The sequence below is a fragment of the Mesoplodon densirostris genome, chromosome 17 (genome assembly GCF_025265405.1).
Source record: "Mesoplodon densirostris isolate mMesDen1 chromosome 17, mMesDen1 primary haplotype, whole genome shotgun sequence".
Classification (NCBI taxonomy): domain Eukaryota; kingdom Metazoa; phylum Chordata; class Mammalia; order Artiodactyla; family Ziphiidae; genus Mesoplodon; species Mesoplodon densirostris.
In genome coordinates, this window is record NC_082677.1 from 7,574,304 (window position 1) to 7,644,385 (window position 70,082).

The window sequence follows — 70,082 nt, forward strand, 5'->3', positions numbered from 1 at the left end:
GCCAAGTAGCCTGAGAAGGAGGTACCAAGAAATCAACACACCGTATGTCTCCTGGGACATTTCTGCTGCTGGCAGCGAATCCCCTTTCACCAGGGATTTCTCTCTTCCCATCACCTCTCCCTTTGCCCCTCTTTCTGCTCCTCTTTGCCACTGGCGGGCCCGCTGAGTCCATCTCCTCCCAGCCTCTGGTAGAGGTCATATTTGCCTGGCTACAAATGTCACATTGGGAATGTGTCCTTCCCTCCATCCCAGCTTTTCAAATTCCTCTCCCACCTTCAGCACTCAGATCAAACCCCGCCTCTTCCACGAAGCCTCCCCGATTGCTGCACAAAGCCCTCCCTCTGCAACATCATCATCTGTCCCTGACCTGAACCTTTCTTCTTCACCTCCTCATTGGGAGCTTTTATAGATACGCCTCATCTTTCCAAGACTTAATGCCACTGGAGAAGATGGCACCTGCCACCCAGCAGGAGCTCAAGACATGGATGCGAGAGAGGAGAGTGAGGTGATGGGACACAGCAGTCCAAGCTCTGTCCTCCGAGGCTTGGCCGTAGCCAGATCCTACGGCTGTCCCGGTGTCCTCATCCATAACCCAAAGACAGTAATGTCTGCACCACCTTTCCTCCCAGAGGGGCTTTGAGGTTCGGACGAGGTCATTCAGGTGTATCCAGAAGGAGGGCAAGGAAGGTTAGTCACCAAGTGATCTGACCGAGAGGCAAACGCAAAGTGTCCTGGGGGGAGGGGGCGGCTCAGGTGGGTCCCAGCACCTGCCAGGGAGCAACAAACCCCCATGTGTGAGGGAGACAAGGAGGTGACGGGGTGGCCGTCTGTGGGGCTTCTTGGAAATAGGAAGTGTACTCTGAAGTCAGTGGGAAGGGGTAAGTCTGGAAGGAACACCCCTGACTTCTGGCACTGAAGTTAGTAAAAGAGCAGCTTTTGCAAACAAAAGAAAGAGTCGGTAAAATCACCCTGTGGCTGCATTCAGACTCGGCTTAAACCCGCACCGGATGCCCTAAAGACGAGCACAGGTGCGCCCAGGACCCAGACTTAAGTAAACCCGGCCACTGCCCCCTGCCAGTTTTGCCTTTGCCCCAGCCTTTGGGTCCCCTCTGGGATGTCACTCAAGCTAAAGGGTGGCTCCAGGCTCGGGCGCGGAAGGGCCTGCTGAGTCCCATGCTGACCCAGCCTCTGTGAGATGTGGGGCGGAGGGAGCTGCGGAGGAGAGAGGCCTTCCCCCGCTTGAAAACGCGGGAGCAAATACAAGCGGCAGCCCAGACTTCCAGAAAAGGCTTAAAGTTAATGCTGAGCCCAACACCACAGCTTAAATGTAAATCCCACCCTGCCCCCAATGGCCTCTTGAGGATGAGGAGACACGGATTCCTCTGAATGGATGTAACACTGGTTGATTTTAAACTTCTGGGGTAATGAGAAAACCACAGTCTCTACAGAACATTTCATTTCTGCTTAAGCAGAAGCCAAGTGGATGGAAATCCAAGCATCTTTGCTCTTTTGCTCATTTTTGGAAACTGCCAGAAAGAGAGGTGCCGGCCATGCGTCCTCTTCATTCTCCCCCAGTTAGTCCTAGAGATGACAAGTTGTGCCCTGTGATCAGCGGAGAATCCCAGGTGTGTGGCTGAGACCTCTGGATGGGGTGAGACCTCACGGCCATGTCCACACAGGCAGCAGTCAGCAAGACCTGGCCGGTCCCTCTTAAGGGAGGTCACACAGCCCACTCCCACTCAGGAGGATGTCTCAGCCCAGGTCCCTCTGAGGAGGAGCTCACACTAGGTTCCCTCTCAGGAGGGAGGTGACATCCTAGGTCCATCTCAGAGGGAAGGTCACACACACCCTGGTTCCCTTTAGGGGGAAGGTCCCACCCCAGGTCTCTCTCAGGGGGAGGTCACACCAGGGTTCCCGCTCAAGGGGAGATCACAGCCCACGTCCCTCTCAGGGGAGGTCACACCCCAGGTTCCGCTCGGGGAGGGCATATCCCGGGTTCATCTCAGGGGCAGGTCACAACTCAGGTCCCTCTCAGGAGTGAGGTCACACCCCAGTTCCCTCTCAGGAATGATGTCACAGCCCAGGTCCCTCTCGGGGGAGGTCACACACCTCACCCTCAGTCACTCAGGGGAGACATCACTCAGGGGAGACGTCACTCCGGGTCACCGTACTGTCACTCTTTGTGACTGTGGGCCCTCAGTAGATGGCTGTCTTCGGCCTGTCACAGCGACACTGGGGACACAGAAGCACGGAGCTGAGGGCCGTCCTGGTGGAGCATTCAGAGGCCATCTCACTTTCAGGTGTGGTGAATCCTGACACACGAGCTGCAGAGCAGGCACACAGAGATCCGCGGAGGCTCCCAGACACCGGCAAGCCCTCCACCGACACCCGGCACAGACGCCCTAGAGACACCCCCCAGGATTCCCACGGGCAAATGTGCAGACACTCGTGAATGCGCCACGGTCCTGCACGCCTGCAGAGACATCTTCACGCTCACCCCATAGACGCCCTACAGGTACTGTCTGTCACACTCACGCACGCCATGCCTTCCCCACTGTCGCCACACAGGCGCTTTACAGACACCCACACATCCTCCACAGGCACCTCAAAGTATACCCCAAGGCCCCTGCGACAGCGCTCCACAGTTCTGCCCCAGATTCACACACTGGTCTCCCCCAGATTCCCACGCCGGTCTCCCCCAGATTCCCACGCCAGTCTCCCTCAGATTCCCACGCCGGTCTCCCCCAGATTCCCACGCCGGTCTCCCCCAGATTCCCACGCCAGTCTCCCCCAGATTCCCACACCGGTCTCCCTCAGATTCCCACGCCGGTCTCCCCCAGATTCCCACACCGGTCTCCCCCAGATTCCCACACCGGTCTCCCAATTGCATCCCACCGTCTCCCAATGCAGACACTCAGAGACGCCCTAGAAAGCGTTCCCCTCCTCGCTGCGCACCGCGCAGGCCCAGCACTGTCACCTCCAGCACTCTCCCACGCCAGGGGCACACACAGTGCCCCCCGACCCCGCGCACGTGGGCAGCCACACACCCAGGCCCCGTGCACGCGCACACACAGAGCCGTGTTCACACCCAGACGCAACTCGGACGCCCAAGCGCGTCCGCCCCCTCCCTGCGCTACGGCACCATCCCCACAGACAGGCTCTCAGCCAGACCTCACAGACCTCGCAGAAACACCCCGTCAGACACGTGAACGTGGAAGCTCACAGGCCCAACAAACGCAGACGAAGACACAGACGCCTCAGCTTCGCTTCTTCGATTTGTCATTTCAAGCACTCTTCCGGCTGTCATCTTGTAAATCACTCACAGTCCTTTAAAAGCTGTTTAAAGACAACTGAGAATATGGTGCAACCCTCTCTGGTCCTGGGGAGGGGGACAGAAATCCGCTGAAAGGAGATCAAATGGTGCCCGTGAGAAAGTCAGCGAGGGGACACCTCCCACCATGCCCTCCAAGAGTGGCCTGCAGGGCCCGCAGACCAAGGGGTGGCTTCTGGGACACGCTGGCCCCTTTGTCCCCCAGTGGCCTTGTCAGGAAACAGTCTGTGCTGACCCCTTTCTCGCGGGAGGCTTCATCCTGCTCTCAGAGACAGCTTTTCCTCCCATACAGCCGTGCAGCTGGTCTCCACACAATACAAAAGTAGAAGAAAAAAGAGGTGATGCTCTAAAAAAATCCTCCAATTCTCTTAGAAAATAGGTGCTTCCAAAGAGGGGTAAATTGTGCCCGTTAGAAACAGGAGGGGAGAGACAAGGAGATCAAAAAGAAAACCAAGAGGATGGATAAAGGGACCAGAATGCAAGAAATAGCCCAGACCAGCTGGTGGCCATCTGGGAGCTGCAGAGAAAAGGAAGAACAAAGTTGCTGAGTTTCTAGCAAGTCGGTACAGTTTATCATGAGGGGAGATTACTGCTCTGAGGAAGTGAAAAGAAGCCAGGGCCGTTAAAAAAAAAAAAAAAAAAAAAAATCGAGTGGTTTCCCTAAGGATTGGATTGCAGTGAGTTTGCTCCGGTCTGAAGTAAACTAGTTCAGGACGTTATCGTTTGGGGAAAAGTTAGGAGGTTAGGAGGCTTCCAAGGTGTAGTGATATAGAGACTTCATCTCTGGATGTCAATGTAAAAATGGACAGTGGAGAAAAGGGAAAGATATCTGGATATACCTCATACAGATGTTTTTTTAAACCTCAAGTCAGACCATAAGGAAGGCCAATGACTATAGGATAAGCAGTAAATTATTGTAACCAACTGTTTTGATTTCGGTAAAAATTTGAGGTAAATTGAATGTGTTTGCATAGGGGCTGTCTATAGACGGGAAATAAATAAATTATAAAACCAATATGTACTGTGCAATATAGAAAGACTCGCCCCACAGAGAACTGAAGGACAGTGTGTCTGAAACTCAGCTCTTTGTGTCTTCGCCATCCACCAAAAATTAGCATGTCCTCTCTCTTCCTCCGGAGTGGAAGGCACTCCACTAAGTGGTGATGGCACCCCTTAGCTCCCACATCCAAGTAATTGGTCACCATGTCCTGACAACTCTGTCCCTTTAATAACTCTAACCTGGACCCTCCTTTCTCTCCCCATGGCCACTGCCCCATTCAACCTGTCATCATCATCACAGCAAACTCCTAACCGGCCTCCCTGGACCTAATATTGAGTCCCTGCACAGCGACCTCCACATTTTCATAGTGTGGTTTTGTAAAAAAAAAAAAAAAAAAAGCAGATCTAATTTCTCTTCATTCAGTATTTGCTCTAGGTGCTGGGATACATGGGTGAACAAAGCAAGGATATCTTCCTGTACAGAGTTAGAGTTTAATGGGAGGAGAAAGACAATAAACATAATGTTTTGTATGATATCTTGGAAGGTGATAAATACTGTGGAAAGAGGGAAAAAACAAGCAGGGTACAGAGTATCAAGAGTGTCCAGTGTGTGTGTGTGTGTGTGTGTGTGTGTGTGTCTTTAAGTAGTGTGGCCAGGATAGGCCACAGTGAGAGGCTGGCATTTGCTCAGAGCAGGGGATGGAGTGAACTCCATGAATATCTGGGGGAAGCACATTCCCTGTAGACACAATAGTCAGCGACATGCCCTAAGGTGGAATGTACCTGGAGGGCTCTAGGAAGAGCAAGGGCCATGTGGCTGGAGCAGAATAGATACAGGGTGAGAATGGAAGGGGGATGAGGTCAGAGAGCTAAGGGAGGTTGGTCACATGGACCTTGTAGCAGGTGGACCCACTGCAGGGTTTTAAGCAGTGGGTGACCTGCTCTGACTTCCATATTGAACAGTCACTCTGGTGATGATGGTGACCAGAGGTAGCAGAAGAGATTGTGAGAGACCGTGATGTGTCTGTCCGGCTCAGAATCCTGCAGTGACTCCCCTTTGCTTTCAGATAAAATCTGAACTCTTCTGTGTGACCCACAAAACACTTCAGGATGAGGACCCTGCTTCTTTTTCCAGATTTATCTCTTCCTGGCACTTTCACACCCCCAAGCCCTGCCATGTTCTGAAGCAGATGGGCTTCTAACAGGCATCCTCATCTCTCATGGTGCCATGCATTTGTGTAGGTGGTTTTCCCTGCCTGAACACAGTGCCCTTCTGGGCCTTCACTAAGCGCTTCTCCTCAGGGAAGCCTTTCTCTCTCCTTGGAGCCACACATCCCCAAAGCAGTCTGTGTGTAGTTCAAATATTGAGGTTATAGTCCTCAGTCAGGATGTCCTGTCCCCAATCTGTCTCTGTCACCAGACTGGGAAATCCTAGAGGGCTGAAACAGAGCTCTTATTTCTGAGTCCCTAGTAGACATGGATGAGGGATGGATGGATGGATGGATGGATGCTGGCTCTTTCATCAGATCTTGAATTCTAGGGATTTCGTTTTTAGTTTAAAATTAGTTAAGCATTAGAAATGCTTAAAAACTGTCTATAAGACATTAACTTCTCCATCATGGAGGAGATGGCTGAAGGAGCGCGCTCAGGTAACTACTCGTGAACACAAGTACATATCAACTGCACGTGATGGCTGTGTGGCTGGAAAGTTGAATATAAGAAAAATGTGTATAAATGGCACTAATTTGCTCATTGACCAAATATAATTTCATACATACTTTATTTTCTTGTCATGCTGTTCAATTAGCAGTAGCTCACGCTATAACTTTAAGTTCCTTAAGACTCATCTTTCCCTGCCAGCCGCTGTCAGATATGTCATTTGGCTGCAAATGATTGATTTCTGTTGGGCAGAATACCGAGGAGAACGCTTTCAGAACACGAGAGTCTTTGCACAACACATAAGCATCTCTCAGAGCCCCTTGTTTTCTACTGTTGTCACCGTCCAGTTTGGGTTGGCTTTGGGGTGTCCTTTTTTTATCTTGAGAAATGCTGGGACATGCAGACCATATGTGTTTGACCAGAAGTGGATTTCGCCCCCACCTCCTGTTGTTTTAGGGAGGCCTAGGAGGCAGTTCCCTGACAATGACTAAAGACTGACTTCTTATCACCTGTAACTTTTTTTTTTTTTTTTTTTTTTTTTTTTGTGGTACGCGGGCCTCTCACTGTTGTGGCCTCTCCTGTTGCGGAGCACAGGCTCCGGACGTGCAGGCTCAGTGGCCATGGCTCACGGGCCCAGCCGCTCCGCGGCATGTGGGATCTTCCCAGACCGGGGCACGAACCCGTGTCCCCTGCATCAGCAGGCGGACTCTCAACCACTGCGCCACCAGGGAAGCCCCACCTGTAACCTTTTGATGACAGAACCAGAAGATGCAAACTTTCCCCCAGGTGTCACTTCTTCACCAAAGCCATTCCTCCACCAAGTACAGAGTAAGCTGTACGGAAAATGAAACAAAAACAAAAGCACATTTTCTCAGAGATATCTGGATATGAACATTACTTCAAGCCTGGAATAAGCATAATGTAATCAGAGTTTTCAATGAGTGAGAAAGTCCCAGGTAGGCATCTTATCTAACTTGTGACCACCCCAGTAGAAGCAGAAGCCTCTCTGCCACATCCCTGAGAAGCAGCATTTCCTTCCAGGAAAAGGGAGCCCCTACCTCACAAGGCAGCCCTTAAAGATGTGGATTATTTCCAAATATTAGAACGCAGTCCCTTAGGTGATTCCAAAGAGGCGTTCCACACTTCCAGGAAACAGAGCAGGCTGAATGCTTGCATCTACTTTTATTCCCTCCTAAATAACACTCGTCTAAACTACAGGAAAGGGATTTTTTTTTCCCTTGAAGGCACAGCCCCACAAGGGTGGGGTGAATGAGAGGAAACAGCAGCAATAAAATTTGGAAGTTGGAAAGCAGATAAACAAATGGTAAGAGACTTAGAGACTTAGGAAACCCCCAAAAAACTAAATCCTTGGCTCAGCTGTGGGAAAAGCTGAGTCAATATATTTCATAAAGCAGAACCCACATCCTCACCCCCCCCCAGGCCCAAGGACGGACAACACTGCCTCCTGGATTGCTGACAGCTGTACTTTCCCCTTCTGGGCAGGAAACAACGACACGATACCTTTACTCTCTTTGGAGAGAAGAGATGAAATCCATTAAATACGAAGATGCCACTACAGAGGAAAATCCAGAGAAAAAAAGAATTCTTGGATATTAAAATTGGGATTTTAAAAATTTAACTTAGTAGAATGGTTGGAAGATAATATTCTCCCAGAAAGTAGAATAAAAAGACCAAAAAATGTGAAATAAAAGAGAAAAGATAAGAAAACCATAGGACCAATCTGGGAAGTACAATATCCAAATACTAAACATACAAAGAGAGAAAAGAGAGGGCAGAAAATAATCCAATAAATAGTTTGAGAACAGTTTCCAAAACATTGAGAGCAAAGAGAAGGTTCTAGAAATGTCCAGAGGAGGAAAAAATCCGTTCACCATGCATAGGATCAGGACTCAGTAATAGATTTGGACTCCACCACGGCAGCACTGGGAGCTAGAAAGCAATGGAGCAATCCCTTCAAAAACGTAAAGGAAAATTGTCTCCAGTGTTGAATTCTATACCCAGATAAACTATTATTGAAATTTGGGGGTAGAATAAAGTCATTTTCAAAGATGCAAAGTTTCAAAAATGTACTTCCCATATATGTATCCTCAGGAAACCACTGAAGGATTTTCTCTCTAAAATGAGGGGGGAAACTGAAAAAAAGAAGAACCAGGATACAAGAAAACAGGAGATGCAAATGGCAGAAGGAGAAGGAGAGGAGTGAACGGCACCCTCAGGATGATGGTGAAGGGAGGACCTAAAGGGCAGCAGAATATATCACCCCCAAATATGCCTTTTTGCCATAAGGATATATCAGGCTGATTATTTTTAAGAAACAGCAGACACAGGAGAAGCTCTGAAAGCCAAGTAGAAGTTACCCTTTTGTAAGAGCATTTTACATTTATAAGGGAAATCTTCATTTGTAGGGGTATGTCCTTCTCTGTACTGGGAAGAGGAGGATGACTCTAAAACCCTAGAAATACTCATCAGGAGAAAGCAATGATTTAAACCTACGTCACGACCTTACCCTTGTTTACTATTCTTTGCCTGATAATCTCCCATCACTGGTTCCTCCACCCACATCTTCTTTTGTCTTTAGCTGAAGATGGTATCTAAGGTGATGACTTGGGCCATTTGGGGGATTTACTCAGTTTTTCTGGGTATCTCCCATGTATACGGGAGGTATACATGTTATTAAATTTGTCTGGTTTTCTTCGGTTAATCTGCCTTTTAGTGTGGTGGGGAGGGTGGGGTCTCAGTGAAGGACCTAGATGGATCTAGGAAAAATTATGTTTCCTCCCCTGCAGACCCAAGATGGCAACTGTGTACCAAGCATAGGGCAGCCAGGGCCCTTCAGAAGACAAAACCATTGGAATGAATATCAGGTGGAGCCGACTATCTTGAGAGGAGATTGACATGGTTGGTACATACGAATGCTAAGTACTCAGACGTCTAAGCAAATGAAAGTCCAGAGTCAAAAGATCATACCTCCAACTGAAAAACCAAGAAGAAGCAGTGCATACATGCTATTTAGAGACATGGAATAGATACCAAATAATCATCTAAAAGAAGGAAATGTGGAGGCCTTCGGGGATAGAAATGAAGAAAGGGGTCCAGCTTCTTGCAGAACTGTTTGACTCTTCAAGCAACTGCATATAACTTAGATAAAAATAAAAATAAATATTTAAAAAAAGGAAAAGAAAAACAAGCAAAACTTCCAAAAAAAGATTCCAGATTTTCAACTGTTTGAAGATGACTATTAAGTTTTCCCTTCTCCCAGGTAAACTGTTCTAGTTTTCTTAACTGTCCTTCATCCGACCTTATTTCAAGATACCTTGGCATCCTGACATCTCTTCTGGACAATGTCCCAAGTGCTCAGAACTGAGTACCACAAGGTCTCACACAGTCCACCAATGCTTGACCCACTGGCATATTACAATACCTCCCACTTTAAAGCCATGTATTCCTCATCCTTTCCTTATAAATGGATGTTCTGAACCTAAATCCAGGGCTTTCATTCTTACTAAACTTCATTTCATTGATATTTTTTTCATCCTTATCGTATTTGGTTAAAATAATTTTAAATACTGATAATACCATCCAGTAGATTAGCTGTCTCTCTCTCAGCTTTGGGTTGTCAATAAATTTAACCGTATTTCTGTGTATTTATGCAAGTCTTCGAGGAGATCATTGAACCAGTCACAGTGAGAACAGAGTCCCGAGTCACTAAACTTTCCCCTGGGTGGGATTCACCTTGCGTCACGCACTTTGCTTTGAGTAGAGGTATTCATTCATTTGCTCGAAGATGTAATACAAGGACACGTTTGGGAGAGGAATGGAAAAGAAAAGGTACTGGTAATAATTCTAGGAATTATTCCTTCTAAAGAGTCACAGCAAGACAATTCACAGTACCCTTCAGTTGCATCTGGGTGAAAGAGAATGAATTTTTCGGCGTTTTGCCCTATAACGGAAAGCCACACACACACACATACACACACAAAATTGAGTGAAACAATTTCTCTGTGCATTTGCTAGAAGATAGAGTGCCATGTAGCATAAGCCTTCCACAGCCATGGAGCCAGGAGGCCATGCCCCTGTGAGGTATGGAAAGGTACCACACTTCACCACCGCTCAGGGGACCCTGGATGGGGGCAGCAGATTTGAGGTTCCATTTGCAATGACAGCCTCCTCCAGTCTCTGCTTCTTTGGTGATTCATGCTGGTGCTTGGACAAGCGTTAGGTTACTTTTCAACAAGCTGAAAGATGAAGTTGAAGGTGAACAATTGGTTGATGGCCCAAATGTACTCAAATTCAACAAGCCAGCACTATGCAGAACTGTTACCTGGATCTAATCAAACCAATTTCAGAGTAGATGAAAAACTGATAGAGGAAAGACTATTTAAAATCTCCCCTGTAGACGCCTTCAAAAAAGAACAGCTTTTGTCGTAAGTTTCCCAGGAAATCTCTCTGTTTTATGCTTGGCGGAGATTAAAAAAACATAATATGATTCTTGTCTGAATTAAGAAAATATGGGTGGATAATACAGAAACTATTATCAGAAGGACCTATAAATTACAATCAAGTCCTTATTTTAAAGACTTTGTCTCCATCAATTAATTCATGCACAAGAGACTGAATCCATGTTTCCAAGCAGTAATTCCAAGGAGTTTAAAGGTTTTTTTCCTAAAGTTTTATCTCTTGAGGTATGAATGCATGTTTCAAGTCAGTTACTTTGATTACTGATTACCATCACCATCTCCTTAATCTAAGTCTGTAAACTTGGCCAGTTTTTCTCTTCTGCCCCATTTTCTGTTATGAAAATTCCTTCCCAGAGATTAAGTGTATCCCGAGAAAGGTAATATAGACGATGTATGGTATTATGGAGAGGTTAATGGGAGTGGGTCAGAAAAGCTTTTCTTTGAGGGAAGTTTAAACAAGAGAAGATTAATTGACAGAAAAAGTGAGTTGAAGGATTCGCCAAGTACCACAAAGAAATATGCAGGCTGAGGAGAAGTACTTGTTATTTGCTTTGCTGTTGGAGAACAGACACTTCATAAAGTAACAATAGCAGACCTTTCAAGCTGCTTCTCGAAAACCACTTTTTAAAGAAAGAAGTTCCAATAACCAGTGAGATCAGATTCACTGGGGTTTTGTTATGGAAGCCAAGTGAATCTAAACCATAACATAAATCTTAAAAAGACAATACCGCAGGCAAAATGGAGATTGTCTGGTAGTCAGCATTGGTTTCCGAAGTGCCTGTAATCTGAAAACAGACACAAAATGAGTAACAGGTCTTGGGAGTTCTGAAGTTTGGGGATTGAAATCTACTCAGTCTATAGCTGTCTGACTCTTTGGCTTAGGTGGGTAGAGGACAAGGAGGCTTGGATGGAAAGTTTGAGAAAACTCAGTAGTAAAGAGCTTCTTCAGGCAAAGATGAATGAAAAGGTGTGTCCAAGACATGGGGTACCCCGACAGAAGTTCCTCTGGAGAGAAAGTGAGTCCTCACATAGACTCTCCCTCACCCCTCCACAATGCGTGACAGTCCAGTGAGGGTTATAACCAAACCGAGAGGAGTGCTCAGTGATTGCCAATGTAGAGGGTCTCTTATTGTTCTGATAGGGCCACTCTTTGCAAAAGATTCTCAAGAAATAACTTTTGAGTGTTTGGAAATTTACAAACTTCATACTTGAAAAGTAGTCAGAAGTAATGAAAAAAACATACTGCCATGCTAGCAATTAAAAAGTGCAGAGAGGATTTTATTATCACATAACTAATCATTTAAAAACATTACCAGGGGAAAAACAAACAGTATTGGGACTGCTTTGGGAAAGCCAATGCACTTCTATAATTGCTGGCAGTATGTACAGAAACATCTTGCCTACAGGCTTCAGTGATACATAGATCACCATTCCAGGTTCACCTACTCTAATATTTTCAAAGTCATCTCAGTGAATGCCTCCCAGTTTTAAATAGTTCCATAATTCTGTGATTTGTTAAACTGTGAGACTATCAATTGTTGACTATTGTGTACAGTTATCCATTAAGAATGCTTCAAAGGGGACTTCCCTGGTGGCGCAGTGGTTAAGAATCCACCCGCCAATGCAGGAAACACGGATTCGATCCCTGGTCCAGGAAGATCCCACATGCCATGGAGCAACTAAGCCAGTGAGCCACAACTACTGAAGCCTGCGTGCCTAGAGACTGTGCTCCGCAACAAGAAAAGCCACCGCAGTGAGAAGCCCACGCACCGCAACCAAGAGTAGCCCCCTCTCGCCACAACTAGAGAAAGCCCGTGTGCAGCAACAAAGACCCAACATGGCATAATTAATTAATTAATTAATTAAAAAATTTTTAAAAGAATACCACTCCTACAGTAGAAAGGAAATGTGAATTAAGAAAGCTAGATACAAAAAGAAAACGGTAATCTGACTGAACGAGCACACATAAAATTGCCATGTAATACCATGTGTTTCTCGAAGGTGGTTGGAACAAGTTTCTTTCCTTCAATTTGTTTGAAGTACAATTTACCTATCATAAAATTCACCCATTTTAAGTGTACAGTTAATGAGTTTTGATAAGTTTACTGAGTTGTGCAATTATCACCATAATCTAGTTTAAGAACATTTCCATCCCCCCAATAACATCCCCCTTAACCATATACAGTTATTTCCAATTCCTACTTCCAGCCCCAGGAAACCACTAATCCACTCTCTGTACCTATAGATTTGCCTTTTTGGGCTATTCTCTGTAAATAAAATCATACGATATATGACCCTTTGTGCCTGGCTTCTCCCACTTAGCAAAGTGGAGCTAGGCCTTTGTAGAGTGTGGACATTATTTCCCACTGAATTGCCAGTCCCCAGACACTGCTTCCTCGGCCAGCCCATCTTCTCTTGCTTTTTTCAGTCCTCTGTGCCTTGGAAAGTGGAAGGAACAATACTGAGATCCAGAGCCAGTGCTGACCAAGGGGTGACCACACACGGAGGGGTGGAGGGAGGAGAAAACGAAGCCGGCGCGGGGCGTACAGAAACAGCGCTCAGCAGAGAAGAGCCATCTGTTGGGTAGAATTCCCCAGGGGCTCCTGTCCTTCTTTCTCGCCCTGCACCTCAGAGGGTATGTTCAGGGCCTTCCCGAGAGGTCAGCCTTGTGAGCTGCCTCTGGGGAGCCTGTTCCCATGGAGAAAAGGCAGAGGACACTTCTGGGCTCAGTGGGTTGCTCTGGCCACGGACTCTTGGTCCCTCTGCCACACCCAGCTCCAGGCACCCACCCTCCCTCCTCCTCTGGAGCCTCTGGTCTGTGGTTTCTGCATTCCCTGCGGGTTAGGGTTATCTTCGTCTCTGCCTCTAAACTAAGCATAATGCCTGGAAGGTCTAAATGGGAAGGAATCACCCTTTGTAACTAACATGGTGCTCTTTCAACACTGCTGTGGCTTTATCCCATTTTTACATCCTCTTTTTTGGCCTCGCCACGGGGCATGTGGGATCTTAGGGGATCTTAATTCTCCGACCAGGGATCAAACCCGCGCTCCCTGCAGTGGAAGCACCGGAGTCTTCACCACTGGACCGCCAGGGGAGTCCTCCGTCCACTCTCCTCCATCCTCATATCCTTACTAAGGGCTTCTGCAGGGGGAGGAGGCCTGAGAGAACTCCTCAAATTCCACCCGGTCTGCTTCCTTGCCCCCAAGACCGGCCCTGAACCCCACACAGGGTCCTGACAAAAGCTCTGCTTCCCCAATCCCAGCACATCTGCTTCAGAGCCCGGCACACCATTTCCAAAGCCAGGGGAAAAGAGGCCATTACCCTTCCCATTACCACACTCAGCATAGCTTCCAGCTGAAATCTGATTTACAGTGAAGTATACACTGTTTTCTCTGTGAGACCTCTGTGGCTATGCAGGCAGCATTCTGATTTTCTCAGAAATATCCAAACGACGTAGTAGAAACTTCCGCACGTTCTATCAGACAGGACACCCAGGAGCTGCTTGTTCTGGTATCAGCCTGGAGTTGATGTAAAGGGAAGTGAGCCCCCCGCGCTCCATTCCCACCACGCCGCCCCACACAAATGTGGTTTTGTAAAGACGCACCTGTCCTGTGAACAGGGGGCTCCTTTCTCCCTCTTGAAATGTGTGTCCAAAGATCTTCTTGGATATTGTTACAAACCCTTACTTGACCTGCTGTGTGATCTTCGTGTTAATTAGCTTTTTTTTTCTTCATTTCTAGCTGAACTACTACGATTCGATCAAAGCCGTCATTTCAAGCTCCATGCATGAGCCCCCTGCTCTAGTCATAGGTGTTGCTTATGCTTCTCTTAAGTTCGCCATGTTCTCTCTTTGTGTGTCAGGTCCTTGGCTGTCTCCCACCTTTAGAATCTCTGCATTGCAACAGGCATCCCACACTTTGGTAATAATTCCCAGCGCAGCTCAAAATGGGACATCCTCCCACTGCTGAGTTCTATAAGCTTCACTTTAGGCTGAGGGGGAGGCGGAGGGAGGGAGGGCAGGCCTATCACAGGCTTCGCACAGGCCGAGAGCTCGATCAATATTTGTTGAGTTGAAATAAGAGCAAAGTCCACTTCAAGCGATCTCAGGCTGTACCATCTGAGCAGCTCTAATGTGCCACGTGATATTAAATATACAGTGATACCGACATAAGACAGTGGTCTTGGGGCCTTTGTATAAAGTGGGATTTAGGAATTTTTAAGACTTCAAAAGGCAAGCTGGGTGTAACAACTGTGAGCAACGGCAGCAGGAAGACCCAGAAACTGAAGACGTTTGGATTTTCTGGAAGCTGGACTTGGATCAAGTGAGTTCAGAGAAAGGAGAACCCAGGTCCCAGTTCAGCCCACCCTTTTACAGCCCCAAATGCACAGCAGTCTGGACGTGGACTTGACCAAGCAGGTCTTGGGTCTTTGGAGCAGGGAATGTGACAGGTCTGTGCTCTTCACACATGAGTCATTTTGTCTGGACCAGACAGAAGCTGTACGTCCTGGCACTGGGTGAACTCCAAGAGGTCGGTGATTCAGATTAGAACCGGGAACCAATCCCTTTACATTGGATCATTCCCTGGTTACCAGCTCATGGTCTGAAGCAGATGCAACCTCTGACTGACCCAGGGGCATTCTAACTAGAACACCTAATGCCAGGCACTGTACGAAGCTCCTTCCATGTATTCTTTTATTTATTCTCCATAATTGCCTTATGATTAGATCCCACTACTAGCCCCATCTCACAGGTGAGTAAACTAAAGCACAGAGTAAGTAACTTGTCCTCAGGTATTGTTCAGGGCTTTTTTGTTTTTTTTTCCTGTATTGAAAGAAACCCAAACTCAAATTGACATAAGCAAAAAGGACAATATTTTGGATGTCTTATACAACATGAGAAAGACAGGAAAGCAGCTTGGTGTCCCCCAAGATGGCAACAAACCCAGCCTCACATGGCCTCGCCACCAACAGAGTCTGGCTAATACTCCAGGGCCCCAGTCCAACCACCCCTGGGAAGGTTCTCATTGGCCAGTTTGGACCATCTTTGGGACCATAATGATCCACCTGACCGAGGAAGAGCAGGGGCAAAAAAACCCCGGCAGTGCCCATTCAAACCACGTGATTAGTGTACGGGACGGGGTGCTTTCCCGAAGTGGGAACAGGAAGAGGGGGATTGCTGATTACAAAAAGTGAAGAATGGCTACTGCCCTGAGCCACGCAACTTGGAAATGGAAAGCCAAGAGCTTGAACCCAGGTCTGCCTCCAAAGCCTGTGCTTGTAATCCCTAGACCCACAACAAGGGCATCACTCGGGAGTGTGTCAGAAATGCAGTCTCAGCCACCTCTGGAACTACTGAGTCTGTCTGCCTTTGAAAAGAGCTGAGGGTGGCTTGTGTCCATGTCAAGTCCGAGGGGCATTCTTTAATCACGATAATACTATTTTTTTGCTAATTTTTTCCCTATCTTTTCTATATTAGTCTATTTTTTTAATTAAATATTTTTAATTGAAGTATAGTTGATTTACAAAGTTGTGTTCATTTCTGCTGTACAGCAAAGTGATTCAGTTGTACATACATATACATTCTTTTTTATATTCTTTTCTATTATGGTTTAGGACCTTGTTGTTTATCCATTCTATATATAATAGCTTACATCTGCTAAACCCAACCTCCCACTCCATCCCTGCCCAACCCCCTCCAACTTGGTAACCACAAGTCTGTTCTCTCTGTCTGAGTCTGTTTCTGTTTTCTAGATAGGTTCATTTGTGTCGTATTTTAGATTTCACATATAAGTGATACCATGTGGTATTTGTCTTTCTCTTTCTGACTTACTCCACTTAGTATGATAATCTCTAGTTGCATGCATGTTGCTGCAAATGGCATTATTTCATTCTTTCTTACAGCTGAGTAGTATTCCATTGTGTATGTGTATATAGATATAGATATAGATATAGATATAGATCTATACACACACCAGACCTTCTTTATCCAATCATTTGTCAGTGGACATTTAGGTTGTTTCCATGTCTTGGCTATTTTAATAGTGCTGTTATGAACATAGGGGTGCCTGTATCTTTTCAAATTATAGTTTTGTCCAGATATGTGCCCAGGAGTGGGATTACTGGATCATATGGTAGCTCTATTTTTAGTTTTCTGAGGAAGCTCCATACTGTTTTCCACAGTGGCTGCACAAACTTACATTCCCACCAACAGTGTAGGAGGGTTCCCTCTTCTCAACACCCTCTCCAGCATTTGTTATTTGTAGACGTTTTAATAGTCTATTTTTATCATTGTTTTGTAATAACTTGCCACTTGAAGATCTTCTTCTTAATTCTTCACACTTACTTTATTAAACTTCATCCTTATTTTGTGAAGCTCTTGAGAGCATGTTGAAAAGCCCCATCCAATAATTCAACATCACCACTATCATATTTAACTTTCAAGTTGATAGTGGTGACGATTCCTTACATGTGTTTGGCACGTACTAATTTATAAAGCATTTTCACATTTTTCAGTGGTTCTGAGTCGTGGCTGCACTTAGGGATCTTCTGGGGGAGTTTATAAAATCTGATCACTACCTGGGTCTTGCCCTCAGAGATTCTGACTTAACTGGTCTGCGATAAAGCCTGGGCATTAGGGCTTTTAAAAGCTCTCCCAGGGATTGTAGTATGTGACCAAGATTAAAAGTACTGTTCAAGGGGTGTGGCCCAGGTATTTGTATTTTTTAGACATTTCCCAGTGACTTTAATTTGCAGCCACGGTCGAGAACCACTCACATATATTTATTATTTGATCTTCATGGTAGCAGGTGAGGTATGCATGTGTGCACTCCCATTTTACAGGTGAGGACGTGTTAAGTCTAGAGAAGTTGGCCCATCAGGTCACTTAACTGGAAGAAGTGGAACTGGGACTCGACTCCAGTTTTTCTGACCCAACGCCTGTATTCTACCTGCCATCCCCTAGACTTGGGTTGGTAAAGCCCTATCCCACAGGCCCTGGGGCTTGTTTGGGGCCAGCCTCATTTCAAAAGGAGATTCTGACCCTTGAGCAGAATAAAGCTCTGAACCATCATCATTCACCCTAGGGTGGTGAGAAAGTGGTAGCCGGTAGAGCCTGCCTTGATCTTCTTTGTGATCTCTGGGTGGGGTCCCTGCACATCTGGGTTGCAGCAGTAGCAGCAGCAGCCTGAGAAAAGAACACGTGAGGAGGCCAGACACAGACACGCATGGCCACTACCCAGCCCGGCCCAGCAGGCAGGAGGAGTGGAAGGCTGCGAAGACAGGGCTTGTGTGTTCATCACCCAGAGGGTAGTTATGACTTGGGTCTCTTCCTACTCGAGATCTTCTCCAGGTATTTCACTTGCTGGGATGATCTTTACCTTTTTCTCTTGGCCCTCCTCACTGCCCTCACCTTTTCTCATCTTCCTCCCAGCTCCATCCCCAGCCCCACTCTTGGATTTTAAGGGCCTGATTTCACCAAACAGCGCATGTGTAATGAATAAGATATTTAACACCATCTTCAGCCACTCAGAAGTCAGCCACCCACGTCGTGACAGCCATTTTTTTTATGAAGCCTTTCAGCTGAGCTGCGCCCGAGCATTTCTGAGCTTCGGGAAAGCTGAAATCTTAGGGTTTTTTTCCTCCTTTCCTTTAGAAGCTTGTTCCAGTGGCCACTGAACATCATGGAAAATCAGTAATGAGTCGTGTCCAAGGTCTCAGCCACCTATGAAACACCACCTTGCTTCTTTCTTGACAGGAATCTGACAGAGACCCCGTCCACCTCTGATTCATAGCTTTGGAGCTCACATTTATCTTTCAAGGAAAGCTTCCTTTATCAATTTCTGATTCACTGACATTTAAATCACCAAAATGTTACAAAGAGATGTGCTGTGAGTATGAAGTTTCTTGGGAATTTTCATTAGACTTTCCTGGAACTAGGGAATTGTGGTTTTCTAGAACGGTAATGGATAGGAATCCTAAGAAACCGAAAGTCAGCATTCAGAGACTGAAGACACTCAGAATTCAGTGTTTGTTGTAACAGAACAAAAATCAATGGATCCAGAAGGAGGGTCTCTGGGTTCCAGCACTGGCTCTGCCACTCTCAGAGCGGTGACCTCAGGCCTCAGTTTCCTCCAGTTCAATATGGAAGCTGGACACAAGGGTCTGTCCAGCTCAAATTCACAGATCCTCATTCTGCTGTCAGGCCCCTGTCCACCCCCTCCTTCTCACATCACGGAAAGCGCGGGACACGACAGCTGCTGACAGCTCTGAGCCACTGTGAAGTTTCTCTGGAGACCTAGATAACGCTACTGTAGAAAGAATCACCCCACCCCAACCCCCAGTCATCATCACCGTATTGATAGTTTCTCTGTGATGGGTGCTTATGATGTGCCCGGCATCGTACCAAGGTGAGAATATGGGGGAGACTTTGGAGCAAAACTCCTGGAAGAGTTGCCTCTACTTGCCCTTTCCTACGCCTGCCCTCCCAGCCTGTCTGAAACACACTCGAACCCGGTTTTGTCCCTGCCATGCCACCAACATCCCTCTTATAAGGGCCACCGGTGCCCCTCGTGTGGCTAAATCGGTGACCGATCCTCACCCACTTGCTCTCTTAACACTTGAAGCCGCAGGTCACTTGGCTTCCTTCCTGTACTCCTCTCACTCGGCTTGAGGACTCCAGCCACTCTTGGTTTCCCTTTCATCCCGCTTGTTGCTCCTTTTCTGAGGCCCTCGCTTGCTCCTCTGCATGACGTAATGTCCGTGACGTAATGTCCGTGACGTAATATCCATGACGTAATGTCCATGACGTAATGCTGGAGCCCCCAGAGCTCAGGCCTTGGTCCTCTTCTCTTCCACATCTGCATCACCCTCCTGACGATGTTGTCAATTCCCAAATGCACGTCTCCAGTCTGGCCCCCGCCCTGAACTTCAGTCTGGTATTTCCAGCTGCCTTGGATCTATTTCTAAAGGACTTCTCCAACTTGGGTATCTCACAGACATCAAAATGAAACCCAAACCTGAATCCAGATCTTCTCCCTCACACCGTCTTGCCCGTCTCAGCTGCCTCTAAGTCCATCCTTCCAGGTGCCCTGCCCAGAATCCAGGAGTCACCCTAGACTCCTCTTTCTTGCAACCTATTCTGACCTGTTGGCCCCGCCTTCGTACTACACCCGGAATCTGACCTCTTCTCCCCAGCCCCGCTGCTACCGTCGAGTGAGAACTATCTTCCCTTCCCGGGATCACTCAAGAGCCTCGCTGCTCTCCCTGTTTCCATCCTGCCCCTGGAGTCTATTCTCTACGCATCAACCGGAGATACGCTGTAAAACGAAAAGTCATATCTGTCCAAATCCTCCAGGGCCCTTTGTGTCAGCCCGACCCTTACGTCTCTGACTTGTCCCCTACTTCTTTCCTTCCTTCTCTCTGTGCCAGTCACACAATTTCCTTGAATATATTTAGGATCTTTTCACTGCTTCGTCCCTGTTCCTGGAAGGTTTTCTCTGCAAATGTCTGCATCGCTCACTCCCTCAGCCCCTTGAAGTCTTTGTTCAAGTGTCATTTCTCAGTGGGGCTTCCTTGTCCACTCTAGTATATATTGGAACAGCCCAGCCCCTGCTCTTGGCAATCCCTATGTTTCTTACTTTGCTCTGCCCTTGTTTAAATCCACACACCTAATCACCTTCTAATATAATATCTAATTCGTCTATTCTGTTTGTTGTTTGTGATCTGCCTTCCCTCATCAGAAGGCAAGCCCCTCGAAAGCAGGGGTTTTGTCTGTTTTGTTCACTGTTTTGTCCCACACACTTAGAATAGCACATGGCACGTAAATAGGTGCTCGATAAACATTTATGGAGTGGGTTCCTTTATGAAGTCAGAATTCATAACAAATCCACGTCTCTCCCAAAGCAGTGCTCTGAAGCATTTCACACCGGGAGAGCTGAGATTCTGTAATGACAAGCTCTCCAAGCGTTTCCTCCTGTGCCCTTCTCCTCCCGTCTCCCCGTCCGCCCACCCCGAACACATCCCCACAGCGTCCTACACCTGTGTCATGCTCAGTCGGGTATGTATTTTGTTCCATCACATGCCACCCCACACACTCATACACTCCACCATATGCTATAGCCCCAGCACCCCCAGCCCTGAGTGGTCACTAGAGACCATAACCCTGTCAGGAGAAAGGTAGATGGCTCACCCCATCCCACAGCACCCCGTAGATTAGTTCCAGTCTCCACTTCTGGTCGGTCCCCTTCCACAGCCCCTTAGGGACCCCCCTTTACATACTCCTGGACTTCAAAACTCAGCTTCAGATCAGCCAGCTATTCCCAAACGGGATCATCTCCAGCAAGTGGGGAAAAACCATAACAGAAGAGACCAAGAATGGCATAGAGGCTCTGCGGCATAGGAAGTGCTTTCAAGTGCATTTGTTTACTTGCAGTGATGGAAGGCAGGACTTTCTTGCTTACTTTGGTTATTCATGAACATGAACGGGGACATGTCTTGGTCAAGGTCATAGACCAGGCTGGGCCTCGAATGTCCTCTCTCCTGCAAACCTGAGCAGGGTCCCATCTTGTGACAGCAGATCTGTGGGCTCCTGCCACACTGAGGAAATGGATGGAGTGGAGGGAATGGAATATAGGGAGAGGTAAGCAGGAGAGGCCCCAAGGTCGTCTCAGAGCAGGAAGAGTAAAGGTCTGAGCTTTGGGGGGACACCCTCACCTCAGTGCTAACCCCCTGGGATGCCCTGAGCCCATGACTGTGGATGTGGCCTCTGGGTCAGCCCTGAAGCTGCAGTGGCTTGTCAGAATTCACCCTCCACCGGGACCCCAGAACCTGAAGACTTAGCTGCTAGTTAGTGTTCTGGGATCTGAACCTGCCTTGAATCTGCTCTAGGTTTCCATGGTGATTGCTTAAACTTTTCATCATCCACTCTTTCAGACCTTGGGGGAGAGCAATGCGCTCTGGTTTCCATGACAACCACTTAAACATGTATCTCTGTCTGGCTCCGTTGGTAACGAACTGCCAGAGATCATGCAAATGAACTGGCTGCTCTCCCTTCACTTAAAAAAATAAAAATAAAGTGACACACCTGCTTAGACGTTTCAGATCTCTGCTCATAACAAGAGGGGTGAAAGTGTCAAACTGGTGTTTGTGAAGGGTTTGCTGCATTGCTTTGACATTTCAAGTGACCACCCAGCTACACAGGCTCATGTTGCCATCTGAAGTAATTATCTATGCTCAGCACTTGCCCTGTTCTCCCCTCTGCCTGGCAGACGAAAGAGCTTCAAGTTCAAGGCTGTTTACCTTCCCGCTGCACACTAAAGGGGGGGAGGAAGGACAGGGCCAGAGCCACTACCCCACCCAGCCCTTGGCCCCTGCGGGGAGGAGCCATGGAGAGCAGGGTCCTCCCCTCAACTCACTGTCCATAAACCGGCCAGGGGTGGCTCCGGTCTCGGGTGACAGCCCCCAATAACGTGGAAGTCACAGACCCCAGTCGTTCGGAAATGACTCTGCTTCTCTGTTCGAATTCATGGAAGGGAGAACAGCCACGTGACTCTGAAGGAAAGCTCACAAGGGGAAAGATGAGGGCTCATTCCCCCACCCCAGACACCGGCCCAATCCTCCCAGCACACCCTAAACCAGAGGCCCTGAGAGGCAGTCACGGGCCCAGCAGCCACAGACAGGTGTAAAGCATGTTCTGAAGCTGGGTACCAACATGTACAATTCTGGCGGTTTCCAGTGAAAGCTGGAGATTTCCCACTTCTCCAGGAAAATCGGCAGGCCTGCTTCAGTCCTACCTCCACCCTCGGGAGGTGAAGCCTCCACCCGCTTTGACTGAACTTTTCTGAGCCCCACATTCTTCTCCCTGAGTCCTGGAAAAGAGTTGAGCTTATAATTTGTGATAACAGGCGCAAGACACAGACCCAACCAATGATCCTTCGGCCAATTGCCGAAGTCACAAACGACAGAAGAGGATTCTTATTGGGGGTTAGAGGGACGGAGAGGGGGTGAAGACAAATGTTCTTCCACCTTCGTCCTCCAAGGTCCTTTAGGCACCTTCAAGGCTGAGGTCAGATGGGGAAAGCCAGACGAGTAAAGGGTATGGTCATTTTTGGTGGCAGCGGTGGGATATGAACCCACGCCGCTGAAGAGACAGGAGCCTCTGGACTCTTTAATCAATAGATATTTATAAGAGGCCCAATGAGGAATTCAGGCAAGGCTTTATTGGGACTGCAGGAAGGGAGTGAAAACAAGTAACAGGTGCCCTTGCTCGCTTCCCGAAGTGGGGGGAGATGGTTCCTTAAATGGTGGGTGGGGTAGGGGCAAAGGTCAGGCCCACAGTGGTGGCTTAGGTGGTCTGCCCACCCCGTGCGTGGTGCTGTGTGCAGGGAGCATGCTCATACCCTGCTTTGCTCTCCCCACCTCAGAAATGGCAGTTGATGGCCTTTTTGTATCTTATTGTTCAAGATTGCCCCAGCTGGGCACCCGTGTAGTTATTTTTAGTCCCTTAGAGTTACTTTGTATTTTTTTTCGGGAGGAGACTTTTATCTAAGTGCAAGCACTCCAGTAAAGGGTCCCAGGTCCCAGCCTGTCTCAAGACCAACATCTAAAACCTACAGGAAGGCCCTTGATCGTTTCTGTGTGATGCTTCTGTATGATGCTATTATTTAGACTCTACTGTTCAGTAGATTCATAAGCCCAAAAGTCATTTGACTAAAAATATCTGTTAAAATAATTGTAGGATGAAATTGGCTGGTTGGCTAATGAAAACTGATAGGCCCTGATTTAGGAGTCAGACAGTGCTCCTTGGCCCTACTGTTTTCTTTACATCAAATTTTTAACCTCTCCAGGTGTAAGTTTTCCTACCTATAAGGTAGCGGTAAAGGTGCTTGCCCCACTGAGTTTCTGTGAGATTCAAACAAGATTGTGTGTGGAGAGGCCCTGGCCCAGTGCCTGGCACGCAGTATAGATCTGGGAAAACCTTGCTTTTCCTACAACATAATTTTCATTCTTCAGACTCTCTATAGTTTAACACCTGGGGTTGAAAAAGAAGAAAACACTAGTCATCCCTGAAAGTGAGCCTGAGACCTTTAAAAATTAGTAACTTGTCAGAAAATTGACTGATCATGTTAAGAAACTGTGTTTTGTTTTTCTGTGAATATTTTTAGGGTGCACTGTGGGAACAACAAACTGCCAAGCAAAAGATGAAAGAGATAAAGGATGTTAGAAAAGATGTCAAAGCAAGAAAAGGCCAGGCATTCCTTGGTCTGCCCCAAAGGCGAGTAGTAGAATGTGATCAAACAGTTTTTCTCATCTATAAGGAGTCAAGGTATTTTCATCTGTAAGGGAAGGAACTTGCTGCTGATGGGTGGAATGGATCGAATAATTAGAGTCGAGGATCCTTATCTGCCTGGGTAAGTCTTTCTCCAACCAACGGTGCCCTTGACCTAGTAAGTACAAGAGAGCAGAACTGGGGATCACCAATTCCCCTTTAGAATAACTTAAGAACCCCTGTCCAAACTTGATCTCCCAGACACACAGAGCCTGGAAAACTTCTGCCTGTGGCTGTTAAAGGGTCATTCTTTGGGGTTAATAAGGAACTCACTTAAAACGCAAATACTTTTCAGGGACAAAGAGATTGTGTGGAGCCAGCATTCCCTCACGATGGGAAGGATTTTCTTTGATCAGACTGCTATCTTCCCTACAATGAACGATGATCCGTTGTAGAGAGCGATTAGGGATTGTGACGTATCATCAATGTCCCTTCTATGCACCTCACTCAGATGGCCCTAAGCTTACACTCACTTCTCCACTGGAGTTGTTTAACCCCAACTGAAGTAAGGGCTCTACCACCCCTGAGGTGTAGCAGAAGTGACCTAAGAAAACGGGGATTGTTCTGGAAAGCCTGGAATTAAGGTAGCAGGGTCACAAACTGTTGCCATCACCCCCTCAATGTGTAGTCATCCTCCTCCTTAGAACTGGGCGCCTACCTCTCACGTGTGCCCCTCCAGAGCAAGTCTCAGTAACGCTTTCTTGGAAATAACCGTAACTGTCCTTTTATTGAGCACCTACTTTGTACCGGGCATTATGCACCACATCCATTCTCTCTAATCCTCACATCAACTCCATGTACCAAGGAAGAACCTGAAGCTCAGAGGAGTTAAGTAACTGTTTGGAAGTAGTGGCAGAGAGGTTTCAAACGCAACCTGGCTTCTAAAAGCCTTGTCATTTCTGTTGATAAGCGTTGGAGAAGGAAGGAGAGGGGGAAATGGAGAGTGGATAGTGGGATTTGGGATAAGAACCAGTCAGCTAGGGAAAGCCAAGGTTCCTTGCTGAGCCTCTGTACAGCCATCACTTAGGAACTGCAAGGTGACCCTTGTCCCTCTCAGCCTTGGAGCAGGGCTGCGTGGCAGTGAAGCACGTGGGTTCTGGTCCCACCTCTGTCCCTTTCTAGCTGAGTGATCCTGCGCAAGGGCTGCAGTCTCCATGCCCTCCTCTATAAAGGCAATAACAAGAATACCCACTTCTGGAGTAATATAAAGATAGCAAATGAGATCTTCCACGTAGAGCACGCAGCACAATGTCGGATGCCTAATAAGAAAGAAAGAAACATGATTTTTCTACTCACTTCTATTACCTTAGACTCCCATGTGTCTGGAGACGGAGAACAATTTGCTTACTTCCAGTGACTTGGTTATAAAAAGACATTGTTCTCTCCCCCTCGACCTCAGCCCGCTTCCCCTCTCCCTACCTCCTCACCCGCCCACTACAGACCCAGCCCTGAGCCCCTCGGGGCACTGTGATCCCTCAGAGCTCCTTAAAATAAACTCTTATTAAAAAGACATTCACGCCAGATCTGAATACTGCATAAAGCAACAACCTGCATGGAATCTGTTCCAACCCCACGCTGTGCTCTTCCGTGTTTATTCCTTTTATAGTGATATTGTCAGCCATGGGAGAAACCAAGCTCAGGGCTTCATCTCACACGGAGTTGTGTTGCTATAACTGGGTACTGTCTGCTTCAGACCTTTTATCACACAAGATATATACTTGTGTCGTTTCGGAGGGAGACATAACCCTCCTCAGGTTGAATAGAGCTGCCAAATCCGGGACAAGTTTAGTCTTGCATTTTTATTTAGAAATCGCAGATAGAACTGCTTGGTGTTCATCTGTTCATTTTCCATTCTAGAAAACCAACAGGTATGCTGAAAAGCCACACAGCTCCAGTGATCTACATCCATGTGTCTGCCGAGGATCACAAAATATTTTCCATGCCCACTGACAACACCATTAAGGTCTTTGCCCTCTTATGTTTTGATGCATATTATCCAATGTGGTTTCAGACAGAGAAGGTGTTCCCTTCATGTTTTCATTCCCCTCTCTGTAGCCTTTGGGGCCCCTGGATTAGCAGATACTCAAGTGTTATTTACTTTTGTGGATTTGCTTTGGAAAAGGAGACTATGTAGGCAGTGGAGGGGCAGCCTCTTAGAGAACTTTCTATACCTGGTGTTTTTTTTGGTTTTTTTTTTTTTTTTTTTGCGGTACGCGGGTCTCTCACTGTTGTGGCCTCTCCCGTTGCGGAGCACAGGCTCCGGATGCGCAGGCTCAGCGGCCATGGCTCACGGGCCCAGCCGCTCCGCGGCATGTGGGATCTTCCCAGACTGGGGCATGAACCCGTGTCCCCTGCTTCGGCAGGTGGACTCTCAACCACTGCACCACCAGGGAAGCCCTATACCTGGTGTTTTGTTTGGGAGGAGTTAACATTATTGCATTGAGGCCCCTGCTTGCGTTCTGTCCAAAGACTCCCTTTGTCTTTGGAGAGTGCAGGTTGGGGGATGGAGAAGGGGATCTGGGGACAGAATGGGGACATAGGGAGGCACAGTCCCTTGCCACTAGAGGTTATCACCTTATCTGGTAACACACTAGGGCGAGTGGGCCCTTTCTGAAACACTGTCTCTAAAGCTTAGAATTTAAACCTTTCTGACCCTGGCAGAGGTAGCAACATTACCACCTTCATTTTGTTTGCCTTCACACCTCTTTTTCTAGCAAGGGTCCTGTCTACCTCTAAAACTCAGTCACTCTGTTATCTTTGGAATACACTATTTTTCATATAAAAAAACAAAAACAAAAAAACCTCACTGATTTATTTCATCCATCATCTCATATGCTTTTCCAGTGAATATGACACGTTTTCATGACTCATCCACCTTCTTTTCTGGACTGTCACGGGGCCAGAGGGTGGGGATTTAGAGCAGCATGAGTCAAAGGAATGCTGCAACCTTGGGAAGGAGATCAGATTCACTGCTTTGTACAGATGCATAAAACAGCTCACTCACCACTCACATAAGAAAGGATTGATAGATGTTAAGGGCTGAATCGTGTCCCTTCAAAATTCCTATGTTGAGGTCTTAACCCCCAGTACCTTAGAATGTGACTGTATTTAGAGATAGCGCCTAAAAAGAAGTACTGAAGGTTAAATGAGGTCATACTGGTGGGCCCTAATCCAATATGACCGGTGTCCTTACAAGAAGAGGAAGTCAGGACACTTAGACTGAGAGGCAACCATGCAAGGACACAGCAAGAAGGTGGTTATCTGCAAGCCAAGGAAAGAGGCCTCTGAAGGAACCAAGCTTATCCACACCTTGATTTTGGACTTGAATATCTTGCTTCACACTATATAAAAAGGTTAACTCAAAATGGATCATAGACCTAAATGTAAAAAGAGCTACATCTACAAAACTCTTAGAAGAAAACATAGGAGTAAATCTTCATGCCCTTGGACTAGGCAATGATTTCTTAGATATGATATCAAAAGCACAGGAGACTAAAGGGGAAAAAAAATTAGTTGGACTTTCTCAAAAATAAAAACTTGTGCTTCAAAGGACACTATTAAGAAAGTGATTAGACAACTTACAGAATGGGATAAAATATTTTCAAATCATATTTCTGATGATGGACTTGCATTTAGCCTACAAAACTCAGCAATAAAAGCACAAATAGCTTAATTTTAAAATGGGCAAAGGGGGCTTCCCTGGTGGCGCAGTGGTTGAGAGTCCGCCTGCCGTTGCAGGGGACACGGGTTCGTGCCCCAGTCTGGGAGGATCCCACATGCTGCGGAGCGGCTGGGCCTGTGAGCCATGGCCGCTGAGCCTGCACGTCCGGAGCCTGTGCTCTGCAACGGGAGAGGCCACAACAGTGAGAGGCCCGCGTACCGCAAAAAAAAAAAAATAAAAATAAAATAAAAATAAAATGGGCAAAGGACTTGGACAGAAGTTTCTTCAAAGAAAATATTCAAATGGCCAATAAACACAGGCCAAGGTGCTCAGCGTCATTAGTCCCTATGAAAATGCAAACTAAAACCACAGTGAGATACCACTTCACACCCATCAGAGTGGCTAAAATCAAAAGAGAGACCATAGCAAGTGTTGGCAAGGAGGTAGAGAAATTGGAGCCCTCATGCGTCGCTGGTGGGAATTTAAAATGATGCAGCCACTTTGGAAAATACCTGGCAGTTCCTCAAATGTTAACCAGGGTTAACATACGAGCTAGCAATGCCACTCCTAGGTTTACACCCAAGAGAATTGAAAACATCTGTTCATACAAACACTTGCATATGAATATTCATAGGAACATTATTCATGATAGCCAAAAAGTAGAAATAAACCAAATGTCCATGAACTGAGGAATGGATAAATGAAATCAGGTACATCCATACAATGAAATATTATTCAGCAAGAAAAAAAAAAATGAAGCACTATCACATGCTACAACATGGAAAAGCTTGAGAAGCTTCAAGTGTTAAGTGAAAGCCAGTCACAAAAGGCCATGTATTGTATGATTCCATTTATATAAAGTGTCCAGAATAGGCAAATTCATAGAGACAGAAATGAGTTTAGTACTTGCCAGGGGATGGGGTGAGGTGGGAATGGAGAGTGGCTGCTAAAGGGCATGGGGTTTCTTTTTGGAGGAATGAAAACTTTTTGAAATTAGATAGTGGTAAAGGTTGCTCAACTCTGTGAATATGCTAAAAGCCACTGAATTGTACGCTTAAAAATACAAATTTTGTAGTATGTGGGTTAAATAGCAATAAAGCTGTTATTTTTTTTTAAAGGAGAGAGGGGAGAGAGAGGGAGAGGGGAGTCAAGGATGGCACCAAGAGTTTAGGCCTGAGCCAAACACCGCAGTGAGGAAGATGGTGGGTGAGAGGATCATAAGGTCAGAAGCCCAGTTGTGGACGTGCTGGAGAGAGTCATCCTGAGTTGAGGGGAGATGTCAGGGCTGGAGATATAAATGTGGGAATAATCAGCATTTAGATGGAATTTTAAACCATGAAGTGGATGAGATCATAAAGGGAGCAAAAGTGGGCAAAGGAGAGAAAAGCCCCCAAGACTGAGCAGAGGGACCCTGTGATGCTCTGGGGTTTTACTGTCTGTAGGGTCCAACATGGCTTCTGTGTAGTGAACTTAGAGTCTATCTCATGGCAATGAAGAGGTTATTTTATACAAAACTAGGTGTTGAGATCACAGTCAGGGATACAACAGGACCCAAACTCAATTCAGTTCTCCAAGAACATTTGATTAAAATGGTAAGATTTATGGACTTTAGTTTATGATTTATTTTGAAAATCAAATTTATGCAAAGACATCCACCAAGGCCACAAAGTTGGAGATTTCACTTTTTTTTTTTTGAAATTTACCACCATCAGATAATCATAATTCTGTATGTGAGGACATGTTTTCTATCCTATTTTCTTTTCCTAGTGCCTCTCCATTTTCTCCCAATCTAAACTCATGATTACAAGATTAGCATCTTGCCTGTGATGATTCAGGCATATTGAATCACTTCCCAAAGTGTTTTTAAAATATATTGAAATCCTATCTTGGAAATAGGGTGTGTAATTTATTTCAGAATATATTATTTCTATCAAATAAAAACTAATCAACTAGAACCAAACAGCTAAATTTCCAGCATGCCTGATCAAATAGTCTTCGTTCTTTGATTGATTTTTTTAGCCCAAATATTTCATGTCTCTAAATCATGGGGACACACGAAACATTTCAGGAGTCTGTTGGTTTCTGGCATTCTCTAAAGAAGAGTAAAGTGACAGATTGAGATTTCCATTTTCACTTGTTATTTTCTGTGAATTTAATACTGCACACCACAAAGAGAGCTGTTTTGTGTCAACAGGAATTAGGACAGAAAGAAAGTTATTTCTTGGAAGGAAGATAGCATGGTGTATTAGTTAAGGTAAGGCTTGCCACTGTAACAAATAAACTCCATATTTTCCATAGGTTGAAACAACAGAACAATCCAGTGCCAGTGCTCCTGGTGAGAGGCACTTTTTCTCCCTTCAAGAACAGGGCTGTCTCCATATGGGGGTCCCACCTTACTTAGGTTCTCAGATTCCTCTTAATCCAGGTGCAATGGGTATGAGAATAGAGAAGGCATATCTGTCTCTTAAAAAATCCCAGCCATAAATGATACATCACTTTCTCTCACATTCTATTGCTGAGTTCATGACTCTGGGTGAATGGGAAGCTGGGAAATGCCTTAGTCCAGTAGCCGCTTCCCAGTAACTTTACACTGTGGACAGGGAAGCAGAGATTTGGAGGAGGTGGGGCAGAATGCCTTGGAGACAGACAGATCTGAGTTTAAATTCTGAAACTACCACAAACTGGACGACCTCGGGTGAAGTACTCAATCCTTCTGAGCTAAGTTACTGAATTCTTTGAGACGTTGGTTTACTCTTCTGCAATATGGGAGAAAGGGTCGTCTTGTAGATTAGTTGTGTTCATAAAAGATAATTTATGAACTGTGCTCACCGCAGAGTAGTTTCACCTGGTAAGATTTTTGTTTTGTTTTGTTTTTTAATTTATTTTTGGCTGCGTTGGGTCTTCGTTGCTGCGCATGGGCTTTTTCTAGTTATGGCGAGCCAGGGCTACTCTTCGTTGTGGTGCACAGGCTTCTCATTGCGGTGGCTTCTCTGGTTATGGAGCACGGGCTCTAAATGCACGGTCTTCAGTAGTTGTGGCACGTGGGCTCAGTAGTTGTGGTGCACAGGCTTAGCTGCTCCTTGGCATATGGGATCTTCCCAGACCAGGGATCCAACCCATGTCCCCTGCGTTGGCAGGTGGATTCTTAACCACTGTGCCACCAAGGAAGTTCCTTACCTGGTAAGATTCTTTTGAGTCAAAGGGACAAAAATCTAACTGAAACAGTTTAAGCTGAAAAGGGAGAATTTGAAGGACTCAGTGCACTATTGCTGGTTTAAAGACAGAGGAGGCAACAGGATGAGGGATGTCCATGTGTAAGAAGCTGAGAGAGAGGCCAACAAGCAGCAAACAGACAGGAACCCATCGCCCCAAACACAAGCAAGAGGGTTCGAGATGGCAGCACAGGAATATCCTGAACTTACATCCTCCCACAGACACAAACCTACAACTGCAAATGGAATAATTCCCTCAGAAAGAGATCTGAAAACTGGATGAACAGAGCCTTGCGAGAAAAGGTAAAAGGACAGCATTGAGATGCGTGGGAGAGACAGAGATACGGGCTCACCAGGGAAAACCACACCCCAGCTGCACAATTGGGAGGGACCCCAAAGAGGTGGAGCTTTTCCCTGAGGAGTGAGGGATTCGAGCTCCACATCAGGCACCCCAGCCCCCAGATCCTGCCTAGGAGAGATAAGCTCCCAAATCACCCGGCTTTGAAAACCAATGGAGAATAAACCCAGGGAAACTATAGAACTGCAGGCAACAAAAACCCCACTCTTAAAACGCTCATGCACGGAGGGCTTCCCTGGTGGTGCGGTGGTTGAGAATCCGCCTGCCAATGCAGGGGCTTGTGCTGGTGATCACTCTGTAGGGTACACAGATGTCAAATTCTAATACTATATACCTGAAACTTATATAATGAAAGGGGGGAGAAATTATTGGTTATTGAAACCAGATCCTAGGACAGACGGACTCAAGGGCAGCTGAGCTCACAGATGGCACTGTTGTTCCCATGCTGTATGCCTGCACTTTGCATTTCTGCTCCTTGGTTCACATTGGTCTCATCAACACCTCTGCTGAATAGCTTTCTCCTTCCAAATGGCCAGGACCTGTCCAAGCCCACAGCCTGAACTCACAGCCCAGCTCTACCCTTCTTAGCAACTCCAGCCAGAAAAACCTAAAGGAAGGACACAGCCTGACCAGGCTCAGACCCTTTGTCCAGTGCTTACAGTCACAGAAGCAGTTCTCTTAACAGAAGACAGGAGTGTGCTGGACAGACAGTAGCTACATCCGGGGTGCTTAATTTAGTGTAGCTGTTTTTATTTGGGGGACATCACTATGAAGCGCTTCTCCCTACCTTTTCTTTTCACTGACCTTGTCAGGGTCCCTCTATAGCAACCCAACTGAGATCACTCTTCCCAGGCTCCAGAATTCCCTCTGTCCTCCCCTCATCAAAACCCTGTTTCTGGGCTTCTCTGGTGGCACAGTGGTTGAGAGTCCGCCTGCCGATGCAGGGCACACGGGTTCGTGCCCCGGTCCGAGAGGATCCCACATGCCGCGGAGCGGCTGGGACCGTGAGCCATGGCCGCTGAGCCTGCGTGTCCGGAGCCTGTGCTCCACAACGGGAGAGGCCACAGCAGTGAGAGGCCCGCGTACCGGAAAAAAAAAAAAAATTTATGATGAATCAGTCTCAATTCATCTCAAAGAAGGCGGGTTCCTGCATACTTTGGGTTCAAACCTGTAAAGAAGCATTTATCCTCCAAATTTATCAGAGTCACCTCTGAGTCCAAGGAAGCCAACCTCTTCACCTTCTCAGCATCCAGCACATTCCTGCCCCTGGCTCTGTGCAAGCTTTTCTCATCTCCACCCCAGAATTTCCTGCTTCCTCCTCTTTTCCTACACACACCCTTCAAGGTCCAGCTCAAGTCCGCTCTCCGCCAGGAAACACTTGCCTTCGCTGCCCTGACTCATGCAGGCACCTCCCACCTCCTGATCCCCCACAGTTAGTGCCTCCCATGGCTGCTGGGGTGTGTTCTCACCTGCCCTGCTGTGTTTCACCTGTGTGAGCCTCGCCTCTAAACAGTTTCTGCGGGCACTTGAGAGCAGGGATCAGAGCATCTATGGTTCCCTCTTCCTTCCTTCTTGGTCTCTCAAAATGTTCTTATTCTTTAAGGCACAACTCGGATACCAGCTCCTCTAAGAAAGCATCCTAGATTCCCTCCCACACCCAGGCAGAACGAATGGCTCCGTTAGCATCTGGGCTCCTAATTCCATGGTAACACAGTCTGTCTCCCTCAATAGCATTATTTTGATATGCACGTCTCCCCCAGTGGTGGGTGGTAGGTAGGTGTTGAATTGAGCTGTAAACACCCTCACAGCTATTATACTGTATTAGGCACATGCTGGTAATAAACTCTCCAATACTTACTGAATTAAATTATAGATTTGAGTGTTCGCTCACCTTGCAAATCTGTTGCTGTGTGAAATCTTTGAACCATCATCATGCCCACCATCACAATTCATGACATCTAAACCACATTACAGTTGATATGTGTGGAGGAGAGAATATAGTCCAAGATCTTGATGAAGCCTGAGTTTACGAATACCACTATACCACACTGTGTTCATTCAGTTGTATAAGCAGAGTGCTAGGGACCACCGACTTTGCCTCTGAAAATCCTTGTAAACTGTAAAATGAAAATTAATAAATGCTCAATTAAATGTTTACGGCACATTACTTATGAGCTGCAACTTAACACACACATAGTTATATGTAATACCAAAGTTTATAAGAATAACAATTTTTTATCAACTGAGCTTAAAACTATATTCTTTAAATTATTTTAAAATTTACTAGCAAAATTCTATTATATTTAATTGGGGATATGGTTGCATTTTAATATATTTGAATGGATGGGATCTCCAAAAGGAAGAACAACATGAGGCAGTGAAATTCTTTTTTTTTTTTTTTAATATTTATTTATTTATTTGGCTGTGCCGGGTCTCAGTTGCAGCATGCGGGATCTAGTTCCCTAACCAGGGATAGAACCCCCGGGCCCCCTGCATTGGGAGCATGGAGTCTTACCCACTGGACCGCCAGGGAAGTCCCTGGGACAGTGAAATTCTTAAAGGAGCCCTGCTATGGCATGAAATTCCCTCCACAAAATGTAAGTGTGGTAGGTATACCTGAAAAGTGTACACAGCACCTTTAGACTTTTCTTTTTTTTTTTTTTTCCGTACGCGGGCCTCTCACTGTTGTGGCCTCTCCCGTTGCGGAGCACAGGCTCCGGATGCGCAGGCTCAGCGGCCATGGCTCACGGGCCCAGCCGCTCCGCGGCATATGGGATCCTCCCAGACCGGGGCACGAACCCGTATCCCCTGCATCGGCAGGCGGACTCTCAACCACTGCGCCACCAGGGAGGCCCCTAGACTTTTCTTGATTCTGTAAATAGAACCCTAAAGTCATTTTCAGAGAGATTTCCCTTGCTCACTTCAGTCTTCAATCTTTTCACTTCCATTACCAGCAGTAGCAAGTGGCTTTCTTGGGGAAATCAAAAAAAAAAAAAAAAAAAGAAAGAAAAAAAAAGCCATCAGGTACTTAAATCAATTCTGGAGCTCAACCATATCACAAATCACTGCATGTTATGGAACTTTGGGATATTTGCAAAGATTGAAACCACTAAAGTAAAGTAAAGATTAAAACCACTAAAGTAACACTAAGGGTTTATTGAAATATTCAGGAGAACAGATGAATGCCCCTGAGCTGTACACACCCCTGGGAACCCTGGCCTTATAGAAGGACAGAGGAGAGGAAGCAAAGTGTACCCTACTGATCTCAGCAACTTGCAATCAACAACAGTGCTGTCTGGTTTTTGGCTTGGAGACCCAGAAGTTTCTCTAATGTCAGTGGGGCAGCCTTTTTTTACAAAGTGGCAGGCTAGAAGGACTGTTCAACAGTCCTGAGAAAGACTGCTGTCCTCAAGTGTTTCTCCTCTGACACAGTCACTGCCTCTGGGTGCAGGATCCAGAAAGTCTGCCCCAGAGGAGGTCCTTCCTGGGGGGGCGGGGGGCACCTACCCCAACCAGTCATGACAGATGCTACTCACCTCCCTTTAAAGATGATTCTCATTCAAAAGCTGCTCAAAGTTTGGAGCTAAAAGAAAGTAACTACAAGACTGGAACGAGTTGGACTGAGTGAAGTCCTAAAGCTGAGGGTTTAAATATCCTCCCCAGAATATGGGTCATCCATCCATTCAGCTTTGCTTTGATGGTGAATAAATTTTGCTGCTCAACATTCAATCCACACCTATCTTCTCTGAGTCTAAGTGGCCAGGAGATTTTCATCCAATATTTCTAAATTTTCTAATCTTCTCAGAGAGTGCTATAGACTGTGTTCCCCCCAAATTCACGTGTTGAAGTCCTAACGCCCAGTACCTCAGAATGTGTCTGTATTTGGAGATGGAGTCTTTAAAGAGGTCATCAACTTAAAATGAAGCTGTTAGGGTGGGCCCTAATCCAGTCTGACTGGTCTTCTTATAGCCAGAGGAAATGTAGACACATAAAGAGATGCTGGGTTGCACAGGCACAGAGGAAAGAGCTTGTGAGGACACAGTGAGAAGGCGGCCATCCGCAAGCCAAGGAGAGGCGCCTCAGAAGAGACCAAACCCTGCTGGCAACTTGATCATGGACTTCCAGTCTCCAGAACTGTGAGAAAATAAATGTCTGTTGTTTGTGCTCCCCAGTCTGTGGTATTTTCTTATGGCAGCCCTAGCTAATGAATACACTCAGGTAACCAACTTGTATTGAAAGTACGGAAACTTTTGGGGTAAACTTTCATCTTTCATATCTATGACACTAGACCTCTAAATGCAAATTCTCTTTAATTTGATAGCCAGTGTCTCCAGGCTACTTTTTCCAACTTCCTGATACAGGTGGTGAAAGTATGGGGCTTTGAAACAGGAATACTGTTGTCTGATTTTATTGAGGCTCATGGCAATCCTGGAATCTGTTGTTTGACCTTTGACTCCAGTGGAAGAGGGTATGTGCCTTCTCCCGAATCTTTTTTTTTTTTTAATTTATTTTTGGCTGCATTGGGTCTTTGTTGCTGTGGGCGGGCTTTCTCTAGTTGTGGCCAGCGAGAGCTTCTCATTGTGGTGCGTGGGCTTCTCATTGTGGTAGCTTCTCTTGTTGCGGAGCATGGGCTCTAGGTGCGTGGGCTTCAGTAGTTGTGGTACGCGGGCTCAGTAGTTGTGGCGCCCGGGCTTAGTTGCTCCGCGGCATGTGGAATCTTCCCCGATCAGGGCTCGAACCCGTGTCCCCTGCATTGGCAGGCGGATTCTTAACCACTGTGCCACCATGGAAGTCCCGCCAGAATCTTTTACCATTAGGCAGGGTGACCTCTGACATGCAGTCCTGACGGGGGTCTCTGTTTCCTAGGCTAGTTACTGGGGGCAGAGATGGCTGTCTGAAAATATGGAGCTACAACAACGGACATTGTCTTCACACCTTGAAACAAGGTGAGTCACCTCCTACCAAAGGCCCCCATAAAATAATGATGCAAGATTAGGCATTTGTAGTAAATGTAGAAGAAATCAAATGAGATAAAATCTAGGATACATGTAACAATCCTACATCCTTTTTCTCTGGCATTTCATTGCCAGTGACTCTAAACTTCTATGTAGGAAGGACATACATTATATACATGTTTGTTCTCCCATCTATAGGCCATGCATTTGTTCCCTCACTGCCTGGTATAGGCCTCATTTCTTAAAAGAGTTTAGCTTTTTAAAGCATTCTAAAAATCGCATAAGTCAAACATCACAAAGTCTAGATGAACTAAAAGCTACTCTCTTTTGTGTGTCATTGTGATTCTTTTCAAGGCTGCTTATTCCATTTGTTCATGTGCTGTGTTTGTTCTTGGTAAAATTTCCACAGTTCTGGCCTGTGAAACTATGGGGAAGATCAGAGGCAAACTTTCTTCAACTATCAGTACAAATGAAGTCCAAGTAAATAAGATAAAAATTACTCAGGGGCTTCCCTGGTGGTACAGTGGTTGAGAGTCCGCCTGTCGATGCAGGGGACACAGTTCGTGCCCCAGTCCGGGAAGATCCCACATGTTGCAGGGCGGCTGGGCCCGTGAGCTGTGGCCGCTGGGCCTGCACGTCTGGAGCCTGTGCTCCGCAACGGGAGAGGTCACAACAGTGAGAGGCCTGCGTACCTCAAAAAAAAAATAATAATAATTACTCAGAGTAGGGACTTCCCTGGTGGTCCAGTGGTTAAGACTCCGCGCTTCCACTGCAGGGGGCACGGGTTGGATCCCTGGTTTGGTAACTAAGATCCCGCACGCCTCACGGCTCTGCAAAAAAAAAAAAAATTACGCAGGGTAATGAGTGCGTGATTCCTAGCTCTGCCTTTGACCTCATGCATTCTTTTGCTCATTCACTCAGTCAGTAAGTGCCAGGCACTGTGCAGGGTCCTGTCAGGGAGAAGGTGAGCCTCTTCCCATAGCTGAGCGAGGGCTGCATCAGCCTTTTAGGGCAGTGAGAGTGGCATCAGCTGTGTTTTGATGGCTTTGAAAGACACCTAACTGTGGTCTGAAAACTAAAAAGTAAGTGCTGAAGTTTCCCCAGTCATCAGTTGGGTTAAGTCAATATATGTAAACTGACTCAAGAACTAATAAAGAAAAATGCCTACTCTAAGTTGGTAATATTATCTTTCTAGACGAAAAGCAAAGTGAAGTCTGTGATTATACCTACTTGGAGGTAAGCCAAAATAAGTGAGTTCTAGTCAGCTTGAATATGAGGGTCATCTTGGATATTTAGTGGGACATATTTTTTGATACAAACTTTGTCCTGGAGGAGGACACCAAGATAGTAAAGGGAATTTTCCGGAAGCAAATGTGTCAAAGAATTCCCCAAACTGTGGTTGCTCCCTGATGGTAGTTTAGGCAACTAGGCTCTTCCAGAATATTGGAAACAATTCTCTGCACATTTTGATAGTGGTTTAGAGGTAGAGATAGGAAACAATGTATCTCTCCACCAAATGCTTTATTAAGGAATAAATCACAAGCTAGGGTAGTTAAATTCAGCAGCCCTAAATCAAAGAATAAAAATCCAATAAATTCTCTCCTGAACATTAAAATGTGAAAAACAATCCTTGATCAATTTCTGTTTGTGCCCTTGCCTCCGTGGTTCAGCCATGTTCTCAGGATCAAATAATCCTCCAGAAGGCAAGCTGCTCATGGAGCAGACCATGAAAACGGACCAGGGTATCCTCTTTCTGTTCCCTAATCCTTTAAGAACCAGTTAAAAAACTGACTCTAGTTTATCAGATCACATTTTATCTTGCTCTTCATAAAAAACAGAAGCGGTGATTTTCTTGCTGCCTTCATTTATCACACGGACACAGCAAAATGAGGCCACAGTACTGATTCTATGCAAAAATTAAACAGATGATAAGCTTAAGTATCAAAATGTAATAGTCTGTTATTGTTCTAGGTGTATCATAGCTGTTGGATGGGATAGAAGAATAAATGTGTACTTTGTAAGTGAAATGTACAAAATTATGGTATTTCAAAACCCTGCTTCAGACTGATATGCTTCTCCCCACCCCCATGCCCTGTTGATTCCTTTCTCTCCAAAAACAGATTTTGGAGAAATTCTTTATACCTCTATCTGGTATAAGCTAAGCAGTGATATGGGCAAAAGAGTTTCCTCCCTCCCTCTCTCCCCCTTTCCCCCCCATCTTTCTTTCCTCCCTCCCTTTAAAAAACTTTTTTAGTTTTTCTGTTTCTGTTTTTTAAATTCTTTTCTATGGGAAGAAGTGTAATGACTCTGTACCCAATTCCGACATGTGGAGGTTTTTCCCACACCAACAAGCAATTCTCCGACACCAGCTGGTACCCTACAATTCCACTCAATTCTGATTCTATCTACCTGGAGAGAGCATCAGATTCCACAGGGTCAGGGTTCAGTCCTACAAGACACAAGACTCCTGCCCGCCCCTCCACCCTGCCCCGCAGACACTATTTGCAAGTCCTGTCCAACTGGCTATAGATCAGAGGTTCCAACAATGCCCTCCTTGGGTTATATTCATTTTCTAGAGCATCTCACAGAACTTAGAGAAATATTTCACTTACTGGATTATCAGTTTATTATAAAAGGATATAACTCGGGAATAGCCAGATGGCAGAGAGGCAGAGGGCAAGGTGTGGGAAAAGAGCGAAGAGCTTCCATGGTCTCATCACTCAGGAAATTGCAAGGTTTTAGGTCCTCTGTGCCAGAATGTGGACAAAGACCAAGTAGATATTTCTTATAGATCACAATCTCACAAAGTACAGGGTATAAAAGCTATCAGGGGCAGAGAGGTCATCTTTGGGGATCCAAACCAGACTGTGCCTTGACAGTGGTAGCTCTCCATACCTTGTCTGGTCTTCTTACCTTTCATGCAGGCTGGCCATGTTCCCTCCTCCCCAGCATGCAGGGGCTTCCAGCTGGGTCTCGAATATTCTCACCCCTAGTTGAAGATTAACCAGATGGTCAGCTGTCCAGCCCTTTAATTTTTTTCCTTCTTCCTCCCACCTTATCTTTATGCTGTAGTCCCTCTCTAAATGGGAAGAGGAGATGAAATGCCATCCATAAGCAACTCTGTGGGAAAAAAAATCTTTTTTTAAGGCTTAGAGATGGGAAAAGGGATTAAGAGACAGGGGAAGATGAAAATGCTGACTAAAGCTATGTTTTAAATCTACCTGTGGCATTTTATGTCCCCTGCTTGCTCTGCTGGATGGTCCTGGATTTCCAAAGTTTTTAAACATTGTAAGTCCTTTATTCATTTGAAAGTATGCTGTATGTCAGAGCCTAAGCCTAGCATCCTCAGATGATTTGAGACATGACTGCCTGAGAGGTCTTGGCGTTGAATTTGTCCTTTGGTATTACAGGTTCCTGGGCTGATGCCTTTTGTTTTAGCTCATGCATCAGCTACGGGTCTTATTACAGAGGCGAAACTATGCAGACCATCCGAGAAGAGCTTGTCAGTTGGCATATGATTTGCTGAAATGCAATCACCCAAACGTCAGGAGTGGATTGCTTTTTATTCCCACTGGCACTAGGGGAATTTGCTTTGACATTTCAAAAATCTACATCACTGATGGGGTGAGGGGTAGGGCTGTAAAATGTGCCAATACCTCTCTCTGAAATTGTGAGTGTGTTGGCAGCTCATTTTACTGCTTGTACAACATCTCCTCTTTGGCTTTGGATACAGGACACACCATGGGACTTTCACCACTTCCGGAAGCCATAGCCACACTGGCAGGATGACTTGGTGAGCCTTGGTCCACTGTCCGACTCTCCACCCAAACAGTGACACTTGATGGGGATGTCCTTCACTCCTGGGGCTCACCCCGAGTCTTCTGGGCCTGCCTAGGGTGGTCACAGCATCTCAAGAGCCTCTGCTGTGGGGGGATTCATGATTGGGGTCCAGGTAGAGAAGGGAGCACTGAGCTCCAGGCAGCTGCTTCTGCTCCAGGAAGAGTGATGGCCTTTGTTCAGGTTGGGGCAGGGGAGGCCCAGGAGGAAATCCACACAGTTCTCCTTGAGCTCAGCCTGGAGTCCTGTAGTGCAGGAACGGCAGCCCAGGATGTGACGCGTGTGACTTTCTTCAAAGAAGCATTCACTTCCTGCTTCTGCTTGGCAAGCAAAACTGCATGCATTCACTCTGCCATCCTTGGGTGGCCAGCGAACCTAGCAGATGACATTCCTGCTGCCCTGTGGCTTGTTAGGGCCTCATAACCAGGGGACTTCTTATGATTCTTCTTAGCCCCCAACTTTCTACAGCTTCCCAGGGTTGAATGATCTCCCTCAAGACTGTCTGGATGTCAAGCCACGAAGACAAGCAGTAAGAAAGGAAGGTCATTGTGCACAACCATTTCCCACCACCCAACCGTACCTTATGCCTCTGTAAATATTCCAAAAGCCACAAGTCACTAGAATACAAACTCAATGAAGACAGACCTTGTCTGTTTTCTCCATTGTATTCCCAGGATGTGTAGCTCAGGGCCTGGTTTATAGTAGCTGCCCAACTAACATGCTTTCATTCAACCAGCATGTGTCGAATGTGGGCCCAGCCTTTGCTATTCACTGAACATGCAGTGATGAGCAAAGTGGTCACATCACACGATCCCTGCCTTCGTGGAGTCTGCAGGTGAGTGACTGTTGAGTGCAAGAACAGAGTTTGCAGAAAATGTCCCCAGGAAAGCCATGGCCATCGCAAGGGCAGAAATCACGCAAGAGTCAGTGAAGTGTTAGTTCCTTCAAATGTTTTTTCAGTCACTTATCAATTCTTTCAACCCCCTATTTATCAAGCACTGACATAGCGCCATCCTTAGCGGGTAGGCACAGAAAAGACAAACATGAATAAAATGTGATTCCCGGCCCAGAATCTCACAGACCGGCAAGAAGATAAACTAAGGAAGTAATCATCATATGATGCGACAGATGATATAATAATGTATTCATTAATGTAATAATGTTTTAATAATAATATAAAATGCTGGAGAAACCCAGAGGTGGGAACTACTAACTTTTGCTCTAACACTGTACAGGATATTAAAAGATTACTAGGGGGCTTCCCTGATGGCGCAGTGGTTGAGAGTCCACCTGCCGATGCAGGGGACGCGAGTTTGTGCCCCGGTCCGGGAGGATCCCACATGCCGCGGAGCGGCTGGGCCCGTGAGCCACGGCCGCTGAGCGTGCACGTCCGGAGCCTGTGCTCTGCAACGGGAGAGGCCACAACAGTGAGAGGCCCGCGTACTGCAAAAAAAAAAAAAAGATGACTAGGATTTTTCTGGGAGGCCCAGGTAGAGAAAGGCAGTCTAAGTGAGGGGAAAGGAGGAGGGCGTGAGCCACGTCTGGAAGCCTGAGAAGCATGTTGTTTGGACGGACTATGAATATTGTGAGGGGCTGGAGCACCAGGTACAGGAGGGAAGTGAGCTTGGAAAGCTAATCAGAACCTGAAAGCCGTGCCAAGGCATGTAAACTTCGTTCCGCAGGCAGTGGGACCAGGCAAGGAGAAGCCCAGACACGAGCGCTCACCAATTTCAGAAGGAGGCAAGATATGGAGACAGAAGACTGTGCGGAGGAGAGGGCCACGGACCTGCTCTTTTCCAACTGTCCTACCCACTGTCTCCCCAGCTGCTTTCAAGCAGATGGGGTTTCTTAGGTGATCACGGGTAGGTCCTCAAGGGACTCTCTGTGGGAAGTACCTGAGGGCAAGGGAGAAAGATCTTTACAACCCCGGGAGAAGCCAATTCTTTTCACAAGGAAACTGTACCCCGGTGAGAAAGCTGAAAGGATAATGGCCAAGGACTCTTTGAACTCTGTAGCACTGGTCTGAAAACCAAAAACATTTTCATTTCGTTTCTTATCTTTCTTAAGGATCCATATACCTAAATCCTCCTTTCAAGGAGACTAGGCAATTCCAATTCCTAACAGTACTTGTAAGCCACAGTGCGGGGCAGGTGGGAGCCCTGGAGGAATTGAGTTGAGGGACTCCACACCCTGGAATTTAGACCTGGGGCTCTTGGGAGGCCAGGCCCCCTTGGCCAGTGCTTGGGTTCCATTGTCACATTACCATCGAGATTTCAGCCCCAAAGAGGGTTCCTTGTGAATAAGCTCCTTGCCAACATTATGGGGAGGTAAGGAAGCTGCTAGGAGTAACACCTCTCTGGGGAAGGTGGTAAAACTGACCCAAGGAGATGCAGCGCCTCTCTGGCTGACCTGCAAGCAGACTCCTACCTGGAGGGATGCCCTTGACCCCCTGGGCTGGGGGGCAGCCACAGGAGGGGCCCCTCTGTCACCTCTGTCTTAGGCATCCAATGAAGGGGGGCGAGCTGTGGGTGACTGGGGACTGGATGTCTTACTCTGTCCCCGTCTGTCTCTCTCTCTCTCTTTCCCAGAACCACAGGCAAAAGGAGGACGTCCTCTGTGTGGCTCAATGCCCGCCTAGTCTCCTTGCCACCTCCAGTTACGACGGGGAGATTATCATTTGGAATGTCATCTCAGGGCACATGCACTGAAAGCTGAATACCCCCAGCCCCTCTGATGGCTCAGAAGATAGAGAACATAGGGGCAGGGCGGCCTCCACAGCCACTCTGCCCAGGCACGCAGGCTCCGACTCCTGGCGTGTTGTCTAAAGGAACCTCAGCTCTGGACTGCTTCCCAGTTATAAGGGATTGGCCTAGTTTCAGGCTTAACTTGTCAGATGGAGATTCCCAGAGCTAGGGTGGGGGGGTGGAGCTTGAGAGTTCAACTAGCTCAGTCCACATCTCCGGGCACCCGTCCATCAAAGCCCATCTCACATTCACCTGAAACTAACACAACACTGTAAATCAACTATACTCCAATACACTATGGAGAACAGTATGGAGGTTCCTTAAAAAACTAAAAATAGAACTACCGTATGACCCCGCAATCCCACTACTGGGCATATACCCTGAGAAAACCATAATTCAAAAAGAGTATGTACCGCAATGTTCATTGCAACACTATATACTATAGCCAGGACATGGAAGCAACCTAAGTGTCCATCGACAGATGAATAGATAAAGATGTGGCACATATATACAATGGAATATTACTCAGCCATAAAAAGAAATGAAATTGAGTTATCTGTAGTGAGGTGGATGGACCTAGAGTCTGTCATACAGTGAAGTAAGTCAGAAAGAGAAAAACAAATACCATATGCTAACGCATATATATGGAATCTAAGAAAAATAAAAGGTTCTGAAGAACCTAGTGGCAGGACAGGAATAAAGATGCAGACGTAGAGAATGGACTTGAGGACACAGGGAGGGGGAAGGGTAAGCTGGGACGAAGTGAGAGAGTGGCATGGACATATATACACTACCAAATGTAAAACAGATAGCTAGTGGGAAGCAGCCACATAGCACAGGGAGATCAGCTTGGTGCTTTGTGATGACTTAGCAGGGTGGGATAGGGAGGGTGGGAGGGAGGCTCCAGAGGGAGGGGACACGGGGATATATGTATATGTATAGCTGATTCACTCTGTTGTACAGCAGAAACTAACACAACATTGCAAAGCAATTATACTCCAATAAAGATATTTTAAAAAAACCATACTCCAAGGGCTTCCCTGGTGGCGCAGTGGTTGAGAGTCCGCCTGCCGATGCAGGGGACACGGGTTCGTGTCCTGGTCTGGGAAGATCCCACGTGCCGCGGAGCGGCTGGGCCCGTGAGCCATGGCCGCTGAGCCTGCGCGTCTGGAGCCTGTGCTCTGCAACGGGAGAAGCCACAACAGTGAGAGGCCCGCGTACCGCAAAAAAAAAAAAAAAAACCATACTCCAATAAAAATTTTAAAAATAAAAATAAAGAAATAAAATGCTGAGCAAAAAAAAAAAGCCCATCTCACAGGCCAGCCCATCACCTCCAGGACCACTTTTCTGACCCACTGCCCCCCTAGAAGACTCTCTCCCCTGCTGAGCCCCTTGGGCTTTGTTGGTACAGCTCTTCCAGCACTGATTTTACTCCTCTACCTTCAAGACCATCCTCCCGGTGCTTCTTTCACCCAGCTAGCAAGCTGGCTCTCCCGCCTGGCTCAGACATCATCTCCTGGTCACTCATCTGTGTGGCCTCAGGCTTTACGCCCCCCTCACCATCAGCCCCCTCTGGTGGCCTCAGGCTCCCAGGTGCTCACATTGCCCATGGCCGCCCCGCCTCCGCTGAGGCCTGTCCTTATTAACTTGTACACTGTATTGCAAAACTTTACCCCACCGTCCCACTGCACTCTTCCCAATTCTTCTGCCCTGGTTTCAGTTCTTCATGGCCCTCTCTCTCTGCTGGTGTGACCATGGGTCCATTCATTCCCTGATTCATTCAAAGAATATGAATGAGCTCCTGCTGTGTGCCAGGCCTAGTGCTAGGTCTTGGGGCTGGTAATCACATCCCTCTCCCTGCAAGTCCTGAGCCATGTGGAAAATACACATGAGAGGGTCCACTTATCTGTCAGTTTCATTGCTGGTGGTGCTGGATTGGAAAACCGGCAGGGATTCACAGCCAAATGGGCTTCCTACCACTGCTCTCCCGACGTGCAGAGTCAAGCCTCATCCTTCCCAAGCGGCCATTCTGCCGACAGCCAGAGGACCCACTCCTCATATCCACGGGGCCCCAACAGGGGAGACACAGAGCGCTGAGCATTTTTGCATAAAACCAGGGAGTTCCTGCCTCTCCTGAAGCCTGACAGCCAGCCCTTAGAGAGCCATGAGCCCCGGACGACAATCCCTGCTTTAGGCATTTGATGACTTAGTAGCCAGGGAAAAGCTCCCATGACTCATTGGATCAGAAAATATCTTTGAGCCGCTCCCAAGGGCATAACGCCATGGGAGATGCATAGCGAAGGCTAGAGAGAGACGTGAGGCCTGGTGCTGCCCCCAAGGGGCTCAGGGTCTAAATCCAGAGACAAGATGTTCCTGCCCAACAGGTAAAATAAGGATAAAGCAGTGCAGTCAGCCTCGCTGTGCTCAAAAGGCGCTCTGGAGGGCAGAGGTTAGAAAATGAAATCTCTGGACACCACGAGATTAAAAAGAAATTCTTACCTGTAGATTTACTATCCAGTCTATTCCCATCCCCTTTACTGCATATAAAAAGACGCTTCTGGGAAGTTCTTTCTGAATGTGCCTAAGAGCTTTAAGAATCTTTGGGGGAAAAGTGGTGGCATTTCCTTCTAAAGGTTTATTCTCATTGCATTAAAATGAAAATTAAGTCACTGGCCAAGAATGCAATGTTGACCTTTCAGCCAGCAGTTCTAATTTAAAACCCTGTTTGCCGCAGCATTTATTGCTTAAAGTTACGTGACCGTTGGGTTTTGAAAAACTCTTCTTTACTCCAAACATGCAAAGCCAGCCCTAGTTCCCAATTATGCACATTTCAACATTGCAAAAGTTGTACAACTTAGGTGGAAAGATGTGAAAGTTCCCCTAGCCTTCCGGGAAGAGCAGTACTGGTTCATCTTGAAGGTCAAGACAAAATACGGTGGTCTTTCTCACAAGGGATTTGGCTGGGAGGCTGCCATCTTATTTGGAAAACCATGTGGATGATTCTTCTGAAGTCATTCTCAGAAGAGAGGAGCTAAGAGAGAAAGGCAATTGTGTGAGCAAAGCTGAATGAGCTGAAAACATATTCCTTCTGCCAACTTTTCAACACTTTAGCTTCATTCTTCCTTATACATATTGAGAATTATGATGTCTTCCCCCATATCAAAAAGAAAGAATCTGAGAGTGAAAGAGAGAGACCAAGAGATGTCAACCAGGCTAAAATCCAGGAAATTAGTCACCATCATCTATCTCCATAACTTTTCTTGAAACTGAAACTCTGTACCTATTAAACAATACCTCCCCATTCTCCCCTCCCCCCAGCCCCTGGCAACCACCATTACACTTAGTCTTTATGATTTTGATCACTCATGGAAATGGAATCATACAGTATTTGTCTTTTTGTGACTGGCTTCTTTCACTTAGCTTAACATCTTCAAAGTTCATCCATGTTGCAGCATATTGCAGAATTTCCTTCCTTTTTAAGGCCGAAAAATATTCCATCACATATATATACCACAGTTTGCTTATCCATTTGTCCATTGACAGGTAGTTGGGTTGCTTCTACCTTTTAACTATTGTGAATAGTGTTGCTATGAACATGGTTGTAGAAATATCTCTTCAAGACCTTGCTTTCGATTCTTTTGGGTATATACCCAGAAGTGGAATTGATGGATCATATGGTAATTCTATTTTTAATTTTTTGAGGAACCACCATACTGTTTTCCACAGTGGCTCTGCCATTCTACATTTTCACCAACAGTGCACAGGGTTCCAATTTCTCCATATCCTGACCAACACTTGTTATTTTCTGTTTTTTTGATAGTAGTTATCCTAATGGGTGTGAGGTGATATCTCATGGTGGTTTTGATTTGCATTTCCCTAATGATTAGTGATGTTGAGCAACTTTTCACCTGCTTATGGCCATTTGTATATCTTCTTTGGAAAGATGTCTGTTCAAGTCTTTTGCCCATTTTTGAATCTGGTTTTCTTGTTGTTGCATCTTAGAAGTTTTCTACTTAACTCTGGATATTAATTCATTATCAGATAAATGATTTGCAAATATTTTCCCCATTCTGTAGGTTGCCTTTTTACTCTATGGATGGTGTCTTTTGATGCACAAAAAAATTTAGTTTTCGTGAAGTCCAATTTGTCTATTTTTTCTTTTGTTATCTGTGCTTTTGGTGTCATATCCAAAAAATCATTGCCAAATCCAATGTCATGAAGCTTTTTTCCTATGTTTTCTTCTAAGAGTTATATTGTTTTATGTCTTACATTTAGGTCTTTCATCCATTCTGAGTTAATTTTCGTACATGGTATTAGATAAGAGTCCAACTTCTTTCTTTGTGGAGAGATATCCAGTATTCTTAGCACCATTTGTTGAAAAGACTGTCCTTTCCCCATTGAAAAGGCTCTTGGCCCCCTTGTCAAAAATCTTTTGACCTTAAGCGGGAGGGTTTATTTTTGGACTCTCTATTCTATTCCATTGTTCTACCTATCTGTCTTTATACCAGGTACCACACTGTTTTGATGACTGTACCTTTGTACAGTCAGTTTTGAAATCAGGAAGTGTGAGTCTCCCAGCTTTATTCTTCTTTTTGAAGATTGTTTTGGCTATTTGGGGTCCCTTGAAATTCCATATGAATTTTAAAATGGGTTTTTCTATTTCTGCCAAAAATGTCTTTGGGATGTTGATAGAGATTGCATTGAATCTGTAGATCACTTTGGGTAGTTTTGACATTTTAACGATACTGTCTTCCAATCCATGAACATGGGATGTGTTTCCATTTATTTATGTCTTAATTTCTTTCAACAATATTTTGTAGTTTTCATTGTACAGGTATTTCACCTCCTTGGTTAATTCCTAAGTATGTTATTATTTTTAATGCTATTGTAAATGGCGTTTTTTTCTTTATTTATTTACTTTTCAGATTGTTTCTTGGTCATGTATAGAAATGCAGCTGATTTTTGTGTGTTGACTTTGTATCCTGCTTCTTTGCTGAATTCATGTATTGGTTCTAAGAGACTAAGCCTTTTTATCTAGGGAAACAATATAAGAATGTTTACTTCATTTGTACATAATAATATTTAGTTATTATAACAAACTAATGTTTAATATAACTTTAAGAAAATAATATTTAATAGTATTTAATAATATAATTATAATGAACAAAATAACAATATGTTAATAATTGTTTAAGTAACATATTTAATCTTATATGTCATTTTCCTGAGTGCTTTTAATGTTTTATCTCACTTAGTGCTCACATCAACCTGGAGAGATAGGTGCTATTGGACCCATTTTCATAGATGAGGAAACTGAGGCTAGAGACTTAACTAGAAGTAATTATAACGGTTACCATTGGTTGAGTGTCTCTGTGCTCTGAGTACCTTAGATTCAGTATCTCCATTCAGCTTTCACAGCAAGGTCATGGAGCATGAGTCTCATATAGTCTCCAATCTTCACTGAAACTGTGAAACAGGAGATACTGTCTCCCTATTACTGATGAAGAAACCTGAGGTTTAGGGAAGTGAAATGCTCCCCCAGACCACACATGGGTAAGAGGAGAAGCAGCACACACACCCAGTTTCCAGGACTCCACAGCCCCTCCCCCAGGATGAAGTGGGCAAGTGAAGGGGGTTTATGTTTGCTGCCCCTCCCCCCTTATCTTCACCTTCCCTCCCGCCGCCCCCTAAGTCAATACCCCAAGAGCCGGATAACCTGAGAGTAAGGTGACACTTAGCCCACTCACTGACCGTGCATCCCAGACGTCAGGGAGGACACCATGTAGGTGACCCTCCATCTGCCCCTGAGAACCCTCAGCCCCCCAAAGACAACCACAAAGCCCAATGTCAGGGGCATAGGCTTTGGATGCAAACACTTCTGGGTTTGAATCTCAGCCCCTCCATGTGTTAGTTGTGTGACCTCAGGCAGTGCAGTTCTTTCTAAACCGCGCTCTCACTGCTGATAAAATCAAGAGCTCAATGTCTAACTAGGATTGCTGTGATCATTGAATATGCCGGCGTTGAGAAGCACTTAGCTCAGCGTCTGGCACAGCAAGTGTCCACTAGATGGATAATCCTCACTGTGGTCATCATCCACTTGAGGGCAGAGCCTGAGTCCGCCACATCCTCTGTGGCTTCCCAAGTGCATAGCACACCGTTGAGCTCAGAGCCAGGCCCAAATAAATGCTGTCAGTGGCTAATGGCTTGAATCGTGGGTGTCCCCCCCGTGCTGAGACAAGGGAGCAGCACCTCTTGTATTTAACTCTGGCACCGACCTCTTTGTTTACATGAGACCTTGCCTTTCACCTCTAGTCCTGGAAGGGCATGGGGCTCACAAGATGTCATTAATGGGGTTAGATAAACATCAAGCATAGCCTGTGAGGGACAGACCGTCACAGCCCCTGCAGGCGGCTGACAGAAAAGCCGAGAATGATGTAACGGGGGTCAGCGTGGAAGCCAGGCCGCTGAGAGCTAGAAGACGGCTTCTGGGTCCACCTCCGCCACTAGCTAGCTCGGTGATGTGATGTCACACAGATGACAGGACCTCCCGGCTTCGGTGAAATGTAACGGGTGGGCCAGCGCCCTGCTGCAAAGTGCTAGGGTTTTATCTTAAATGGCAATGTAAAAACAGCCTCCCATGTAGTTCTGGTTGTAAGAGCAGGCTGGAGCCGTGAGCACGGAGCCCAGGGCGTTCGGTCATCTGCATTCTCCTGGCTAGAGAGGGGGCTGTCCTACTCTGTCTGTTCACACTCCCAAGGGGGACACCTCCTCCCGCAGCCCGGCCCGGCCCAGCCCTGAAGCCTCAGGCCTGTCGGCACTGGGTGCCCTCGGACGCCTCTGTCCACCCTCCACCCTGGGCGTTCCTCGCCTCTGCTTTCCCTGGTGGGAGCACAGGGCTGCCTCCCCTGGGAGAAGAGGAGGATCCCACAGTCTGGAGATTCAGGGAGCTCCCCAGAGGAAGAGGTACGCATGGGGCCCCTAATTCACAGGCTTGCTGTGAACACCCACATGCCAACCAGTCAAGAACTGTGACTGACAGGCCAAAAGGAAGTCCCAGAGAATTCCTTTGACTAGGCAAATTCCACAGTGGGTTTAAAGGAAGTGCTTACACACATACACGCACACACACACACACACACACACACACATTAAGTATCACCATAGCACAAACTTCCATACCTTCCCTCTACAGCCCAAGGAAGCCTCCTCCGTCAGGAAGGCTGCCCAGAATAGTGGAGAAGGGAAAAGCTATTGAGCCATTTAATCCAAAACCCACCAAGAGGACCCCCTTCCCCAATATACACCAACCGATGGTTCCAACTGGTCAGATGAAGCCAAGGGACACAGCAGCAGCCCTGGAGTTCTGAGGCTGCAAGGCCTCTGAGCGGAGGCTCCCGGGCTCAACCCCAGGGAGCTCAGGAACCACAAAACGCAAACGCCCAGGGACCCTTCCTCCTGCTTCCCTCCTTCCAGGTTCTGTCACCTTCTGGAGGCTATTCGGCAGGGCCTGTCCCTTTGCAAACTTCACTCCTGGAAGTTGGGCTGTGGATTGGAAATAAGTTCCATGCTTCAGGTTCGGGGTTTTGTTTTATTTTTTGACACTAGCCTATGTGACACAGCAGCTGGGCTGGGCTCTAAGCCCTTAGCTTTATTGGCTGTATTTCCACCTCGCTGGAAGTTTAATACAGGCACAGAGACTGGTTCTGTCTCCCATTTATAGTTCTACTATAAATAGAACTATAAACGGAAGACAGCATTTCACTTGCCATTGTCTGACACACAAGCTTTACCTGTGATGGGCCGTGTGTGTGTGTGTGTGTGTGTGTGTGCTCCTGTCTGTCCGTGATGGGCCCTATGAGTGTCTGTGATGGACCCTGTGTGTGTGTGTGTGCGTATGTGTGTGATGGACCCGGTGTGTGTGTATGTAATGGGCCCTCTGTGTGTGTGTAATGATCCCTGTACATGTGTCTTTCAGTCCAGAGACAAAGCCTGGGTCAGCAGCATGGTGGTGACAACAGGGGATGCCTGTGCCTGCGTGGCTGACCAGGACGGCTTTGTACCCGTCTACGACATTGAGGAGTATGGTCTGCAGGGACCGGAGTTGCAGCCTCCCAAGAGTAGGTGATGAGCTCTCCACGTGAGACGCTATGATGAGCACAGCTTCAGTTTTAGTTAAATATTCTGGTTGATAAAATTAACTTGTACCAGTGAGGAAGGGGTCTCTTAAAACCCTTTAAGAACAGATCAGAGAAGAATATTTTCATGAAAGTATTCAGTGTTGGCAAGGCAACAGGAAAATGGCACTCATACACTCTTGGGTGGAGGGTAAATTGGTGTATACTATCTGAAGGGCAAGTCGCCCATGTGCATTAAAGCTTTGAACCAGCAATTCTACTTCTAAGGATTTGGCCTAAAGGAAGAATAGGAAACGTGCACAAAGATTTAGTTGTAAGGTTGTGAATCAACATATTGTTTATGAGAGAGAGGAAAATAATAGAGAAACCTTGATGTCCCACATAAGGGGAATTGATTAAATATATGATGGTATAATACACTGGAATATCATTTAGTCATTAAATACGGAAGCTGTATATGAAAATGTATTCACAGGGAAGATATTCATGATAAAATTGTTAAATGAAAAAAAATCAGATCACAAAACAATATTGTAATACGATTCTACCCTTGTTAAAATGAAGAAGTATATGGAAGATTGAAACCCTGGAAAGATATACATCAAGGATTTAACAAATGTTATCTCTTTATACATGAGGTTATAGATATGTTTTATTTTCTTCTTTTTAGAAATCTGTCTTTTCTAATTTTTCTCGATATATAGTACTTTGGTAATAACAAAAATACGTTTAAAATGTTAAAACCCTTTCATACAATTATAGAAGTGTTCATGTTTAGAAAAAATCTAACAGCATGAAAGAATGTAAAGTGAAAAGCAGTAGTTGTTTCTCTGACCTCCTCTACCGCCCTAACCTGCCTTTTCCACATCCTAGCAACACTGTGAATGAATTCCAACTTCCTTCCAGAAAGTTTCTATGCATGTATATATGCATATACGGGAACACATACACACACACCCACAATACATCATTTTCAGGACTTGTTTTTTTCTTTGTATCTCTTGGCCAGCTTTCCATATAAGCATATTTAGGTCTATTTAGCATATTTAACATTTAGCATATTTAAATGACTATGTAATATTTCATTACATTTCTGTGAAGCCAATTTAGAAGTAAATATTCACATACATCCCCCCGCCCTTTTTTTTTCTTTTTTGGCCACACCGCACAGCTTGTGGGGTTTTAGTTCCCCAAACCAGTGATGGAACCTGGGCCCTCGGCAGTGAAAGCACGGAGTCCTAACCACTGGACCACCAGGGAATTCCCTCACATACCTCCCTTTATTCAGTTTTTCCTGTTCCACCACAGGAGAAGTTTAAATGCTAAAGTATGAGAAATGGGAATTTAGAAGTAAGAGTGATCAGCCTTACGTTGATCTTTACTCTAAGTACTGGGAACGTAGCTTTCACCAAGCTATTTTAAAAATCATATTTGATTACTTACATACTCCTGCATGCTTACCAAACCCTAAGTGCTAAAGGAAACCATAGGGTAAGGACCTTGCCCAGGCCCCATTTCATATGTCTTTGGAGCTGGCATGGGGTCTTGCACATAGTAGGTGCTTGACAAACATGTATCAAATTCATGTAGCAACACCAATGACTTGCTACACCAGGACCTCTCTCCCTGCTGGATGCTCATCCAGATCCGACCCCATCCTGTAGGGACTGTTACACGGCATCTAGCATGAGGGTGGTACCTCTCCTACCATGCTCAGGGGTGCTCTTTCTTCTGATTTAGATGTGATGTTCTGGTGGGTCCATATCAGCATGGTGACGTTGTGAGTGCCATCCGTTTTAGAGTTCAAGAATGTGTAAAAGAGTTCAAATACTTCTCACAGCTTGGATCAAATGGATTCTCTCAGAAGCCCTCCAAATTAGTCAAAGGAGGAGAGCAGTGTTATAATTCTGCTCTTGATGAGAACAGGATGTGTATGCTACCTACACAGAGTAAAGGAAGAGACTGAAGTCTTCATTTTTCTTGTCAATAGATGATTGTTCTTGAACTGATCTGGTATTTTAGGGTAAGTTTTGAAACTTAGTAAGTTTTAGATTTTTTTCACTGGAGTTAAAAGGAGTCAGTGCTGGAGTGGGACCTGAACCCTGGCCGGAAGTTCCTTTCCAACCTCTTGATCTTCCCCGCATCATCCATAAGATGTTTCCAGTATATCTTGTCTGATGTCTTGGGTCTGGAGTTGGGGAATTTGGAGGGGGAGTGGCATGGTAGGAGACAGGGAGAAGATGCTGCCAAGGATAATTCAGGAGATTAACCTGGTTTCTTTCTATATTCCAACTTTAATTAATGGAGTATTGACATACTGAGCTGATGTCCCTTTCATGCTGGAGCAGCCTTGGGGCATGTCTCCTCTCCTTTATCTCATTAGTTTGGAGCTGATGGAAGAAAAGGTTCTGCTGTCATCCTCCCTGACCATACTGTGCACCTGTGGAGCACAGACAGGGAGCACGTCGGTAAGGACTGTCCTACCTGGCCAGCTGCTCAGTCCCGGTTCAGGGCCTCAGGTGGAGCCTCCATCGGGTGATGGATTCTCTGAGGTCAGATGTATTAGTCACCTCAGGCTGACATAACAAAATACCTCTCATAGGCTGGGCAGCTTAAGCCACAGAACTGTATTTCTCACGTGTGTTCTCACGTGTGTGTTTCTCATGTGACCTTGCAGAAGGACTCCTTTTATGGACGCCAATTGTTGAGTCCTTATATGGCCCAGGGAGTAGGGGGAGGGGTGGAGAAAAAGAGAGAGAGAGAGAGAGAGAGAGAAAGAGAGAGGGAAAATGCAAATACTCTGGTGTCCCTCCTTCTAAGAACACTGATCTTATTGGATCAAGGTCCTTCTCTTATGATCTCATTTAACCTTAATTACTTCCATAAAAGCCTGATCTTCAAATACAGTCACACTAGGGTTTAGGGTTTCCACATAAGAATTTGGGGGAGGGGGACAAACTCCAGTGTATACCTTAAAGTCAGTTTACTTTCACAGAAACTATCAAAATCAGAGACGTTTAAATTTACAGAACTCGGCGAGACTGGAGGCTGTGAATTTGGTATGGAAGCATGTGATCACGTTTTGCTAGGAAAGATTCAGGACTGGGGGAGCTGTGTGATGGGAAAGGCCTGGCCTGAGTGAGCTGGGGTGATGAAATGAATCCGATTTACTGCTCAGAGAGACTCTGTACCTGTTTCAGCAGGTTCTCGTCCCCCTAGCTGATACTTCTTGAAGAAGGTGCCAGAATGATTTTGGATTTATCCTGCAAGTTCTTAGTACATGCCGAGTTGCTTGAGCCCCGATGTGATACATTTTGTAGGAGGCGTTCTGGCTTGAGTCTCCGGGGCCAATGGCCATGGAATCGTTTCTTATGAAACTACAGGAGCAGAACTGAATTTGATTAAGTGGACCTAGCAAGGGTTAAGGAGACCTAGCCAAGCTTCACGCTGATGAGAAGACAGGTTACCTCCCATCCTATGTTTACTATATATTAATTTATCTCTGTTCTTCCAGGGACCTTTGGGCAGGGTAGCCCCTGGGATATTTTCACTCCTGTCTCCTGGAGATACCCTGGAGTGCCCTGTGAAGTTCTGACAGATCCCCAGAGCATGCCTGCTCACCCAGTGCTGGAAGGAGATGCTCCTGTCACGCACACAGGAGAAGAGAAGCAAGACAAAGTGGTGGAGGGCAAGGCCAGTGCTAAGGTCGGTCCTGGCACATCCAGTTCCCCTGGGCTTACTTTGTAGCTTCCAAGCAGATCAGCACGGGTTATAAAATGCACCCTGAAAGGATCAAGACATGACCCAGAGAACCAAGTCAACACAGGAATAAAGACATGTCCCAAGATCGTGCTACTGACCAGAGCCAGGGGGCTTCTTGGTCCCTCGGGGGTGGGGGGGTAGTGGGAGCTGATCTCCCAGCATCACTGGACTTTGTCCTCCTTTTCATCAGCAAAAAGGCTGTTGTCTGTGGCCTTGGAACACAGAGAGACTTGGCATCATGCTCGACCCACTATCACATCAGAGAGAGACTTGAAAATCCAGCGCGCGGCACACGCTCACCGTTAGGAAATACATTTGAACGCTGGGCTTCCTGGCGAGTGAAAGGAAGGAAGGGTCAGTTTAGTGCCTGAGTCTGTGAAAGTCAATGTCGGGGCAAGAGATGTTGAAAGGGCCCTGGTAGAGGCAGTCTTGATTTAGAGCTCAGTGAAATAGATGGATTGCCAAGAAAGGCTTGCCCTTTAATAAATTGAAAAGAAGGTCATTTCATGAGCTATTGCTCACTGGTTATGTTACAACTCAAAGCAGGACACCTGCTTTGCCAGCAAAATCATGTGTCTTCGATTTTGGCTTGGCAGCCCCTTGGAATACTGACCACACAGTGTATCATCACTGACATCCTCGTGGAGCCCCAGACATGCTCAGAATGGGGAATAAAGGGACCAGGCAAGCATCGGGCAAGAAAACCTTCTGTCTTGTCAGGGGTCTCTCACATTTCCCCATCTTGTTCTCACAAGGGTTCCCAAGGTTGTAACACGGTGCTTTGGTAGCTCCCAGGAGGCTCAGATGCATCCCCGTGGCGCCATCGGCCTATTTAGAAATATAATCGTTTTTGGTGTGCATTCAATAGAGAGAAAATAAATGAGTTCATTAATTTTGATAGACCCACAATTTGGAAAACAAAAGCACAGGGAGAGGTGGGAAGAGAGGAAGGAAGGAGCAAATAGGGGAAAGGTGCTGATCTGCCCCAAAGCCCAGGTCCAATGCTAGGCTCCACACCAGACCTGGAGAAAAATCAGACTGCGACTCAGATGCAGGAAGGAGGGAGCAGAGGGAGGGTGGGATGGAGGGAGGGGGAGGGGGAGGGGAGGGGAGGGGAGGGGGAGGGGGAGGGGAGGGGAGGGGGGAGGGGAGGGGAGGGGGAGGGGAGGGGGAGGGGAGGGGGAGGGAAGGGGAGGGGAGGGAGAGAGGGAGGGGAGGGGGAGGGGAGGGGAGGGGAGGGGAGGGGAGGGGAGGGGAGGGAGGGGAGGGGAGGGGAGGGAGGGGGAGGGGAGGAAGGATACTCACTTCAACACAATCCAAACACCTAACTCATGTGATGTTCGCCCTCCACAGGTAAAAGAGGGTGATGCAATAGACTTCATGAGTGACCTTGATCCTGTGTAGGGAAACCATTAGGTGCTTCCCTGTTTGTAATTCTGTCCAACTTGACTCCAAAGACCCCAGGAAGCAGTCTGTAATTTCTTTCCAAGAAAAATACACACACACACAAAGAAACTGAGGGGCCCTTATACAGTGTATCTGGACGGGACTTCCCTGGTGGTCCAGTGGTTAGGACTCTGTGCTTCCACTGCAGGGAGCATGGGTTTGATCCCTGGTCAGGGCACTAACATCCCACATGACGCGAGGTGCAGCCAAACAAACAAAACAAAACAAACAGACAAACAAAACCTAAAAAACAATGTGTTTGCAGCACTGTTTACGAGTTAGGGTTACCTGAGGTCTCCTCGGACGTTCGCCTTCATTAGCTGTGTGACCTCCAGCAATGGCTGCCACTGATTTATAAAATGAGGGGTGGGACTGGCTGATCTTTCAGTTTCATCTCAGCCCTAAAAATGTTATCTTTCTCTGCACATCAGTTTTGCACAACTGAACGTGTTGATGGGATTCTGGATGTCAGGAGTGACTCTTCCAGGATGCCAGCCTATCAAACACAACCACAACTAACATAAGCTGACTGAATGCAGAAAGCCATTCACCTGGAAAACATCACAGATGAGTTGGTAGTTTGAGAGTTGAGTGAAAGCTCAGGGGAAAATGTTCTTGTTATCTAACGGATTCAGCCAGCCTGGGTCTCGTGCTAACACAGAAAATCCATGTAACTGACGAGTTATCCTTGCTCCTTGTCACCAGTGTTATCCTGGGTTCCTCTTCCCATACCTGCTCCTTCTGCCTCCAGCCTGAAGAGACCTCTAACCCGCTCTCCAGAAGATGCTGTCCTTGAAGTGAAAGAAGACACACATGGATGGGATGCATTTTGCAGTGACAGGTCAGCCTAAAAGAAACAACCAGGTTGAAGCGAGGGCCCTCCTGAAATAAAAGGCAGAATTTCCTGGCCAAGGTATCCCAGGCCACCCTGCCATCAGCATGAGTCCCTTGTCCCTAAGCCCCACAGCCTGTGACTATGGCGAGGTCACAGCTCAGATCTCACCAGTTTAATGTCCTGCCTGCTTGGCTCGGGACACTCCGAGGAGCCCCCGTTTTGTCTGGCCATCCCGTGTGGTCAAGGGCTACCTCTCAGGTCCCTTCCCTTGAGCTCCGTGGCTGTAATTACTGCCCACCAAGCTGTCTGAGGCAGGACCACCACGCTATTCCTCCCACAGGAGTCCAGTGCAACCCCTGTGACCTCCTGAGGAGCCGGGCTGGGGGCCAGGGCCTGGGGCTCCCAAAGCTGGGGGCGTCCGGGGTACCGCCATCTCCCTGCACTGGGGCTTGGGCTCTACAGAGAAGTAGGGTGAGGGAATACTGCCTCTCGCTCCAGTTCTGTGAGGAGTTTTGTCCCCCAGACACTGACACCAGCCTTCCTGAGTCCCAGTCACCAAGACAACTATAGACACGGCCCCTTCAGTGTCCCCTGCCCCTCCTCTCATCACGGGACTTAGATCTAGGTCATGGGGCTGCATGAGCAATGACGCTCCCCCACCCCAACTTCCCCAGTTTCTCGGTGCAGCAGCTCCATGGCCATAAGCCCAGGCTGCTTGTGCACACTTCTATTCCATCTCAGCTCTGGCTTCTGTCTTCACGGTGCCTGGAGGTACAGACGGCTGCTGGAGCCTCCTGCTTCCACCCACACTCCAGGCAGTGCAGATAAACAGGGGCGTGCAGAACAGGGGTCCAGGACAAAGGGTGTGCACCTTCCAGCCAGATCATCTCCCTTCACGGACTTTTCCAGGAGGTCCTGCTCACATCTTGGTGACCAGAACTTAGTCACACGGCCCCACCTCCCTGCAAGAGAGGCTGGGAGTTCTGTAACTAAGGAGGAAAGTAGGAACGGATTGGGGGTGGACAGCTAGCAATCTCTGTTCCGGGAGGTCAGATAGTAAAATGCTTCAGATGCCATCAAAGTCAGAGGGTGTCACACATAGAAACACCATGCATCATGCATTTCATGCAAGAAAGTGGCAGAGAGCCATGCATCTAAAGTTTGGTTTGGGAGAACACTAGGCTTATTAGAACATGTCATGGGCTTTGGTTATGGTCAGAGGTCTCTCTTTGAAAACAGTGTGGGCGGTCCACACTGTTCCCTGGCGGTCCAGAGGTTAAGACCCAGCACTTCCACTGCAGGGGGCGCAGCTTCGATCCCTGGTCGGGGAACTAAGATCCCGCACGCCGCATGGTGCAGCCAAAATAAAAAGAAAGCAGTGTGACCTCAGGCGAGTCATGTAAACTCCCTGTCTGTACACGTGGATATCTCCCAGGTGGGTCTGCAATCTCATCAGATGGTGAATGTGTCAGTGTGTTAGAGTCTGAGACTGGGAATGGAGGGGGCTCCTCTGTCCACCCCGGCTGGTGTCGGGGTCTGGGGTTTGAGGGTTTGACATCATCGGCATCTTCCTGGTTGGCGGCAGCAGAATGAGCGCCATCCTCTATACGCCTTCCCAGGACCTGCTGTGGTCTTAGTTGCCTCTCTTTAGTTGCCTCAGAGTGTGAGTCTGCCCAGGCTGCTGTGACAGAATACCATAGACTAGATGACTCAGGCAACAGACATTTATTTCTCGCAGTCCTGGAGGCTGGAAGCCCAAGATCAAGGTCTCCACCAATTCAGTTCCAAGCACAGGTGGGCCTTCATCCTGGCTTGCAGTCCGGCACTTTCTCTCTGTGTCCTCATGGGGTAGAGAGCAAACTCTATCCCCTCCTCTTCCTATAAAGCCACTAATCCTATCCAAAGGGCCCCACCCTCATGACCTCACCAGCCCTAATTACCTTCCAAAGGCCCCATCTCTAAAGACCATCACACTGGGGGGTAGGGCTTCAACATATGAATTTGGCGGGGGGGTCGGGGTGCAGGGGACACAATTCGATCCAAAGCACTGAAACTGCTATGGGATGTAAGGTGGGAAAAGGCTTCCCAACAACATAAACACACAGCTCCCACACAGCAGGAGGCGGCCACAGCAGATGCTCGTACTCTCTTGCTTTCATCCGCTCCAAGTAGAGGCAGCACAGGAAGTCAGCTCTGAACTCAGAGCTGGTTCTGATTCTTATTCACTTTTTGGTGAGTGGCTAAGCGAGTGGAACGGAAAGTAGAAGATGTGAGCAGTGAACGAGACCAGAATGGGGCTGCTTAGAGGGTCCCAAACAGGAGGTTGAACAGCAGAAGCCTTCTCATCCAGGTGGATCAATACCAGTGGTCGTTGGGTTAATTTAAAAATGTACTTTTGAAGGCAAGGAACCATTAAACACTTACATGTACACCCTATAAACATTTTAGTTCAATTCTCAAGAGTAGAATTCATCCCCAATCTTTTGATGTCGGGCCAAGGCTTTTTCTTCAAGTCAGAAGCAAGTTCAGCACAGTCTGCCATAAATGCATTATTCATCATATTCAGTTTCTTTTTTAAAGTAGAACAAGAACTTAAAGATATTTGCAAAGCAATGAGAGAGTACTATACTTTTAGTTTTTTTTATAATTTCCCCCAAGCTTTAACAGTTGTCTCATGTATCCTCAATTCAATATGACCCTTAATCTAGTCTTTTCCAAGTACTCATCTTAGTTTTCACAAAGTTCTTTCACACTAATTTTATCCATTTTCATTTTGTTTAAATACACTTATAATCACAATAAAATGTACAATTGGCACACACAAGTTTGGGAACAAATACAGCTGATTCTTGTTAATTATACGACTCAACCCCTCAGCCACTGGGAGCAGACGTGCCATCTACCAGACATGAACGTCTAGAACATTCTGTGGGCATTTGGCAGGGTGTTTACAGACAGTCAGTCAATCCATCAGTTCAGTTAAGGGTGTCTATCACATGTGATTCTTTGAGCAACACAGATTCCCTGCAAGTCAGATCGGTGCTTCCCCTGGCAGCTTGGCCGTAGCACCGAGGATGGGGAGGGAGAAAGTGCGAAGGAGGAAGGTGATGCTCTTGGCATTAGTCTACCCAGGTCAGTGTCACCTCACCTGCATCACCTCAGTGGGGCCCATCCTCCCACAATAGCACAGGCCTCATTCAATGTCAACCACTCTCGAGGGTCTTCCACCGAGGGCCACTGCTGACACTGAGGTAGGGAATTGCTACGTTACTTTGTTCGTTCTCACGGCCTCCTGGGGATGCACTCCTTGTTATCTCCACGTACAGATGAGGAAAATGAGGCTTAGGGGGATTTGTGATTTGCCCAAAGTGAAGCCACTGGTCAGTGGTAAGGCAGGAACATGGTCCCACTCTCTGTCCATTCCCCAACAGTGAAAGGACCGGGCCTTGGAGAAGGGCTTTTGTTTGAGCATCGGAAGGAAAGAAGTAGAAGCTATTGGCAATGGGCAGATCATAGTGGAATCAGGAATCCTCCCCAGAATGCAGGCCTGAGGGATGGCCCCGGTGTTACTTGCTGAGACACACAATGGCTGAGGTTCCTTAAGTGGAAAGGGGTGGAGAGGTGGCCAGGAGTAGGCACTTCTCAGGCTGTGCAGGGTGAAGTGAGGCCGGGACAGGCAGACTGGGAAACCACGTCCAGAGACATGGCGCCAGGAGGCCAGAGGGTGGTGGGGTCTGCGCATGGAGCACAGGGGCTGGAGACACCGCTGGGCTCCCCAAGAGACAGCGGGTGCTGACCTGACGGAGTGGGGTTGCAGGAGAGGCCAGAGGGTCAGCAATCGGCTGGAGAGCCACACCTTAGAGACAAACCCCATGCTCCAGCAAAGGTTAAGATTCCTCGTACCCCTGATAGATCAAGTACGTGCAGATTTGGACTCAAGGTTTGTGCTGGAAATTGTCAGCAAACGTTTGTTCAACATTTACACTGCACTGTTTGTTGAGTCCTCTCTGCTGGGCATGGGGCTGTGATGCAACACTGGGATACAGCTGGGAATGAGGAGGGGTCTGTACCCCGAGGAGCTATGCTCGGTGGGGGCAGAGGGGTCTCTGGGCTCCATCCTTTCTCTGCCTGGCTCTCCCCTGAAAGGGTGCCAAGCCCTGTGGAAGCACCAGGAGCGGGGGTCGACGCAGGGCTTCCTGGAGGACAGGAATTCATACTCAGACCTGGAAGATGGATAGGACACAGCCATTTCAAAGGGAACGTTGATAGGAAGAAAGGCTGCTACAACACAGATGAGCCATGAGGACGTTATGCTCAGTGAAATAAGCTCATTGTAAAAGGACAAATGTTGTGATTCCACTTACATGAGGTTCCTAGAGTCGTCAAATTCACAGAAAGGAGAACGGTGGTTGCCAGAGGCTGGGGGAGAGGGGAAGGAGGACATCTTTTTTTATCGCGTACAGAGTTTCAGTTCTGCAAGATGACAAGACTTCCAGGGGTGGACAGTGGTGATGGTTGCACAACGATGTGAATGGACTTAATGTCACAGAGCTGTTCACTTAAAGCGGCTAAGATGGTCAATTTTATGTTATGTGTGTTTTACCACAATTAAAACTTAAAGAGAGCAAGAGAGGGAATTCCCTGGTGGTCCGGTGGTTGGGACTCCGTGCTTTCACTGCCAAGGGCACGGGTTCAATCCCTGGTCGGGGAACTAAGATCCCGCAAGCTGCACAGCGCAGCAAAAATAATAATAAAAATAAATAATAATAGTAAAGAGAGACAGAAAGAGGGAAATAAAGGAGGAGCATGAGGTAAGGCCCCAGGCAAGGCAGAAAAGGGAGGTTCTGGGAACTGTTGAGTTTGGTTAGCACAGAGCTGGGGGGAGATGACAGGGGCAACAACTCGGCCGTGAAAGGAAGGCGTTTGAGGGTGGGAAGTAGCTGGCTGTCCAAGGCGTTCAGAAATGAACAGGAGGACTGAGGTGGTGATAGAGGGTCAAGTAGAAAGGATGAGCGGATACATGTCTCTGCTAGTGGACCACGTGCTAGGATGACAGGGCTCCCTCCGGGGCTTACATGAAAACAGGAGGTAGCAGTGAGCCACCAGGTGTCCGAGGAATCCACACTCCCCTGGTTCTTTTCTTCCAGGCCGCCCTTGGAAAAGAGCAAGCCTGCCCGGCGGACACCTGCGCTGGGGGTGCCCAGCATCACCAGATCCTCTGGTGCCACAAGGTTGCCCGCATGTCAGCTCTCAGGGAGAAGCCGCGTTTGTCCATCCTTGGCGCAGGTTGGTTTCATTTAGATTTTCGTACACAAGAAAAAGAGGGACGTGAAGCTGCGCGACAGGAATACCGATCACACAGCAGTTTCCTTGTTTGAGTTCTGAAGACATCAGGCTGCTCTTTTCTTTTCTTGGCAAATTCTTCTTCCCCGGTTAATCAAAAAGTCTGACTGAGATTAAGCTTTGCTCCACAGGGGCAAGAAAAGAACGAAACAAGAAATGATTTCAGCCAACGTGGGCTTCTTCCCAAAGCAGTTAGAGCTTGGATTTAAGGAAACAAATCGGATTTGAGGGTTTTCTTCCTCGGAAGCCATTATTCCATTGAGTGAAGATTGCACAGGGCCGATGGGTCCTAAAGCGGGTCCACAGAAGCCCAAATCTCACAACAGCGGCTGCCCACGGCTGGGCCTAGGACAGCAGGAGAGAGAAGGGAGGTGTTGGTAAAAAAATAGCGGACAGGGGCTTCCCTGGTGGTGCAGTGGTTGAGAGTCCGCCTGCCGATGCAGGGGACACGGGTTCGTGCCCCGGTCCGGGAAGATCCCACGTGCCGCGGAGTGGCCGGGCCCGTGAGCCATGGCCGCTGAGCCTGTGCGTCCGGAGCCTGTGCTCCGCAACGGGAGAGGCCACAACAGTGAGAGGCCCGCGTACTGCAAAAAAAAAAAAAAAAAAATAGCAGACAGTTTTGAAAGTTTGCTTTGTGCCAGGCAAGCTTTGGTTAAGCTCTTAGATGGATCATCTCACTCACTCCTAATTGCATCCCTAGGGATGGATGCTGTTATAGTCCCATTTCGCCAACAAGGACACTGAGGCTCCAGGAAGCTAAGTGACTTGCCGATGGTTCAGTTAAGTAAGGGCACAAGGAACTCAGAGCCCACACTCCTAACTACCGACAGCAGTGACTCTCAGAAAAGAGGGAATAAAATCAGAAGGCCAGTGGGCCTCTCCCTTCCTAGCATGGCCCTAGAGAAGTCATTTAAAAGCTGTAGGCCATCTCCGAGGTCCCAGCAATAGCAGAAAAAGAATAACAATGCAGCTGCTGGTTACAGAGCACGTACTATGCGTATCTCTTCACGGACATCACTTAATCCTCAAAGCAGCCTAGAGAGGGTGCATCTTTACTTTACAGATGAGAAAACCGGTTCTCAGAGAAATTAAATATTTTGCCCAAAGTCATAGAGCAAAGGGGAAAAAACCCCTCAAAATTCGAACCTCACGTTGGCCCCAAACACTGCGTTATCAATCTCTGCCTCTGGCTCAGAGCCATCATTTTACAAAGACCTTGCGGTAAAGAGAGCCCACGTTGCAAAGCTAGGAAGTCTCCTGACACCTCCAGTCCAGCACTTTCTAAGAACAGCTCACTCCTTCTTGACTCAGCCCATGACCAGTATCCTTCCCAGAGGGGCGAGAGGGCACTGTCCTGGTCATGCCCCTCCCACGGGGCTGGGGGGTCTGCAGGACCAAGGAGAAAGCGTCCCCCCAAAGGCTGCACCCCCTTCTAGACCACGCTGCAGATCTCAGGACCTGGAGATCCTGTGCCCAGGTGGCCACGGGTCCAGTTTCAGAGCCTGTGCAGCTTCCCTAGGATCTGTTCACCCACAGCGGGGACCACACGGTCCCAGCCCCTCAAGGTGGCTGAGCGGCGGTGTTTGCCGGGCGCAGACAGATACGGGACATGCTTGCTGGGGCAGCATGCATAAGCACGTTGAGGACCTTGGGGTGCAGGGAGGAGGGCAAGCCAGGGGCTGGGAGCCAGCGGCTGGGAGCCAGGGGCCGGCTCTGCCCACATTGCCACATTCAGCACCGATCTACGAGGACGCCAAGAATTCTACACCCAAACCGGCCTTCCAGGGCCTTGTGGAATGGCCAAAGTAGGAAGACAAGCACTCACCATGTGTTAAATATTGTATTTCACAGTTTGTTAACTTGATACTTAACTTTTAAAAACTGGGCCTCCATTTGCACTCTTGCGCTGGACCCCCCAAATATTAGGGGTGAGCCTGCCCTGACTTCCCTTTCACTTCTCGGACTCCTCTAACCCCACACGTCGAGGCCCCAGGGACCTCAATCCCTCTTCCCAGACCATCCTTGCCAAGACGGCTGGATCCTCACCTGGCACTTTTCAGGAGCCCTGCCCTCACCTCCACCATGACTGACGTTCCACACATGTCTGAACTGACAGCAGCTCCGTGGGAGAGGCTACTCTGCTACCGAGTTAAATTGTCTGATTTCCCCCCAGGATTTCTCTGACCCAGCCAGCCAGAAACCCAGACCTGGGCACCTCCAGCTCGTGCTTGTGCAGAATGCTCGCATCAGTGAGGACTTACCCATGAGGAAATCAAAGTTAAACAAGCTTAGGCAAAAAAAGTTTATTGGCTCCTAGAACTGTGGGCAAAACTATGACCAGGAACCTAAAAACCCCATCAGGACTGTCCTTCCAGCTCTTGCCCCTGTAGTGCTACCTGTTCTCTCTCTGCAGACCAGTTTCCTCTGTGTTGCAGGAAGTATGGCCACAACAGTCTTCAGGTTTAATCTGCAGCTTTATCTCCAGAGAGAGATGGACTTCGAGTTCTCTTGGGTTCCAAGTCCCAAATCCCTAGCAAAGGGTCTAGCTGACAAATCTTGGGTCAGCACTTACCTCGGCCCAACCAACTGAAGTCTGGGGCTGGGTCCTTCAAAAATGGCTGTTCTCCTAGAGCCACAGAGATGCAAAGGCCCTGTGGTCACTGTCACCGGGAGAAGAGGAGGGCGCTAGGCACACAGACAATGCTCTGCGTGTCCCGTAAGGTCTACGATCGAGTTCCATTGCCTCAAACTATCAGACTGTGCCTGGCTGTCTGCCTGCCTTCGCCTTCCCCCACCACCTCCTTCCCTCCCACTTCTCCTTCCTTCCTTCCTGACCTGGGTTTGATTCCTGAGTTTTCTCCTTCCCACTGAATCCAGGCTCCAGTGGCAGAGAGGGAACCCGGTCCCAGCTCTGCCGCCAACTTGCTGACGGGCCAGAGCATATTATTGCTTTATTCTCTGGGCCTTTATTTCCTCAGCTGTTAAAAAGGGAGTGGGGAGCCCTTTGCTCTCTAAACAGGCTTCCCCACCTCTGTTTCTAGACCTTTGAGCAGTCAGCCTAACTTGTCCAGACCTCTTTTTCCACCCTGCTTTCTATAAACCTTTCAACAGTGGATTTCTCTCTATTTTAATTAAGTATTCATTTTTAATCCTTGATTTTTGGACCAAACATTTAGAGTTTAATCCTCGGGGTCCCAGCCTGCCTACTTGGTACTGTTTTAAACTGGGAGCTCTGCATTAGCGTTGTGTTGCTGAGGGCAGTGTTCTATTAATTAATCCCTTGAGGAAATGATGCCATTATAGGAAGTCAGCAGTGTTGGGAACAAAACCCATCTTATAAATCAAGTCAAGCAGGGTTCCAGATACTTCTAGGTGCCACCTTCCAATTGGTCTGGCCTGGTTAGAAGAAAATGGGGCAAAGTCATGAAACAAAGGAGTGAAACATCTGGCTTTTCTCTGACCTGGTTCCTGAGCCCTCTCTTCCCTCCTCCTACCCAGATCTGACCAACAGGGTCTGTGAGCCTGACGACCCTGGTGTGAGTGACCTGCCATCACTAATGAAGTCTAGTCAGGACCCTGGTCTCTAATCAGTGGATTAGAGGATGAAGCTCTCTTCTCTCCTCTTGCCTGGACAACCCACAGGAGCACGGCTTGGCTAAGCCTCAGAACACAAGTTGTTTGTTTTCTTAGGATGCTTTGGTAGAAAATAGGGGCCCATCAAGGAGGGACTGTGGTCTTTTCTCCACTCCAGGTGCTCAGGGGGAGGCTGGCTACAGCTCCTGGAAGCTTGGTCAGGTCCCTCTGAGATTCAGGGTGGAGCCAGGATCATTCTTCTAGACCCTGGAGGCCACTCTGTGCTTCTTGAATCCTGACTACTCGGGGTCCCTCCCTGAGGCCATCCTCTACCCGCCATCCCTCACACCAGCCCCTGCCCTTGCTGAGCTCAGGTGAAGCCTGAGTCCCCCCTCCCCTCGGTATCAAGATCCCCAAGAGAGGGCTTCCCTGGTGGCGCAGTGGTTGAGAGTCCACCTGTTGATGCAGGGGACACAGGTTCGTGCCCCGGTCCGGGAAGATCCCACATGCTGCGGAGTGGCTGGGCCTGTGTGCCATGGCCGCTGAGCCTGTGCGTCCAGAGGCTGTGCTCCGCAACGGGAGAGGCCAGAGCAGTGAGAGGCCAGCGTACCGCAAAAAAAAAAAAAAAAAAAAAAAGATCCCCAAGAGAATATTTTGTAGTTTATCTGCTAGTCTGAAATAATTTGGGTGCTTTGACATGTCACACCTTCCCTGACCTCCCATCCTGAAACGCACCTATCAGCCCCTCCTCTTCCTTCTACCTCCTGTTCGCGGGGACTCTCACGAAGAAGGATGTCATTTGTGTGCATCTTTATCACCATCAGAGGTGATACTAAAGGCTTAACGTTTCAACTGACTCGTTTAATTTTCCTAGACCAAAACAAAGCAAGTATATTTTATCTGGGAGATTTCTCTCTGGTGAAGCACAGACAGGAAAAAATTGCAAGAAAGATGTAGGCAATACTTTTTTCATTCACTGTGGAGCGCTGTATGGGCTGAATCACAGTCAGCCACAGACAGCAAGTTCTAATCCCCAGAAGCTCTGAATGTGACCCTATCGGGAAGTGGGTCTTTGCAGATGTGATTAAGTTGAGCATCATGACATAAGGAGATATCCATGGATTTTTTGGGGTGGGTGCTAAATGCCATCACAATGGTCTTTATGAGATGCAAAAGGAGATGACAGGGGCACACAAGGGAAAGGGTGAGGGAGAAACAGAGGAAGATGCGACCACAAGCCCAGGAATGCCTGGAGCTACCAGAAGCTGGAAGAGGCAAGGAAGGATTCTCCCTGAGAGCCCTCAGAGGGAGCCCGGCCCTGCCAACAACTTGATTTCAGACTTTTGGCCTCCAGATCTATAAGAGAATAAATTTCTGTTGTTTTAAACCACGCAGTTTATGTTTACTAGTTACACCAGCCTCAGGAAATGAATACAGACACTATGGTTTCTAGAATGGGGCATGGTTTTCCTTCTCAAGAATGTGGGATCTGGGACTTCCCTGGTGGTCCAGTGGGTAAGACTCCGGTCTCCCAATGCAGAGGGCCTGGGTTGGGGCCCGGTTTTTGATCCCTGGTCAGGGAACTAGAACCCGCATGGCACAACTAAAGATCCCATGTGCCACAACTAAGACCGGGGCAGCCTAAATAAATAATAAATAAATAAATAAATGCTTTTAATTAAAAAGAAAAGAAAGTGGGATCTGGCCAGCAACTGTCCATTAATTATTTCATTTATTCGTTTAGTTAACATCTCATCTATGTATCAGACTCTACACTAAGCTCTGGGGACACAGATGGGATTAAGAAATTGTTACTGTCCTCAAGGAATACACAGTCTAGTGGGAGAAAGAAATATAAAGAGATCACTATAAATGCTTTAAATACAACAGGAGATACATAAAGGGAGCTCCCCAGGGGGAGCTAATGGATGTTGTCAGGAAGTTTGGCCAAGATTCCTGGGGAGGCCTGGGCAGGGAAAATACGGGGCAGGGCCATGGAGGTGCGGCGGGCGGTGGTGGTGGTGGTGTGTGTGTGTGTGTGTGTGTGTGCGTGTGTGTGCGTGTGTGTACTCTTCTGGGAGCTGCAGCCCCCCGTTCTGAGAAATTTCTCTCCCTCCACTCCACCCACGGCTTGAATGGAAGTGGCCAAGCTCTTACAGAGCTCACTCCTGGGCATATTTTTGTCCCCAGGAGGGCACCCATCACAAGTTTTCTCCAGACTCTTTGACACAGGGAGATGTGTGTCAGCACATCTGCTGGGGGCTTCCCACCCTGCCCAGGAAGCAAGACTTCAGCAAGGACGGTGGGGAAGGTCACAGGGCTTTGTGTTCTGTGTCCTGCAAACTCTTAAATCACATGCCATCAACTGGGAGGCCTGGTTAGTGCTGTGAAGACGATGCTTCCTCCTGAGGACCCAGGGCTGCTGGGCACAGGAATTGCAGCCAGACAACCACTTCCGGTGAGCGTGACCAGAACTCATCAGCTGTGTGTGGAAAGTGTGTAGACCAATTATGTGCAGGACACACACTTACGTTCCATTAAAACATAGCAACTGTAGAGATTTCCTAATCTAGTTTTTTTTTAAATAATTTTTTTAATTTTTAATTTTATATTGGAATATAGCTGATTAACAATGTTGTGTTAGTTTCAGGTGTACAGCAAGTGATTCAGTTATATGTATGCACGTATCTATTCTTTTTCAAATTCTTTACCCATGTAAGTTATTACAGAAAATTGAGCAGAGTTCCCTGTGCTATACAGTAAGTCCTTGTTGGTCTAGATTCTATTTTTGTGGCTGTTAAGCATTGGGACTGCTTATGCCTGGACGTGTATTGCGTACTAATGGAAGAAAGTTTATGACCCTATCACTAGATCACCCCAGTAGCTTTTATAAAGATGTAATTTAATAAGTACATTTTACAAAATTTATATAAACCTTTTGGTTGACGAGCCACATTTAATGTTGCTTTTTTTTTTATATAAGTGGATACAAGTACTGTCTAACAAAAATTACTTGATTGATAAGGAGCCATCTTCCAATTCCTCTAAAAAAGCTATCCTTTAGGCAAAACACTTATGTATAGTATTGCTGTAAAATACCCCAAATTCTGAAACAAAACTTATACCTTTTAAAAAGTGTTGGGCAGATTATGACAACCAAATGAAGCATATAATCCTTGATTGTATCTTGAATCCGAAAAATAGCTGTAAAGGCCATTTTGGGGACATTGGACCTGATAATACTATCGTGCCCACAGGAGGGTTCTTGGATGTGATGACAGACTTGCCGCTGGGAAGAGGAGGTCCCTGTGCTGAGAAGCGTCGTGGGGAAGATGTAGGGGTGAGTGTTGCAGCGACTGGTCCTGTGTTCATTGCACTATGCTTTCAACTTTTCTAAATTAACAGGTGGGGCATTAAAAAAAAAAAAGAATGCTACTCTGGGATTGTTGTCGTTTGAAGGGAAAAGGATATTATTAAAACGACTCTTACAGAGAGGCTTTCTACATTAGTAAACAAGACAATTCACCAATTCTGACAGAGAGGCTTTCTACGTTAGTAAACAAGACAATTCACCAATTCTGACAATCACCACATTTTTGGAACTGGGAAGGTAGTGTTCTCTGCTTATGGACTGTCAAGTCGAGATCCTCCAGAGATGTTTCTGGCCCCATCTGGCTTTCAGAACATTCCCCGGCCTGGAAGTGGTTAGCAAAGAGGTAGCCCTGGGCAATAAAAGCAGACACTGAGTTTCCAGTAAACCCATAGTGGCTGGTTCATTCACTGAGCTGGAAGAAAGGCATGATCTGACTTCCTGTGTCTATTTAAAAAGCCACACTTCCCACAGAAAACATGAAAGGGAAGAAAATTTTTTTTTAAAGCAGTGTGTTTGTGTGTGTGTAGTGTTGGGAGGTGAGGATTAAACAGCATACGCTGACGGCAGAGAAGAAAACTAGCGAGAAGGAGACAGACGACGGAGCCCTTCAGCCATCGTTAACGGTGGCCTTCACTGGGTGTCTGCTCTGCGCCAGCAACACCAAACACCACTTCTTGGGTACATAGTCCTTTAATCCTCACAACTACTTTGTGGAGGGACAAACCCATCTCAACAGAGGAAACTGGCCTTGGGAGGTCAATGCCAAAGCCATGCCGATAGTAAAACGTAGAGCCGGAATGTAAACCCACGTATGTGTGATGGAAAAGCCACGCAAGCACTTACTTTACTATCAGTAAAGCCCCCAACTCAGCTGAAGCCAGGACTCAGTACAGAGGGGGTTGTTCCCCATTTCTCTGTACTTGACTTATTTTTAATAATAAAAGACAAAAGCACATTTGTGGAAACCTCTGGGATGGAGCATGTGTTTGTGCAGAGGTTGTTGAGGTGAGGGGTGGTGAACATCTATAGCCAGTGAGAAAAGGCTAGGTACAGAAAA

General features: G+C 47.0%; 1 pseudogene; it reads left to right on the plus strand.

The window, feature by feature from the left end:
- The first annotated feature begins 19,274 nt into the window (after window positions 1-19,274).
- LOC132477383 (uncharacterized) lies at window positions 19,275-42,639 on the plus strand (annotated as a pseudogene).
- Window positions 42,640-70,082: the final 27,443 nt, after the last annotated feature.